The 72,089-nt window shown below is 39.7% G+C and overlaps 2 protein-coding genes across 3 annotated transcripts; both read right to left on the reverse strand.

Annotated features, from left to right (window-relative positions):
* Positions 1–2,175: 2,175 nt before the first annotated feature.
* On the reverse strand, positions 2,176–17,726 carry C1QTNF2 (C1q and TNF related 2). 2 transcript variants are annotated; one of them, XM_043986560.1, is made up of 4 exons: positions 17,437–17,726; positions 12,259–12,307; positions 4,332–4,584; positions 2,176–3,137 (listed from the first exon to the last, which is right to left on the reverse strand). In XM_043986560.1, exons 2-4 carry the CDS (start codon positions 12,259–12,261, stop codon positions 2,524–2,526), a joined length of 870 nt encoding a protein of 289 aa, XP_043842495.1. In that variant the 5' UTR covers positions 12,262–12,307; positions 17,437–17,726; the 3' UTR covers positions 2,176–2,523. The 2 variants fall into 2 exon arrangements, with proteins under 2 accessions (XP_043842495.1, XP_043842496.1); XM_043986561.1 differs by lacking the exon at positions 12,259–12,307.
* Positions 17,727–42,395: 24,669 nt separating this feature from the next.
* Positions 42,396–67,901, reverse strand: SLU7 (SLU7 homolog, splicing factor). The gene is made up of 16 exons (XM_043979996.1): positions 67,759–67,901; positions 63,247–63,428; positions 63,005–63,158; positions 62,337–62,417; positions 61,865–62,029; positions 61,335–61,403; positions 58,623–58,670; positions 53,604–53,735; positions 53,215–53,312; positions 52,967–53,034; positions 52,337–52,476; positions 51,253–51,414; positions 45,906–46,010; positions 43,604–43,675; positions 43,181–43,294; positions 42,396–42,711 (listed from the first exon to the last, which is right to left on the reverse strand). Exons 2-16 carry the CDS (start codon positions 63,414–63,416, stop codon positions 42,529–42,531), a joined length of 1,761 nt encoding a protein of 586 aa, XP_043835931.1. The 5' UTR covers positions 63,417–63,428; positions 67,759–67,901; the 3' UTR covers positions 42,396–42,528.
* Between the last annotated feature and the right edge of the window lie 4,188 nt (positions 67,902–72,089).

Raw genomic sequence — 72,089 nt, forward strand, 5'->3', positions numbered from 1 at the left:
AATCCAGCCCCTTCATTTTATAGATGATGAACCTAAGACCCAGAGAAGGGAAATTACTTCTTCAAACCAGCTTACTCTAAATCCAGTTTTTCTTTACATTAAAAGACCCTGCTGCTCTTAAAAATGATTCTGCCTAGTTTAAAAACAAAGCTAGTTAATAGCAAAGGTGGCAGAGAGAGAGAGAGAGAGAGAGAGAGAGAGAGAGAGAGAGAGAGAGAGAGAGAGAGAAAGAGAACTAGGATATCTTCATGGCCTTAGAGCTTAATATAAAAAAAAAAATAGGGGCAGCTAGGTGGCACAGTGGATAGAGCACCAGCCCTGGAGTCAGGAGTACTTGAGTTCAAATCCGGCCTCAGACACTTAACACTTACTAGCTGTGTGACCCTGGGCAAGTCCTTTAACCCCAATTGCCTCACCAAAAAACAAAAAACAAAAAAACAAAAAAAATTATGTTAGAGATTGAAAAATGGTGGAAACTTCTTTTTTCATTTTATTTTTTCATGGTAGGGAACAAGATCACACCATACCTTTGGGTCAGAGATCTCATTTGCTTTCAGCTCTGCACCCAGAAAGAAATGGCAAGGGGAATGTGGGTTGATGAGAAAAGTAGCTCTAGGCGTGGGTCCAATGCTCCTTGCGGCATCTTTAGAATTTTGTGTGGTGGAAAGTCGCCCCCTGGAGGGAAAACGGAAGACAGCAGGCAGACTATAGCCCATCCTATAACTAAAAAGTATAGGGGGGTGATGTGTTAGAATTTTTCTAGTCTCTTTTTTCCCCAGCCCAAGTGATTTTTTTTCTGACTAGTAAAATAGCTAATTTTTCTATCGATGGGAAGTCTGCTTTCTGAAGTCTCAACATGGTTGAGGAAACTGAACAAAGAATGGAAACTGAAGAGGAGAAAAGCATTTGGAGTAGGAGAGGGAGTTGATTTTTTAAGCACAGGCATTTTAAGAAGTAAGGACAAGTTTTGTGGGTTGGAAAAACTTGCACCATCAGCCTGAGGGCTGGTGATGGGAAGCACTGATCTAATCCATTGCCTCCTGTATTATGGTGTAATCTTGGGCAAGTGACTTAGCCTCCCTGTGTTTCCTCTTCTGTCAAAGGATGTGGGATGTATGGGAAGACTTCTGTTGTCCCTTTCAACTTTACAATCTATGATCCTTTTGTAGAGGAGAAAACTGTGACTTAAAGAAATTAAGGAACTTTTTCTTTCTTTTTTAAAAGAGATATTAAGCAAGCTTGCCTAAGATTACATAGCAAATTGGTGACAGCCTGTCTAAAAGCCAGATTTCCTGGCCAGTACTTTCCCCACTACACCAATGAGTTGTAAACAACACTGGGCCTTTCCCTAAAATGATGGGGATCAATAACCAACCAATTTGGTCATAGATGTATCCTATCTGAGCAGAACCATGTAGTTCCATGATAGACTTCAGCACACACACACACACACACACACACACACACACACACACACACACACACATGAACACTGCTAGGTTAGCCAACAGTGGGATCATCTTCACCTGTGTCAACTGAAAACCAGTGTATCATGTATATTTTTCCATGTCCTAAAATACATGAGAGGTGAGGGAGGGTCAAGATAGGACAGTGGAAAGACTGCTGGGACTGGAGTCAGAGGACCTAGGTTCAAATCCCATCTCTGACATTTACTTACTATTTCTGTGACCTTGGGCAAGTCAATTAACTTCCCTGGGCCTCAATTTCCTCATGTGAAAGGTAAGGGGACTGGACTAGATGACCTCTATGATATTTTTCAGACCTAGATTTACAAACCTCTTCCTCCAGAGGCCATGAGCAGCACAGTGGTGTCTAGAATTCTTCTTAGGTCACCTACACCTTAGCATTGGCCTCACTGAACATCCCTGCCTTGGGACTGGCTTGATCTTTTTTTTGTGAGGCAATTGGGGTTAAGTGACTTGTCCAGGGTCACACAGCTAGTAAGTGTTAAGCGTCTGAGGCCGGATTTGAACTCAGGTCCTCCTGAATCCAAGGCCAGTGCTCTATCTACTGGTCCACCTAGCTGCCCCGGGACTGGCTTGATCTTGACCCAAGTAGCTTAGTCACCCAGTTCTCATCTTAATCTTGAGGTCCGTAAGAAGTCAGCTGGACTCAACAAGTTTAAATAAACCTATTTTCTTTATTTTTTGTTGAATAAGACAATTTGTTCCATGACTTCTCCAAGAAGCCTTTGATGCTCTGGGGAGTATTATAGAAGATACAGCTTCCTGCTAAAACTCATATGGACACAAGCAAACTTCTCAGTCCACTTTTGCACGATATCCTTACAGCCTAAAGAAGAATGGGACTAAGGACCCAGTGAACTATTCAAATGCTCAAGTTTAATGTTGTGAGAGAAAGGATGCAAAAAGGATTAGTTAACTCAGCAAAAACTTGGAATGTTGGTCACATTCCAAGGGGCCTTTGCAAAGCCCAGACTGAGATTGGCTCTCACTGGCTCCCTTCCTCTGGGTGGTGGTTTCCCTTTCCCATCAGCACCTTCTATAACTCATTGGGACCATCCTGGTCAGCATAGATGAGGAAGCCGGTGAATAGGCTGTCTGTCCAGTAAGGATCATAAAAGAGTCCATTCTGCTCCGAATAGAAGATCTGCAGCCACACTTCATCTCCCTGCTTCAGGGCTAGGATGGTGGAACCAGATGCCACATCGTGGTTCCCAGTGTTGGCATCAAACGTCCGGATCCGGTACTGTCCATTGTGCACCAGTCCAATGGCCAGGTGTTTGTTGGCCAGAGTGATGTCGTAGGTGAAGTAATAGATGCCTGGAAAGCCACAGACAAATTTCCCACTGGACACATTATAATGGCCACCCTCATTCATCAGGATCTTGTCAAACTTGATAGGAAGCCTCTCCCTGGGGTAGCTCTTGGTGACAGCTACTGAGAATGCAGACCTGGCCCTGTTAGCACCACAGATACAGGGCCCTGGCATTCCTGTCTCCCCCTTCTTCCCCTTGGGCCCCTTTTTTCCAGTGGCACCATGTTTCCCTGGGGTTCCACTGATTCCCTTGGGACCTCTGGGACCAGCTCGTCCGATTGCCCCTGCTTTGCCCTTCGGTCCCGGTTTCCCTGGGTTCCCAATTCGGCCCTGGGCACCTGGAACACAAAGCAGCATGACATCAGCTTGGAGATATTTATTCACTCAACAACCACTGTTTGAAGACCCAGCAACCATGCTGGTATGATATTGGATGGAATTATAATTATATCTAGCATAGATATGATAGCACTTTGTATTATCTCATTTGTTCCTCACAACAACCCTGAAAGGTAGGTGCTATTTTTTTATCACCACTATAGAGATGAGGAAACTGAGGCAGAGAAAGTTTAAGTGACTCACCCAGAGTCACACAGCCAGTAAATATCTGAGCTCATAATTGAATTTAGGTGCAGCACTTTGTGGTGGCAGAAGATGATTTCTTTCAACCTTCTCATTTCACAGATGAAGAATCTGAGGCTCAGGGAGGGGAAATAGCTTGCCCAATGATACTGAGGATGATGGGAACTACTTCCTCAAGGGTCATTGGGTCTTGTGTTGCCTTCATTTAGGGCACAGGACAAAGAAGGAGTAGCCGGAAACTGAATCTCTGCCTGAAACCCTTGAGTGTGCATAGCATGTAATAGTAATAGCTCCCGCTTAGATAATGTTTTATACATTACAGAACACTTTTCTCACAACAATCTAGCATTATTGTCATTCCCATTTTACATACGGAGGCAGCTGATTCAAATGTTACTGTTTTTGTCACATCTGAACAATGGTTTGAACTTTTTTTGGAGAACTCATCTCTAGTTCCTATTTGCCTCATTTGATCCCAACAATGTTCATTTGAAATAGGGCAGGTATGATTATCTCCAAATGACAGTATGGGGAAACCGAGATACCTAAAGGTTAAATGATTTGCTTAAGATCAATATCAAGTCAGCCTAGAATCCAATTTTACTTACAGCCAGTGTCTATCAGTCAACAAGTATTTATAAAGGGCCTGTTATGTGCAAGGCGCTGTGCTAAGCACTAAGTGTTCTTTTTCCTACATCATCCTGCCTCTGTATATAGATGTAAATATTTAAATTTTTCTTTTTAACTAAAAGGAGCTGATATGAATTTTATTTTGAGAGCTTCATGACATTCCTTGAGATAAAAGGAGACACTCTGAAGTATTGCAAAGCCAGGACTGGGGATCACTGGTGGGAATAGTATTTGTAAAGTGTTTTGCAAACCCCAAAGTAGCATGTAACTGCTAGCTATCATTATTATTATTACTATTATTATTTGACTTTCTCCCTTACCTTCTTCTCCAGTCTCACCCTTTTCTCCATCCTTCCCATCCTGACCATCTTTGCCTGGGAAACCCATCCTGCCCACCATTCCTGAAGGTCCTGGGGCTCCTGGGAGACCAGGGGGACCTTGGGGCCCTGGAATGCTGCAGATGAGTTTGGGGGGGTCATTCTGGAGTTCCCCTCGGGCGAAGGCACTGAGGAGTTGGTTGGCAGTACAGGGGATGGCGCAGGCTAAGAAGAACCAGGAAATCATGATGGCTACCTGCAGGGAGGCAAGGGAGCCAGTGAGTTTTGGGTGGTCAACCAGATTATTAGAAGAAAGAGCTGTCCTTAGGGTGTGGCAAATTGGGCATTTCCCCCTGTATTTGGTGTTAACAGTAAAGGACTAGTAGGGTGCAGAAGAAAAAGGGAGGCACTTAACACCTGTGGCTAAAGGAACTCTCTCCTTTTGTGACTCTTGTTTCCCACACTACAGCCTTGTGACTGCAGACCTGATGCTTATGAGGGCTTAGGGGCAGCTAGGTGGTACAGTGGATAGAGCACTGGCCCTAGATTCAGGAGGACCTGAGTTCAAATATGGCCTCAGACACTTGACACTTACTAGCTGTGTGACCCTGGGCAAGTCACTTAACCCTCATTGCCCTGAAAAAATAAAGGAAATGAGGGCTTAGAGACACTATTGGTAAAATAGGTAAATGATATCTGACTTCCTTTTCTCATGGGGTTATTATGAGGATGTGGAAAGCACTATGCAAATATGAAGCAAAAAGTGGAATGATCTTAGGCCCAAACACCAAAAGTCCTTCCTGCCACAGAGCTGACTATGAAAAGCTTGCCCAGGGCAGGAGGGTCAGGATCTGTGACAATTCCCATCTTCACATCAACATCATCACCATTATTATAATTTTTAACATTTATACATTGATTTAAGGTTGGTAAAGCATTTTTCACATATTATTTCATTTTATCCTCATTATAGCCTTGTGAAGTTGGTCCTATTGTTACCTTTATTTTACAGATGAAGAAACTGAAACTCATAAGGGGAAAGTGACTTGTCCAGGGTCATACAGATAGGGGAGATTTGAATCCTGGTCTTCTTGACTACAAATCCAGTATCCTATATTCTATGACACGCTGTCCCTCTCAGTGTTTGAAAGGAGGGTAGATGGTCTAAGCACTCAGTGACAAGACGATTTGACTTTTCTCCAGGCTTTCCAGTTTATGGTATCTGGCTCTCTGATTTCTTTCCAGTCCCTTAGTATCCCTTAGTATTCCTGTCCCTGTCTACCTCCATAGGCCCCCGGCTGGTTCCTTGGCTTCTTTTCCAGGCAGCAGAGAGGTGACTAAACCATGGTAAGACTTCAGGCAAGTCATTGCCCTTCCAGATCTGGTGTTCTGTGTTGTACGTCCCTTTCCCACTTGCCTCTGCTTCCCGCTTTCTGCTCAGTTAGAGTCTTGCAGTTTCCCACTGGGCCCCTGTGGCCTAAACACATTCTTCAGATACTCCCTTCCACGGTGGTTAGCACAGCATGAGACTATTGGAATGGGGGAGAGCTGGAGGCAGCCAATCAGCTCCATTCCTCAGTCCTCTGAGCTTGGGGCTCCTTGTTTCCCTTTTTCTAGTTCTCCCTGGCTCTGGTCCCTTTTTTTCATCCCCTTCACTATAGGACCTCATCTAGGCCCCCTAACTTTTGTCTGGCTGTTTTTTGGCTGCAGTCTGACTCAGTAATCGCATTTTGAACTGTTGAAAAGGGGAAGGTGAAAAACAATTCTTTCCACGTGGCCAACAGGTACAGGATGAGGGAGAGAAGATCTAAGAAACAGATATTGCCCCAATCCAAACTGTGACCATCATCTGGTCGGGAAAATGGATAGAGGAATGAATTTTGAGTCAAGGATTCAAAGACTAACTCTGATATTTGACATGGGTATGATTTTGGGCTAGAGGGAAGGTGTCATGAGTTGGCCTCAGAGTCAGGGGAAGCTGGGCTCAAATCTTTTGATATTTTTTGGCTTTGTGACACTGGGCAACTCATTTCTCAGCAGGGGTCTCCTGGAGTTTGTTCTAACTGCCTGGTGAAAGCTTTGTTAAATTTTCAGTATGAACATTTACATCTTAAAATCAGGGCTTGATTTACTGTTTTGTTGATTGTCTAGATTTAAGAAAAGGATGGAGAAAATGTTGATACTGCATGTCCCTACCCCCCTAAAAAAAAAAGCTGGTTGTTAAATATTTATCAACAGACCACTCCTCAGTGCCCCAGGTTCTAAGACTTTATATTGCAAAGGAGATGCTGACCTACATTGGTAGATATGATTTCCTCCCTGAGAATTCTTTATACTAATGAAATCAAGTCCATAAAAAAAAAGAGTTCAGTCAAGGGAATTCACCTTTTTGGGCCTTAGTTTTCACATCTATAAAAGTGAGGGGGTTGGTTTCAATGACTTCTTTCCTGGTCTAAATCATACCTTCTCCATCCAGAAAGCAGCCTTGGGCAGGGGCAGCTAGGTGGTGCAGTGGATAAAGCACTGGCTCTGGATTCAGGAGGACCTGAGTTCAAAGCCAGCTGCAGACACTTGACATTTACTAGCTGTGTGACCCTGGGCAAGTCACTTAACCCTCATTGCCCTACCCCCCCCCCCAAAAGAAAGAAAGCAGCCTTCCCCTTCTTGACTCATCCACCCTTCCTGGATCATCTATGATCTCAGACTACAGCAGGCAAAAGAACCAAGGTTTAAAGAGAGAAATACACACAGAAAGACAGAGACAGAGAGAAACAGAGAGACAGAGAGAAGAGACAGAGACAGAAAGATGGAGCAGGGAACACAGAAAAGGAGAAAGCATCTGCTTCAGCTTATTTCTTTTCTTCTCCTTTGATATTCTCAAAGAAAGGGCATGCTACCTTGTTTAACTAATTACAAATCTGCTGAGACCAGCACCTCATTAACCTCTCTCTCTCCGTTTCTCATATTTAAGATGCAAGAAAAAGAATGGGTGTCTTTCCTTCCTTTACCCATCCCACTAAGCTTGCTGAGCTGTGGTACTTTACTTTCTGGGGAGCAAAGTGACTGAACACTATTTTCTTAAAGGAAGAGACCAGCAGGTTAAAAAAAAGGACTGATTTTGGAAATTTAAGGTCTTGGTGGTACTAGAGGACCCAGGAAACTATGGTGGTCCAGGGATTGTTTTGGAAAAAGACAAAGTTAGAGTTTTTTCTTAATCTGGAAGAGGGGGGATAGGAAGAGATACACTTATTCCATCTACATCTCTGGGGTTAGGTGCTTAGTGCCCCCATGATCAGGAAAATCCTCATGTTTTTGGCCCGCCCTCTGTACCAGAGAAGAAGTCTGATTTTTTTCTTTTTCTTTTAAGAGGTATTTACAGCACCTTATTTTTTTTTTACAGCACCTTATTGTAAAATCTGGATTAAGTATTTGACCATAGGCTATATTATATGCAAAACTCCCCCCAAATTCTTATTTAATTTCTTATGCCAACTTGCAATATGTCAAAACCCCAATGGGGGGGGCAGCTAGGTGGCGCACTGGCTCTGGATTCAGGAGGACCTGAGTTCAAATCCAGCCTCAGACACTTGACACTTACTAGCTGTGTGACCCTGGGCAAGTCACTTAATCCCAATTGCCTCACAAAAAAAAAAACAACGGGGAAAATCTGGATGTGAAAGGGACAACTGGCATCTTCAATGCCAGAGTGCCTTTCTCTTCTCAACCCTCCTCTTCTTCTCTCAGATCCTGCTGTTGGCATTCTCTTCTCTGATGAACCACACCACGGCTTCTTAGGATTTTAGGGAGTTCCAAGTTCCTGGCACTTAATGGTGGCAAACCAACTTGTGAACGCCATTTTGTTTGAACTCTGGGATGCTTTTCAATAGGTTTAGAACCATAGAATCTAAAAAGATCTAGGAGGTCATTGACTTTGCCCTTCTCATTTTACAGAAAAGGAGGCAAAGACTCAGAGACAAGAAAACAACTAGGTCAAGGTAACAGAGACTGTTGTCTATAATCCCCCTAGTGGTATTTAAGCTATTTAATCTCTTTGGAGGTAGGGACTATTTCTTTTAATTTTGTCTTCATATCCCTAGTGCCTAGGCCATTTTTTTTTTTTGCGGGGCAATGGGGGTTAAGTGACTTGCCCAGGGTCACAGCTAGTAAGTGTCAAGTGTCTGAGGCCAGATTTGAACTCAGGTACTCCTGAATCCAGGGCTGGTGCTTTATCCACTGTGCCACCTAGCTGCCTCCTCCTTTTTTTTTTTTTTTTTTTTTTTAGTGAGGCAATTGGGGTTAAGTGACTTGCCCAGGGTCACACAGCTAGTAAGTGTTAAGTGTCTGAGGCCGGATTTGAACTCAGGTACTCCTGACTCCAGGGCCGGTGCTCTAGCCACTGCGCCACCTAGCCGCCCCCTTTTTTTTTTTTTTTTAACTGGACCTTCAATGATGAAGGAAACTTCTTATAAGCTTCTCATTGCTCAGTACCTTTTCAGAAGCTTAGTCACCTATGGGCATTGAGTTACCCCAGGGGCACTTAGAGATGGTGTGACATGCTCAGGGTTATTCAGTCAGTATGTATCAATGATAGGATTAGAATCCATGGTTTTCTGCTTTCAAGGCCAGCTCTCAATCCTGGAACCATGTAGGTGCTTAATAAACTGATTGTTGAATTATTGTTCTGAGAACCCAGGTCTTCTGATATCTAGTCTGCTGCTATTACCAGACACTCACTACCTAGTGGTGTAGTGGAAAGAATACAGGATTTGGGAGTCAGAGCACCTGGTTTCAAATCCTAAGCTTCTTACTTGATACCATTTGCCACCTTGCTGGGCTGGTCACTTATTCCCTGTGTCTCTGTTTCTGTTAAACAAAGGGAACTGGATTAGATGATCTCCAAGGTCCCCCTTTAGCCCTAAATCCTGTGTCCTGTGAACTGTTGCTTTCCCAGGGGTCAAACCTGGGCTATTAGACTGGTTGTGGCATCCAAATCAGGATAAAACCCAGTTCTTGTACCCCAGAAGTTTTCTTTCTAAAGATGACAAGATCGAGGGTTGCTGACAGTTTGACACCTTATCCCAAACAACTAGTGGTTTATTTTGTTCTGTTTCTCCTTTTAGTTTTAGTTTTCTTTCTGTCTGTTTGTCTGCTTCTTTCTCTCACTCTCTTTCTGCTTCTCCACCTCTCTCTTTCTTTCTCTCTTCCCCCATTCTGTCTCTGTCTCTGTCTCTGTCTCTGTCTCTGCCTCTGTCTCTGTCTCTGTCTTTCTCCCCCCTTTCTCTGGTTCTCCCTTTGTGCTTCTCTGCCTCTCTCTGTCTCTCTCCCCCCTCCCCCCACCGTCTCCCCCCACCCATGTTGGGACAAAAGGAGATATGTGGGTAGAGCATGGAGGGGTTCTTTGCATTCTTCCCACCATAGAGAGAGAAGGCCTTGTTTGGTCAAACCCCAGAAACAGAATCGTGGAATTTCAGCTTGGCTAAACTCCCAAGACTTTGGCTTTAAGTTCTACTCTTCTTAAGCTTCAAAGGTCAAGTACTTAATGATCCATAAATAAAATTGGAAGTTCAGAACTTAAAGGAATCAAGCTGTGAATTACATTTTTTTGGGTGGGGAGGGGGAGTCAGGAAGTCTGGGCATGGGATTTCATCCACACGGGGAACTCCCTCATGTGGAAACTCCTTCCACTGATGCAGAGCAATAACTCATCTGCCACATTCTCTTGCCTGGGGGTTAACCTGAAAGATTAAGGTGATTTGCCCATGGTCACAAAGCAGATGGCAGAGTGGGGACTGGAATCCAGATCTGCCTGCTTAAGAGGCTTCCCCTCTATCCTTTCTCCAAAGCTGCCTCTCTGAACCACAGGGGAAAGATGAGAAGGGCAGGTGCTAATGTGCACTAGGAAATGGCATTTCCTCTCTCTGAGTTCCCATGAGATCTCGGGTCCAGGCCAAAAGTTTATTAATCCAATGAAGGCAATGCCCTAAATCTCTAAGGTCCTTTCCAGCTCTATGAGGCTCTGTCTATATGATTTGTCTTTCTCTGGAGAGGAGCCCAGCCCAGAAGATTTATTTGGATTTATTCCTCAAATCCTGCAGCACTAAAATTAGGGTGCTCCACTCCCCCTTCATGCAAGATCGAAAGAGAAAAGTTTAAGTCAAATAAAGATACACTTAAGTTACTAAGCTTGTGGAGTCTCAAGAGAAAGTCCAGGCTAGGATGGTATATGGTTTTAGAACAGTTTTAGACAAATTCCTGGACAGCAGCTTGATAACAGATTACTACAGCTGAGATAATTATAATGACTCACATTTCTATAGGGCTTTATGGTTTGCAAAGTGCCTTCCTCACCTAATGGGATAGGCACAGTGGATGGAATACTAGGCCTGGAGTCAGGAAGACTCCTCTTCCTGAGTTCAAATCAAGCCTCAGACACTTACTAACTGTGTGACCCTGAGCAAGTCACTTAACCCTGTTTGCCACAGTTTTCTTACCTATAAAATGAGATAGAGAAGGAAATGGCAAACCATTCCAGTTTCTTTGCCAAGAAAACCCCAAACAGGGCCATAAAGAGTTAGACATCTGACTGAAATGACTCAACAACAGGAAGTCTTCACCCCTTTTAGTGAGGCAATTGGGGTCAAGTGACTTGCCCAGGGTCACGCAGCTAGTAAGTATTAAGTGTCTGAGGTCAGATTTGAACTCAGGTATTCCTCACTCCAGGGCCAGTGCTCTATCCACTGCGCCACCTAGCTGCCCCTTTCACCCCTTTTATAGATGAGGAAACTCAAGCTCAGAGGGCTCTGAGTCAAGTGATTTGCCTATGGCATCTCTGACTTTGGAGACTGAAACCAAGGATGGCAACTTTGTTCTCCCACAACATGGGTCCTAGATGACTGTCACAAAATCCTTGTTAAAGGGACCAAGGGCCTGACCCAGGATGATACTTATTCTATTCTTACCCTTAGTCAGAGTTTAGATGCATGAATAGACAGAGGAATAGGTTGGGGCATGCTTCTATTACAGATGGTGGGACTGATTTGGAAAACCACTTTGATAGGGGTAGGAATTCCCTAATGCAGAACACTCCCATATCCTCACAGAATTCCAAGAAGCAAATTAAAAACAGAGTTGTCTGTTTGGGACTCTTTTAGGAAATTTTTTTTTCTGAAATGCCAGGAGAAAACAGAGGAGAGATGGAATAATCCTGGGCCCTGACAGCTTGGTCATTGAGTACTGCTTTTTTTCCACTTCACAAATCCTACTATCCCTTTCTTCAGGAACAGATTTTAGTTAGTCTTTGGCATCCAGAGGCTGCAGGTTTTGCCAGCACTAAAATCCACAAGGTCCATTTGCCAAGAAACCAGGGAAAACATGTTGACCTAAGCTGACATTTTACTGGCTAAATATGGGGAAAAATAGGTCACTATGAGAAACCCAATAGCCAGAGCTGTAGGCAGAAATTTTGCACTAGTGGGTTCCAGAAGTAATTACAGGACACATCAAAATGTTAGCGATAAGGGAAGCTACTTTGAGCTGGGCCCAGCTGTCCCCAACTACCCCAGTGTGACCATGGTTCACAGATTCATAGATCTAGAGCTAAAAGGGACCTCAGAGACCATCTAGTCAAATTTTGTGGGGCTTTTTGTTTTGTTTTATACATGAGGAAAGTAAAGCCTCAAGAGGGCTTCCTTCCCACCCTCATTCCCCCAATCCCTTCCTCCACCCATATAGATTGTTAAGTTCCTGGTGGGCAGGGACTGTCTTTTGCCTATTTTTGTATTGAAGAGCTTAGTACAATGCCTGAAACACTGCAGGTACTTAATGTTTATTGATGTACTGACTATTCTGCAGAAGAGCTTTTTAATTACTTGAAAATAGCTCTTATGATTTTCCTAAGTCTTTTCCAGTAACTGGGGTTGAATTGCCTTACCATCTTGTTTGCCTTCCTTTGAACACGGTCCAGCTTGTCAATGTCCTTCCTAAAATGTTAGAGGTCACAAATAAGGTCAGAGAAATTCAGAGTTGGAAAGGACTTTATACATCATATGGGTCAACCATGAATGGGAACCCCCTCCCAAAATCCTAGATGAGTGCTTGTCCAACAGCCTCTGTCTGAAAAGGTTAAATGATTTGCCCAAAGTCACAGTTAGTAAATGGCAGACACAGGATTTGAACCCAGGTCCAGTGATTCCAAGTTCACCATGAGCAGGGGTGGCAGGGAGTGTGGGGGATGGGGCAACCAAGTTTCGAAACCTCTCTTTGTACAGAAGAGGCATTTCAGCATAGTAGAGAGATAACTAGCCTTGATGGTCAAGTTCAGCCTCTGACACATTACTGGGTGTATGACCTTGGGCAAGTCATTTAACTTTTCAGGGTCCTTGGAAACTTTCTTTCTTTTTTAAAATTCAATTTTATTTTCAGTTCAAAATTCTCTCCCTTCCCCTCCCTTCTCCACCTATTGAAAAAGCAAGGAAAATAAATTCCATTACAAATATGTATAGATATGCAAAACACATTTATCTATTAGCCATCTTCCAAGGAAAAAATGGCAAGAAAAATAAAAAAGAAACTATGCTTCAATCTGCACTCTGAATCCTTTAGTTTTCTTTCTGGAGATGGCTAGCATGTTTCATCATGAATCTTTTGGAATTATCGTTGCACATTGTGTTGATCAGAGTTCTGAAGTCTTTCAGAGTTAATTATCTTAATAATATTGCTGTTACTGTATAGATTTTTTTCCACCTTCTGCTTACTTCTTTTGCATCATTTCATACAAGCCTTCTCCCTGGGAACTTTTTAAGATTATAAGTTGCAGGATACTTGTTGACTAATGAGAGTCCCCTACACTGATAGAATCACAGCAAAAAAAAAAAAAAAAAGATCTCTACTTTAGCTGGATTTAGAGGTGGAAGGGACCTTAAGGGTTGTCTACTCCAATTTCATTGTGGGGAGAGAGGAGTCTTGGGTATGTCACTACTTGTTGACAAGAGAAACTGGTCTTTGAAGGATAGGGTGGGGATGAGATGGGGTGGCAAATTTGAATTTCTCTGGTATATTTGATGTGGTCATGGGGCATCCAGGTAGAGGTTCTTGGAGAAGGGTACAAAGTCAGGGAGTACAAGAAAGAGTGGTGTAACTGCAAGGTGTTATAGCTAAGTAAGCATGCTTACTTAACAGTAGGACAGCAAATGCAGACATGGATAGGCAAGAAAAGATTTAGAGCATTATACATTGGATGACAATAGATACTATTTTCAATTTCTACTGCTAATTTTCCCCATTAAATTGAATATACCTGCATGATGCTATAATGTTAATATCTTCAATATGATTTTTACTCTTGGCACATTGCCATTAATAGCTTTTAAAAAGTCATTAAATGGATTATAGTGAAAGTTAGACATGGTCGAAAATAAAAACTCTGTGTGTATGTGTATAAGAAATTTAATAATTTTCCCCTTAAGGATTTGTATCATTACAAAATAACTCAAAACTTGGTTCTTTTAATTAATCATCAATCAACAAGCATTTATTGTGTTTGCAATGGGCCAGGAACTGTGCTGGATAGATGCTGGGGATACAAACAGCAGAGTGAAATAATCCCTGCCTTCAAGGAATTTGCTTTCTTTTGGGGAAGACAATACATACCAAAATAACTTGGTTAGGGAAGGCATTAGAAGCTAGGGGCAGGAAGGAAGGGAATATCAGCTGGGAAGTACCAGACTTCCAAGTAATGATTTATTTAGGTCATTAACTATTGCTTTTGGCTTGAAAAACTGATAAATACATGTACAATTTTATTTTATTCATAACATATGCAAATGATGAGGAAATACAAGGGCTGTGTGTGTGTGGGGGGGGAGGACTTTGCATCTTTTAGCCTGAAGTTTTTAAACAGAGACCATGAGAGAGGTCAGTTCAACTTTCCCAGTACTTAAATCCAGTTCTTTTCTTTCAGGAGAATGGATTTTTAGAAGCCAGTGAATCTCGCCTGGAGTAAATCACTACCTTTTTCAATGCCTCAGTTTCCTTCTTTGCAAAATGAAAGGAATGGACTAGATAGATGATCTCCAATTTTCTTTTCTTTTCTTTTTTTTTTTTTGGTGATGCAATTGGGGTTAAGCGACTTGCCCAGGGTCACACAGCCTGTAAGTGTTAAGTGTCTGAGGCCAAATTTGAACTCAGGTCCTGCTGAATCCAGGGCCAGTGCTCTATCCACTGTGCCACCTAGCTGCCCCTTCCAATTTTCTTTTTAAAAAATTTTTAAAATTTAAAATTTTATTATTTTTTATGATTTCCAATTTTCTATGATTCTACTGGGAATTTTTAAAAGCCTCTGGGTTTGGGGGCAGCCAAATCCGGCCTCAGACATTTGACACTTACTAGCTGTGTGAACCCACACAAGTCACTTAACCCCAATTGCCTCACCAAAAAAAAAAGTCTCTGGGTTTCATAGTTTTGTATAATTTAGAGCTAGAAGGGACTTTAGGGATGATGTAGTTAAAGCCCTGCCGCCACCCCCTTTTTTAACAGAAGAAGAAGGAGCTGAGAGAGTTTAAATTAGTTTCTCAAGGTCATGTAATAATGAGTCTTAAAAGTTGGAAGACAATATTAAATAACATTTCCAAGTCTCATATAACCTCTCCACATTAACACTGAGTAAGTACTTTTATATGTTCGGTAATGCAAGTAGAACCAAGACAGCAGATGTACAGTATGTACATCCTAGAGTCACAAATAGGACATTTTCCACCTGGGGTAAAAACAATGTTTGTGTGTGTGTGCACGAGCGCGTGCGTGTGTGCGAGGGTGTGCGTGTGTGTGTGTGTGTGTGTGTGTGTGTGTGTGTGTGTGTGTGTGTGTGTGTGTGAAGGAACACCTTCATAGGGATTGTGGCTGGATGAAAAAGGCAGGCCTGGGAAAAGGGTGGCAAGGTGACAGGTATTTGGGGTGGCAACTGCTGGCATGAGCTGAAAAGTCAGCTGTAGGGCCATTGATCATAATGAAAAGAAAGGGTGCCCTTTCTGGGAAGGAAACATAATCCCCTGAATGTCAATGCCCTGTGGCAAAGCTCCATTTGCGTCATGGTAGTTATGTCACTGTCATCTCCAAAAAACTGATTTCAGGAATTATAAGAAAACAGGCATTGATATTGGCTTGATATAATAATAATTAATAATAATAATAATAATAATAATAATTGGCATTTAGTATTCTAAGGTTTGTAAAGCACTTTACAAATATTATTTCATTTGATCCTCATAACAACTCTGTGAAGCAAGTGCTATTATTATCACCTTCATTTCACAGATGAGGTAACTGAGGCATAGAGAATTTAAGTGACTTGCCTGGGGTCACACAGTTAGTAAGTGTCTGAGGCTGGACTTAAACTCAGGTCTTCCTGACTCCAGGTTCAGCACTCTACCTATTGTATTACCTTATTGCCTCTTTTTGACTTAGGTTGTCAAGTTTTACGTCAGCTGTGTCTGTACATCTTTTTTTTTTTAATAAAGTATTTTTTCCCCATTACATGTAAAGATAGTTCTCAACTTTTGTTTATACAAGCTTTACAATTTCAGACTTTTCTCCCTCCCTCCTCCCCTCCCTTCCCCCTCCCCTAGACAGCAGGTAATCTGATATAGGTTTTATATATATATATATACACACACATATATATACATATATACACACATATATATACATATATACACACATATATATTTACACATAATAACATTAAACATATTTCTGCATTAGTCATGTTATAAGAGAAAAATCAGAGCAATGACGATAAACCTCAAAATAGAAAAACAACAGCACCAAAAACAAAAGAAATAGTATGGTTCATTCAGCATCTATACTCCACAGTTTTTTGTTTTTTTCCTGGATTTGGAGATCCTCTTCCATCATGAGTTCCCTGGAACTCTTCTGTCTGTACATCTTTTAATGCATGTTACACGTCTATATCAATGCTGTCTGTGGGAGCTGTGAACTGGTAATGGAACTGAATGAGTCGTAGGGAATGTAGAGATAGGGTGGGATATATTCTCAGTCCCCAACCCACTGCCATGTGTAGAGGTGCGTGCAAGAGAACAAACTGGTGTTTAAGAACATAAACTGGGGTGGGTGGCTAGGAGGCTGAGATTCAAAGCTGAATGGTCAAATACCTCATTTCACCATATCACCAGTACACAAAAAGTAGAAGTCCCTTAGGGACTGAGTCTTGTGAATAGCATACCTGGCAGGGTGGAGTCTAAAAAGATGTAGATGAACTCAGCGGCCACTGCTCCAAGTCTTGGTTTGAGTATTTTTTTAGTAGTGCAGGAGGTCTCTAGGTTTTGGATAGATGCTTCAGGAGACCTGGATCATCCTACGGTGGTCCAGCAAGAAACCACCCACCCACAATAGCAGCCAAGGATCAGAGTCCAAGAATGGGGAATCTTATGCAGGGTTTAGGGCTCCCTGAAAGGGAAGGTGACTACAGAAGGCAGTTTGTGCAGGCATTTGCACCCAGATGGCAATTCTATTTCAGCAGCAAAGAGAGCAAGTTGAAAACTGACCAAAGAGACAGTGTCATTCAGTAGAAGGAGCATTAGCCCAGGAGTTGGGGATTGAATGTGGGTTCTAGTCTTGGATTTGGCAGTAATTAGCTATGAGTCCTTGACAAATTGCTTAGCCTCTCTGGACCTCAGTTTCCTCAGCTACAAAATGAAGGATTTGGATGAAAACTTTAATTTTCTGCATCTTGACAGGACACCCCTGATTTTGTTTTTCAGGGAGCAGAACTTTGAGCTGTTCCTCTGCCCATTCCTGTCCCTTGCATGTCTAACAAGCCACAGTCCACTTCTCTGTAAGCTTAAAATTCTCCTATCAACGAAAGTCAGGACAGAGGAGATGGTAGCAGTTTAAAACTGCCATCGGAATCTAGATACTCCAGTTCCTCTCTCCAGGTCCTTAACACACTTTCCTTATAACTTTCATTGTGACTGGGAAACCTTCCCCCTCTATTAAGAGGCTAAGATTGGAAGATGAGTGGTCAGGATGGGGCGGGGTCATGTTTGGTATTGGAATCAGTGAAGGGTCAAAGGTAAATGGAAGTGACACTCACCAGGACTAGTCTCTTTCAGAGGATCCCTGGGGGTCTCAGGCATCCATCAGGCCACAAGGCCTCAGTGCCGAGGCCATGGGGAAACTAGGCTGCTGCAGACAGCTCCTCTCCGCCTGGACTGTGCTGCAAACGAGGACCCACGAGCTTTTGCCACAGTTGCCACTGTTTCTCCAAGTCCTGATGTTCCCGGCTTCTCCCAACAGTCGCTCACAGCTCCAGCCTCTGGCTCCTTTTGCCCAAAGCATAGTTTTCCCATCCTGTAATGGGATTGAGCTGCTTCCTTCTGGTCACGTGCCCCAGCCAATCACACACATGTGCTGGGGCTTGGGGAACGCTTTCTCTTTGTTTTTGCAGTAAGTTGGAAAAAGCTTTAGTGCATGTGGCAGCCAGGCTTATTGCCCTGGGGAAACAGCCCATGTGCTTCTGCATGGGTGTGTATGTATCGCTTAGTATGGATGCATCTTTGTGTGTATGTGTGTGTATGTGTGTGGGGAGGCATGCCTGTCTGTGTTTGCATATGTTTACATGTGTCTGTGAGTGAATGAGGGTGTGCTTACGTGGCTGTGTGCGTTTGCATGTGAATATGCCAGAGTGAGTTTATATGGATAAGTTGGCATCTTACCATTCTCATCTCTCATCTCCTTCTGCTATCACACAGATTTAGTATAGAGTCAAGAAGCAGGAGCCACTAACATGGTTGCAGGAGATAGCAGTTGTTTGCAAAATGCCTGGCTATGTGTGGCATATGTGTCCAACTCTTTGTGACCCCATTTGGGGTTTTCTTGGCAAAGATACTGAAGTAGTTTGCTATTTCCTTCTCCAGCTCATTTTACAGAAGAAGAAACTGAGGCAAACAGGGTTAAGCTTGAACCACTTTCCCTTGAACTTTGAGAGGATTTTTTTTTACCCACTGTTCTTACTATGTTGTTCGATTGTTTCAGTCATATCTGACTCTTCATGACTCCTTTTTCTTTCTTTCTTTCTTTCTTTCTTTCTTTCTTTCTTTCTTTCTTTCTTTCTTTCTTTCTTTCTTTCTTTTCTTTTCTTTTCTTTTTCTTTTTTTGGTGAGGCAATTGGGGTTAAGTGACTTGCCCAGGGTCACATAGCTAGTAAGTGTCAAGTGTCTGAGGCTGAATTTGAACTCAGGTCCTCCTGAATCCAGGGCTGGTGCTCTATCCACTGCACCACCTAGCTGCCCCTTGACTCCATTTTCTTATAGTCTTCAGTTCATTAAACTCTAACCCTAGTGTCCTAGGGGCAAATTATTTAAAGCTCGGGTCTTGGTTCATGTCAAAAGTCTCTTCAAAAGTGGGGGTGCAAAAAGGGTATTCATTGTTCAGTATAGGTCCTACACACATAAGAAATGGTAATGGACTGAAAAGGCAACGTGCATTGACAAAGCAACTTCAAATAGGATTTAGGAACTTAACATAACTTTTATAGCACACGTTCTGGGGTCACTATCACACTGCCACACCCACTCTCGTTAGGTCTGCAGACGGTGGCTACTGCATCTTCTCTCAGAATTCTAGGGGTAGCTGTTAGGGACATGGGGCAGGTTTCTAATGCTCTAGTGTTTCTAATGTGTAAGTCCCCATTGGTGTGCTTCTTCCTTTCTTACCAGTTGATATCAATTATCCATTTAGAATTTATTAGCTTGCTAAGGTGATACAGGGGCAGTTAGATGGTACAATTAGTAGATTGCTGGGCCTGGAGTCAGGATGACTCATAATCCTGAGTTCGAATCTGTCCTTGGACACTTCCTATGTGACCCTTAATCCTGTTTGCCTCAGTTTCCTCATCTGTAAAGTGAGCTGGAGAAGGAAATGACAAACTACTCCAGTATCTTCGCTAGGAAAACCCCAAAATGTGGTTATGAAGAGTTAGATATGACTGAAACAATTGAACAACAAAGTCAGAACAATGGGTAAAAAAACAAATCCTCACAAAGTTCAAGGGAAAATAGCTCAAGCTTAGAGCACATATGGCAAAGGGGAGGGACTCAGAGCTACTGGAAGTCTTTTTTTTCTGGAAGTCCTTTTCTCCTTCTCATGGGACATCATGAAGTTCCCCTTAGCTATGGTGTATCTTTATGTTGGTCTCCTCATCAAATTCTGAAGCTGCCTTTCCTTGGGGTCTAGTTTGACCTTAGCTCCAGAGGCAAACACCATTGCCAATCTATGCTGTCCTGGAGATGCTATTAGGGACAATGATGAGTTCCTTCTGAAATTCACCAGGTTCTTCTCTGGTCAAGAAGGGATTAAGAGAAGGAGGTGTCTCTTCCCTCCATCCACTCCCAATAGCAAAGGGACATGACTGCAACCACTCATTCTTCTAAGATGACAAAATTATGCTGGATTCGGAACAAACTTTCTATTTTGTAGAAGACCCACAGGGAGTGACTATGTATATATTTATTAGCCAATGCTTTTGATTTATTGATTGATTGAATCAAGTGGTTCTCATTTGATGGAATTATCAGGGCTAGAGTATCTTATGCATTATTTTAATTAATTGAATCAAATTGACCCCCACTCTTATACTACCCTTATGCTTTTTGGAAGGTTGATACTTAAACCTCATCAGAACATAAAGTAGTTTACAAGACTGACTGCTTATTAGGAGTTAAATTTCACCTTGTTTTTTCATTGTAAAAACAACTCTAGGTTTATTTCTTCTGCTAAAATACGGGCAGATTTGAACGTGTCCTCTTGTTGGTGTTTGTCTTTTCCAAGAGCATTGGAGTGGTTGACAAAGACTCCTCCTCTTGCTACCTGCTCCATTCATTGGGTTCAAGACCTTTGTGTCTCTCAAACTCAGAAAATTGACTTCAAATCTGGATGTGTCAAGAATAATATTTGATTACCTATTAAAAATATTTATTTTATTATTTTTTGGTTACATGATGAGTTCTGAGGTATCATATATATATATGTGTGTGAGAAATCATACAACAAATACTTGTATATATCAGTTCTCCCTCATTGCCTATATATATGTCCTTTGTAGTTGATTCGGATATTCATATTACTCAAAATAGCTTAGTTATTCATTTATTCTTTTTTTGTGGGGCAATGAGGGTTAAGTGACTTGCCCAGAGTCACATAGCTAGTTAGTGTCAAGTGTCTGAGGCCAGATTTGAACTCAGGTCCTCCTGAATCCAGGGTCAGTGCTTTATCCACTGAGTCACCTACCTGCCCCACACAGTTATTCTTTAAACAATGTTGGTGTGCATCCTACATGGGAAGAAGATACTTGTAACTCTTGAGAACAAACAATATTGGTGGTTACTGAATGCAACGTTCTCTTGGTTCTGCTCATTTCCCTCTTCATTATTTCATGCAAGTCTTTCCATATTTTTCTAAAATCAACCTGTTCATCATTTCTTATAGCACAGTAGTATTCCATCACAATCATATGCCACCACTTATTCAGTCATTCCTCACTTGATGGGTATCCCCTCAGTTTCCAGTTCTTTGCCACCATAAAGAATGCTGCAATAAATATATTAGAATGTACAGGCTCTTTCCCTTTTTCCCTTAGTATTTTGGAAAATAGACCTCTTTCCCAAGGGTAAAGGGTATACACAGTTTGATAACTCTTTGGGCATAATTGCAGATTGCTCTCCAATTCACTAGCTTTTTAGGAGAAGAAATAGAAAGTGGAAAAGGAAGCCAGGGGAGTTTCAGTGGGTTTTGAAGATTTGTATTTCTTATTAGTGTCCTAGCATATCCTTGGTATAGCAGGGCTGACCCTGAGTCAGAACAGATTTGACATATTCAGGAAAGAGCTTCATTGCTGGGCAAGAAGAACAGTAGAAAGGTACACTATACCTAAAGGGAACTTTAGGAAGGCCCCATGAAGGGGAGAAAATGACTTCTAATATAGCTCTTTTAGGAAGACATGGTCTGAGAGTTGTTTGGACAGTGCAGAGTCATGGTGAAATGTAAAATATCTACTCAGCAATCCTGCAAAAGGCAATCAGGAGCTTTAGTGCAAGTTTGCCTAGTTGAGTCCATGCTCCATAACAGGTCAATGGCAAGGTAGGGGGAAGAAGAGTCTGGCCATTCCTCCACTGCTTTCACAAGACTTCTAGAAATAGAATACAATACTTGTCACACTGGAGAATAAAAGCAAAAAGGTTGAGATGGAAGCTGCTTCATTTTTAAGCTGATGCAGCACCCTACTCTCTTGCTCCTGCCATATGGCAGGGTGAAAACCAAGGGACCAACTCAGGGTTTGTTAGATTGTATCAAAACAAAAAGTCCTTTAAGCACTGTATCACCACGTGGCTGAAAGCAGCCAGGTTCATAATCTTCAACATACCCAAATACGGAGTCATGAATGTGGTTGACTGGAAGTTTCTGTCCATCTTCTTTTCTACCCTGGTATGCCTGGAATTCTCCTTTCTAACTTCTGCCTCTAAAAATTCGTAGACTCCTTCAAAGCTCAACTTAAGCTCATTCCTACTACATGAGGCCCTTCTTGACATTCCATAGCTGCCAGTGTCTTCCAAATGACCTGTTACAGTATTTACTTTGTGTGTATTTTGTATGTTTACTTATATAGGTACATATTGTTTCCCTCAGTAGAATGTAAGCTTGACCTGGGATCTCTGGAATTTGGCTATAATATTCCTGGAAGTTTTCCTTTTGGGATCTCTTTCAGGAAGTGGATTCTTTCAATTTTTTATTTTACCTTCTGCTTCTAGAATATCAGGGCAATTTCCCCTGACAATTTCTTGGAAGATGATGTCTAAACTCTTTTTTTGTTCATGGTTTTCATGTGGTCCAGTGATTTCCAAATTATCTCTCCTGGATCTATTTTCCAGGTCATCTGTTTTGCCAAGGAGATATTTCACATTACCCTCTATTTTTTTCATTCATTTGGATTTGCTTTATTGTGTCTTGGTTTCTCATAAAGTCACTAGCTTCCATTTGTTCAATCCTAATTCATAGGCAATTATTTTCTTCAGAGAGCTTTTGTATCTCCTTTTCCATTTGGCTTTTCAAGCTGTTGACTTTTTTCTCATGACTCTCCTTCATTGCTCTTATTTCTCTTTCCATTCTTTCCTCCATCTCTCTAAATCTTCCTTTTATCTCTCCTACTTTCTCTTCAAAGTCCTTTTGAGCACTTCCATGGCCCAAGACCAATTCATATTTTTCTTGGAAGTTTTGGATGTTGGAGCTTTAACTTTGTTATTATCTTCTTCTGAGGGTGTATTCTGGTCTACTTTCCCCCCAAAAAAGATTTCTATAGTCTTCTGAATTCTTTGTCTACTCATCTCAACCTTGAAGCAGATGTCTGATTGAAATCTCTCTATGGTTGGAAGCTTGGCTTGCCGGTGCCCCTCCCCCACAGGGCTGCCACCACTAGAGTCCACCCACTGGATCAGAACCTGGCCACTTCACCCCAACTCCAGCAGAGGTCGCAGCCACTTCACCTTGGCTAACCACTGAACCCCCTCACCAGTCCATGAGCCGAGCCTCAGAAGAAGCTGCTGGCACCAAAGACTCTGAGGCCCTGGAAGTGCTATCTGTTCCAGGCTGGGTCTGCACTGTGCACCGAGCTCCTCTCTCTGGTCATGGGCTAAGTTCCAGAAGCAGCTGCTGCCACAGTTGAGTCAGAGGTTCCCAAGGCCTGGTTCTCTGGAGCTGGGGCTGGATCCATTCAGCACATTCCACAGTCACCCTGGTACAACAGACCTTTCCTGCCAACCCTCTAAGCTGTCTTTGGCTGGAAAATTATTTTAGCCTGTTCTTTTTGGGGGTTCTGCTGCTCCAACAATTGTTCTATGGCATTATTTGAAGGTATTTGGAGGGGTTTGGGGGAGAGGTCAGGGAAGTTATTGCCTTTACTCTGCCATCTTGGCTCCCACCCCTGATCTTATTGGAAATGCCTCCAATTTATACCTATTACATATAATGTTTGCTGATGGTTTTAGGTAGATACTGTTTATTATTTTAAGGAAAGCTCCACTTATTCCTATGCTCGCTAGTGTTTGTTTGTTTTTTGAGGGGCAATGGGAGTTAAGTGACTTGCCCAGGGTCACACAGCTAGTAAGTGTCAAGTGTCTGAGGTCGGATTTGAACTCAGGTACTCCTGAATCCAGGGCCAGTGCTTTATCCACTGTGCCACCTAGCTGCCCCTCCCTCCAGTGTTTTTAATAGGAACAAGTCCTGTATTTTGTCAAAAGCTTTCTCTGCATCTATTGAGTTAATCATATGATTTTGGTTAGTTTTGTTATTGATGTGGTTGATTATGTTGAGTTTTCCTAATGTTAAACAAGTCCTGCATTCCTGGTATAGATCCCACCTGGTCATAGTGTATTATCTTGGTGATGAATTGCTGTAATATCCTTGCTAATATTTTATTTAAGATTTTTTGCATTGATATTCATTAGGGAAATTGGTTTATAATTTTTTTTTCTCTGTTTTGTCTCTGTCTGGTTTAGGTATCAACACCATATTTGTGTCATAAAAGTAATGTGGTAGAACTCCTTCTTCACCCATTTTCCCAAATTGTTTGTATAGTATTGGAATTAATTGTTCTTTAAATGTTTGGTAGAATTCACTTGTAAACCTATCTGGACCTGGAGATTTTTTTCTTAGGGAGCTTGTTCAATTTCTTTTTCTGTATGTTAAGATAATGAAATGTGATAGATGAGATTTAGCAGATACTCAGGAACCCACCTGGAGATGAATTTAAAATGATTGAATTGGGGGCAGCTAGGTGGTGCAATGGATAGAGCACTGGCCCTGAATTCAGGAGGACCTGAGTTCAAATCTGACCTCAGACACTTAACACTTACTAGCTGTGTGACCCTGGGCAAGTTACTTAACCCCAATTGCCTCACCCCCCCCAAAAAATAAATTAAAATAAAATAAAATAAAATAAAATGATTGAATTGGATAAGGTGACTGACTGCTGACTGGATTACTGGCTGACTTCTAGTTAACTAGATTCTAAGCACATCTGGCTGGTACTTAAGGGTACTTAAGAAAGCATGGTTCTCAGAAGCTAACAACTTTGAACTTTGACCACCCTCGGGCCCAGTCAACCAATCAGCTTGAAGAACCTCCCATTTCTGGGAGGAGAACAGGAAGGAGAAAGCGGAGGCTGTGCAGGGGAGCTAGGCCTCTTTGGCTGTGAGACATTGCCGTGGTAGAGACAAGACTTCAGAAGGAGGAGATTAGGAAAGCTAAGATTGCCAGGTTATAGGAATTCCATTTACAATCTTTCTCTTTCTTTTACTATCTTTAATAAACTCTTAAAAACCTAAACTCGTTTATCAGTGATTTTGGTCAGTTTCCCCCCAAAACTGGGGGGACAGATTAGAACCTACATTTAGAAATTTAAATTACATATCTGAAATGGGCTTATTTAAGGATTTTGTTTCCTCTTCTGTTTATATTTTTGAAAATATCAACTCATTTCATTTAGATTGTCAAATTTATTGCCATGTAGTTGGGCAAAATAGGTCCTAATTATTGTTTAATTTCCTATTCATTGGTGGTGAGTTCACCCTTTTCATTTTTTTTTTACCCTTTTCATTTTTAATGCCAGTAATTTGGTCTTCTTCTTCTTCTTTTTATAAATCAGATTAAGCAAAAGTTCATCTAATTTATTGTTTTTTCATAGACCCAACTCTTAGTTTTATTTATTAATTCTATAATTTTCTTACTTTCAATTTTATTAATGTCACTTTTAATTTTCAGAATTTCCAATTTGGTGTTTGATTGGAGATTTAAAATTTGGGGGTTTTTTCTAGCTTTTTAGTAGTATGCCCAATTCATTGATATCTTCTTTCTCTATTTTATTCATGTATGCATTTAGAGATATAAAATTTCCCCCTAAGAACTGCTTTGGCTGCATTCCATAAGTTTTGGTATGGTGTCTCATTATTGTCATTCTCTTGGATGAAGTTACTGATTGTGTCTATGATTTGTTGTTTTACCCACTCATTCTTTAGGATGAGATTATTTTGTTTCCAATTCATTTTTGGTCTATCTTTCCATGGTCCTTTATTACAAATAATTCTTATTGCATCATGATATGAAAAGGATCACTTTACTATTTCTGCCTTTCAGCATTTGACTGAGGTTTTTATGTCCTAATACATGGTCATTTTTTTCTGTATGTGCCATGTACCATTGAGAAAAAGTATATTCCTTTCTCCCCATTCAATTTTCTCCAGAGGTCTTTCATATTTAACTTTTCTAAAATTCTATTCGCCTCCTTAACTTCTTTCTTACTAATTTTGTGGTGAGATTTATCTAGTTCTGAGAGGGGGAGGTTGAGGTCCCCCATTAATATAGTTTAGCTATCTATTTCTTCCTGTAACTTCTCTAAGAATCTGGATGCTGTACCACTTGGTGCATACATGTTTAGTATCAATTTTTCTTCATTGTCTATGGTACCTTTTAGCAAGATGTAATTTCCTTCCTTATCTCTTTTAATTAGGTCAATTTTTGCTTTTGCTTAGTCTGAGATAAGGATTGCTACCCCGGCTTTTTTTTTTTTTTACTTCAGCTGAAGCATAATATATTCTGCTCCAGCCTTTTACCTTTACTCTTTGTATATCTCTCTGCTTCAGATGTGTTTCTTGTAAACAACATATTGTAGGATTCTGGTTTTTAATCCACTCTGCTATCTGCTTCCATTTTATAGGAGAGCTCATTCCATTCACATTCACATTTATGATTACTAACTGTGTATTTCCCTGCATCCTATTTTTCTCTTGTTTGTATTTTTCTCTTTGTTTTCTCTGTGTCCTTCTCACTAGTGTTTTGTTTCTGGTCTCTTCAGTCTATCCTCCCTTCTATCAGCTCCACTTCCTTTTTGTCCTTTCCCCTTTCAATTCCTAGTTTTTCCCTCCCTTCGGTCAACCCTACTTCTTTTTTTGTCTTTTTCCCTTTCCCCTCCTCTTTCCCCTTTTACTTCTCTGTAGGTTAAGATGGAATTTTATACCTAATTAAGTGTGCATGTTATTCCCTTTGAGCTAAATCAGATGAAAGTAAGATCAAAACAATGCTCACCTCTCCCTTCTTTCCCTCTATTGTAATATATCTTTTGTGCCTCTTCACTTGATGTGATTTACCCCATTCTGCCTTCCCTTTCCTCTTCTGCCATTATAATCCCCTTAAGTTTTTTTTTTAAATAACATCACATTGGAATCCACTTATACCCACCTTCTGTCTGTGTGCACTCCTCCTATCTGCCTTAATAAAGATACAGTTCAAGAGTTACAAGCATCTTCTCTCCATTTAGGGATGCAAACATTTTAAACTTATTGAATAACAGTTCCCTCTCCCCTTTTTTACCTTTTCATATGTCTCTTGAGACTTTATTTGTAGATTGAATTTTTTGTTCAGTTCTAGAGTTTTCACTAGAAAAGTTTTAAAGTCTCTTATTTTATCTTTCCTCCTGAAAGATTATGCTTAATTTTGCTGGGTAGTACATTCTTGGTTGTAATCCTAGTTCCTTTGCCTTCTGGAATATCATATTCCAATCCCTCCTATCCTTTAATGTTGAAGCTGCCAGGTCCTGTGTAATTCTGATAGTTGCTCCTTGATATTTAAATTGTTTCTTTCTGGCTGCTTGCAGTATTTTCTCCTTTACTTTATAATTTTGGGATTTAGCTACGATATTCCTTGGAGTTTTCCTTTTGAGGTCTCTTTTAGGAGGTGATTGGTGGATTCTTTCAATGACTATTTTGTCCTCTGATTCTACAATATCAGGGCAGTTCTCCTTGATAATTTCCTGGAATTCTAGACTTTTTTTTTCTTATCATGGCTTTAAGGTAGTCCAATAATTCTCATATTATCTCTCCTAGATCTATTTTCTAGGTCAGTTGTTTTTCCAAAGAGGTGTTTCACATTTTCTTCTATTTTTTTATTCTTTTGATTCTGTTTCACTGATTCCTGGTGTCTCAGAGTCATTTGCTTCCATCTGCCAAATTCTAATTTTTAAAGCATTATTTTCTTCAGTAAGCTTTTGCACCTCTTTTTCCATTTGACCAATTTTTTCCCCATTTGGTCAATTGTATTTTCTCTTTCCACTCTTTTTTTTTTTGTGGGGGGGGGCAATGGCGGTCAAGTGACTTGCCCAGGGTCACACAGCTAGTAAGTGTCAAGTGTCTGAGGCTGGATTTGAACTCAGGAGCTCCTGAATCTAGGGCCAGTGCTTTATCCACTGCGCCACCTAGCCGCCCCCAGGTCAATTGTATTTTTTAGAGGATTGTTCTCTTCAGTTAATTTTTGTGCTTCTTTCTACAAGCTGTTGATTCTTTTTTAAGTTTTCTTGCATAACTCTCATTTCTTTCATTTCTTTTCCTGTTTTTTCCTACCTCTCTCATTTGATTTTTAAAATCCCTTTTGAACTCTTCCAGGAAGGCTTTTTGGTCTTGAGACCAATTTATCTTCTCCCTTGAGGCTTCACATATAAACATTTTGAGAGTATTGTCCTCATCAAATTTGTGTTTTGGTCTTCTCTGTTGACACAGAAGCTCTCTCTCTCTCTCTCTTTTAATTTAAAATTTTAGTTTTTATTATATATTTTAGAAGCTTTCAATGGTAAGGGCCCTTTTCTGTTTCTTACTCATGTTGTGGCTTATTTTTTAAATTTTTAAAATTTTTTTTATTTTTTAGTGAGGCAATTGGGGTTAAGTGACTTGTCCAGGGTCACACAGCTAGTAAGTGTTAAGTGTCCGAGGTCAGATTTGAACTCAGGTACTCCTGACTCTAGGGCTGGTGCTCTATCCACTGTGCCACCTAGCTGCCCCGTGGCTTATTTTTTTACTTTTAAAGTAGAGGTCTGCTCCTGGGGCACAGGGGCCACTTTTGCATGGTTCTTTTGCTGGTAGATAGGTGCCTGGTCACTGGCTTTCTATTCTGAGGCCTTTGTGGCTTTCAGATTCCTCACCACCCTAGACCTGCTCCCTGTGCTGGGATGGCTTGGCGTAGTTGTGCCTGTCCTGTGGGTGGTTCTCTATCTGGCTATTTGCCCTCTCAACTGGGGCTGGCAGTCCTCCCAACTGGCCTACTGTGCCACCAGCCTGCTCAGGCAGGACCAAGGGGCCTCAGTTGCTGGTCTTTGCTGTGGCCAAAAGCCTCCAACTGACTTGCCGAGACCCAGTGCACTGTGCTGTGCTGCACTCCCCTTTTTGCCCAAGTGAGACGGACCTTTCCTGAAGTCTTGCAAATTATTTCAAGTTGGAAGGTTATGTTTCTCTGTGTTTTTGTTGGTTCTTTAGGTTCATAATCCATTTAGAGGCTTGATTTAATGTTGTTTTGAGGGAAGCTGGGGAGAGTTCAGGCAACTTCCTGGCTTCTTCCTTGGCTCTGCCTACTCTGAAGCTGTGTTTCATTAATTCTTTCTTTCTTTTTTTTTTTTTTTGCAGGGAAATGGGGGTTAAGTGACTTGCCCAGGGTCACACAGCTAGTAAGTATCAAGTGTCTGAGCCTGGATTTGAACTCAGGTCCTTCTGAATCCATATCCAGTGCTTTATCTACTGTGCCACATAGCTGCCCAACAATGTCAGTATTTGTTATGTTTCCCAGGGTTTATTGAAAGATTGTAAAAGTCAGGAGGACCTGAGTTCAAATCTGGCCTCAGACACTTAACACTTACTAGCTGTGTGACCCTGGGCAAGTCACTTAACCCCAATTGCCTCACCAAAAAAAAAAAAGATAGTAAAAGAAAGAGAAAGATTGAGAACAGATTTCCTTATAACCTGGCAATCCTAATCTTCCCCAGCTCCCACTTCTGAAGTCCTCTGCTACCACGCTGATCTCTCGCAGCCAAAGAGACAGGAGGCAGTCCCCAGCATCCACTTCCTGCTTCATCCTCCCCTCCCAGAAATGGGAGGTTCTTCAAGCTGATTGGCTAGTGTCATTCAAATTAATTAAGTACCTTTAAGTACCAGCCAGATGTGCTTAACTAGAAGTCAGCCAGTAATCCATTCAGCAGTCAGTCACCTTATCCAATTCAATCAGTTTAAATTAATCTCCAGGTGGGCTCCTGAGTATTTGCTAAGTCTCATCCATCATATTTCATTATCTTGACACACCAATCAGAGTTGATTGCCATCTATCAGGCATACCCACTCTTCGAAGGGAATATAGGCATCAAGAAGCAGACACAATAGGTTTTTGGTTTATGAGAGAGGGCCAAATGACCATACTTTTATTAATTAATTAATAGATTAATTATTTGTTAAATTTACTTTTATTATTTATTAATAATTAATAAAGTGATTAATTACCCAGAAACTATCTCTTTCAAGCTTTTTGTACGTTGCACTCAATTGATGTGGTAAGAGCAACATTGGCTTGAGAGAAAGGAGACCTCAATTCTAGACCTGTGCCGGTCTGACCATATCACTCCTCTACTCTAGAAGCTTCAGTGGCTCCCTATTATCCTTAGGATAAAGTATTAGCCTCTAGTCTGGTTCCAACCTATCTTTCCAGAGTGATCACACATAACCGGTCTATTTGCTATTCCAGATAGATAACATTCTGTGTTCTGTCTCCATGTCTTTGCTAATGGACTGACCACCATGGAGAGCTCCTTTCTCCTTACCTTTACCTGATAGAATTCCCAGCTTCCTTGACAGCATATGTCAAGTGCCATTCCCCCACAACAGACTTTCCCTGGTTTCCCTAGATCTTAATACTCCACATCCTCCAAATATTTTTGTATTTACCTTTTGTGGATTCTGTATTTACTTATCTATGTACCTTTTATTTTTCCCTAGTACAATGTAAACTCTTTGAGAATAGGGACTGTTTGTATATCCTGGACAGATACTGCAAATGGACAAGTTACATCCAGAATTAAATGGTGGGGAGGAAAGAAGGTGCAATTGCTTTTGAGAAATTGTAGAATTATTTTAATGACCCTAAACTTCTCTCTGAAACAAAGGCCTGTCTTTTTTGTTTTGCTTTTGTTTTTGTTTTTGGTGAGGCAATTGGGGTTAAGTGACTTGCCCAGGGTCACACAGCTAGTAAGAGTCAAGGGTCTGAGGCTGGATTTGAACTCAGGACCTCCTGACTCCAGGGCCAGTGCTCTATCCACTGTGTCACCTAGCTGCCCTGGGCCTGTCTTTTAAATACCAGTGTCCTATCAGTGTTATTATATGGCTGGAGGCCATGGAACCCTGTAGACTTTGAAGAATTAACAATGAGTATCACCCAAAGGGCACTGAAATGGTGGGTGTACAGTGAGGGTGAATAGGCTTATTTACACACTATAAATAAGCAACTCCTTAAGCAGAATCAGAATAAAGTATGTCATCAAAGAAGCATATGATTGAAGAAGAAGCTGGGTTGGTCACATGCAGAAAGTGAGAGACAGCTTATGGACGCCCCTAGTATACTTATGATGTCAAGAGAAGCCAAGGCAGGCTCTCAGCACACTGAGGGGCCCTTTGGAGAACTTACAGAGGGTATGGACACAAATCACCAAGGATGTGCAGGGTTAGATGGGCTGTGATGGACATCAGTGGATAGAATATCCACATCGAGAGATCTCAGATTCTCTTCAGTGACTCAGCATTTTTAGTGCCAAATATGTCAGGTACACACAGGAGGAACTCAGTAGATGGCTATTGAATTGAACTGGTGATTCTTGTATGACCTTGGACAAGTCTCTTAAACTCATCCCCAGTTTCCTTCTATGTAAAATGAACATAATAATAATAGAAAGGGAAACAAAATTGAAAAACTGCAAAACTGATCAATGCAGCAGACTGATGAGGCACATTTACAACATGCTGGCAAATATTTAACAACCAGCTGTCCAGCACTGGGGGGGATATACTCACAAAATACTTTTAAGTTTAATCTGCATCATTGCAGAATCAACAAAACAATAGCTCAAGCCCAGATTTACAGTATTTGCTGATTTTCAAAGTGTGAATGTTCACACTAAAAATTTAACAATTGACCTTCAAGAGTCAGTTCAGGCTGACTCTAACTTGCCTGGGTGTGATTCTCACCTCTTGATAGAGAAGTGGTGGACTTAAGGTAGAGAATGAGGCATCAGTTTTCAGACATGGCTAAATATATTAATTCATTTTGCTTGGCTATATTCTTTTTTTTTTTTTTTTTTGGTGAGGCAATTGGGGTTAAGTGACTTGCCCAGGGTCACACAGCTAGTAAGTGTCAAGTGTCTGAGGCTGGATTTGAACTCAGGTCCTCCTGAATCCAGGGCCAGTGCTCTATCCACTGCGCCACCTAGCTGCCCTGGCTGTACTCATTTTTAATAAAGAAGGGCTTCTGCTGGGAAAGAATGAGTTAATAGGAAGTATTAGAGATGTGAAAGAAAAGAGCATTAAGAAAACAAAAAAAATACACCTAAAACAAACAATAAAACGTTCAGAGAGGGGCACAAACAACACTTTTGTTACTATCTCATTAAATTTAAAACATGCTTTTAAAAAGCAAATCACACATAATACAAATTCAGTTTCACATACAATTCACTTTTGGGGGGTTCCTCTTTGTATTTGTTGATGACTATTAAGTTCATACATTTTTTAAATGAAAGGGGTTGAACCTATAAGGTCCCTTTCAGCTCTGAAATTGTACAGTAAGAAAGTGACATGAAGCTCTTGGTCTCTTTTCACCTTGGGCATTAGACCACTTTCCTTTCCAGGGACAGATGGTAGAGAATGTGGTATGCTAGTTGCTCTGAAAAAGGATGAAGCATTGGAAAGAGTGCAGGTATATCCAAATACAAACATACAATTCACTTCTATGTACAGCCAAACCTAATCATACATACCAATATCCCAACACACAATTGCTCCCATGATGCACACCAACATCCATCCATCCATCCACCCCACCCCCACCTCCTTTGTCCTTTTATTCAAATCTCTATCACTCTACTCCTTCCTGCTCTTGGCATGAAGTTGGCACAGAACAATAAAGAGGCCAAGGATTTCTTTGGATCCACTGAAAGCATTTTTGTATCATGATGTTATAGTATCTGGATGGCCTGGTTGGGAAGCTAGGGCCTAATGGGTGTCTGTGCTGGACAGCTCTTTTTCTTTTCAACAAGGCTCCCATGGTGTGAAATGGGCTGGTACTGAATTTCACAGGGTGGCTGCACAACAGATGTTAGCCAGATGGCTTTGTTTGGCAACCAGGGAGAATGGAATGCTGGTGGTAGGGAACAGAGGGTAGGGGCAAAGGCCAACTCCTGTTACAAGACTTTCTTATTCCACACCTCTCTGCCACTAAATTAACCATTACTCGTAGAACTGAAACTCCACGGATCATATCTGGTATTTTCACAAGAAGAGGTGCAATAATAGTGGATAAATGATTAGACTTGGAGTCAGAGCACTTGAGTTCAAATCCCAATTGCTATTTACTGGGTGTATTGGGCAAGACATTTATTTTGGGGTTCAGCTTCCTTATTTGTAAACTGAAGGGAGTGGACTCAGTGTAAGTCAACCAGTCAATAAACATTTATTAAAGTGCCTACTAAATGCCAAGCCTCTAATTAAGCTCAGGGATAATAAAGAAAGGTAAGAGAAAGTCCTCCTAAGGAATATCACAGAATCACAGAAACTCAACATTGTATTACATCAGAAATCACCTAGTACAAGCTTTATTTGATTAGGACTCTCTACAGCATAGAATTGTAGAGATCATAGAATTGTAGATATAGACTTGGAAGAGACCTCAGAGGCAATACAGTTTAATCTCTTCATTTCAAAGAGAAAGAAAGTGAGGCCTAAGGAGTTGAAGTGATTTTTCCATAGTCATACATCTGAAGTAAAACATCAGAGGCAGGATTCGAACTCAGGTTCTCTGACTCCTGAGTCATTACTCTAGTGTTCAGAATTTATCTAGTTCGATTTCCAAATGAGCTTGAATCTCTCTACTAGTGTCCTACAGTCTCTGCCAAAAGACCTTGAGAGATGGGAAACTCTTTACCTGTCAAAATAGTCACTTTCATTTTTGGACAGCCCTAATTATTGTGGGTGGGCAGCTGGGTGTTGTAGTGTTTAGAACACTGGGCCAGGAAGATCTGAGTTCAAACCTGACCTCAGACAATTACTCACTATGTTACCCTAGGCAAGTCACTAAACCCCCATTTGCCTCAGTTCCTCATCTGTAAAATGGGAGCACACTGGAGAAGGAAATGACAAACCACTGCAGTATCTTTGCAAGAACACCTCCATGGGGTCATGTAGAGTCAGACACGACTGAATTATTGTGACGTTCTTTATAATTAGCTGAAGTCTGTCTCCATAGAACTTCTACCCATTATTTTTAGTCCAGTCCTTTCAGGCCAAGGGGATCAAGTCTAATTTCCCTACAAGTGCAGTTGAAATACTTGAGGACTGCTCTCAGGTTTTCTGTTAAGGAAGTTATCTCTTCTCTCATCTAAAACATCCCTAGCAGCTCCTGCTGATCTTCATATGATGTGATCTCTGAGTCTACCTTCCTGGTTGTTCTCTGGATGTGTTTCAGATGCTCAATGTCTCTCTTCAAATAGGATAACTAACTGGTGTAACTGGCTTTTGAGCATGCTTAATTTGTTCAACATGGAGCTCTCTGTGTATCTTACCACGTGGGTGGGGGTAGCCTCCTTGATCGGCTCTCTGTGTCTTTAAAAATTGTGCCACCAGGATGTTTGTTCTCTCTCTTTCTACCATCGTTTTTGGCTGTGTTCCTGGCTGCTGTGCCCAGAGTGGATGTGAACACCATGAACTGAACCTTGGCTCCCAGAACAGGACTGGAAGGGCTTGTTTCTGCTTTGTGCTATTTGTCCTCAGTTTCAGATGCTGGAGGTGATCTCCACTGTATCAGGAGTTTGAGCCATGGAGCCAGGATTATAAATGACATGGTTCAGCAGCCAGCAATCTCAGCATTGAAGCCCTGAAAAGCTAAGGTGCTTGGGACTCAAGTCCCATTTCAGACTTGGAACTGGGACTGTGCCCTATGGGAACTGAACTATGAACCTAATCCCCATCCACTCCCTAGAGATTGAGGTAGAGTGTTGGGGGCAGGGGGGATTATGCATCTCAAATGTTGGGAGGGGCATATTCATATATTTGTGATTATCTTTTAAATTAAATATTCCTTTTCATAAAAGATCTATTGTGTTACAATAGTAGCCCAGATGTGGATGGGCCAGAATAAAGAACAAAGGCCCCATCCAGAACCTTCTAGACACTATGCCCCATTGAAACAGCCTAAGATTGTCTTCTGGGTGGGTTTGGTGGGTCCACCTTAGCACACAAGAAGCTCTTAATAAAGGCTGGTTGAGGGGCAGCTACGTGGCACAGTGGATAGAGCACCGGCCCTGGAGTCAGGAGTACCTGAGTTCAAATCCGGCCTCAGACACATAACACTTACTAGCGGTGTGACCCTAGGCAAGTCACTTAACTCCAATTGCCTCACTAAAAAAAAAAAAAAAAAAAGGCTGGTTGACTGACTGACACTGACCTCTGTGCAATGCCCCTTTGAGTACTTAGAGTTAAGAAATGTTGTACCTACTGATAAAATTATTTTAGTATGTCCATTTTGCACTTGACATTCATCACACAAAACTTTTATTTTTCTAGTTCAGAACAGGTAGGAGTGTTATCTAACTAGTCACAATGGCATAATGGATAATGATGATGAAACTTCACATTTGGAACTTTCTCATATCTTATTTCATTTGGCCTTCATGGCATTTTGAGATAGGTGAGAGTGGGTGGTATTAGTGGGTGGTGTTAGCTCCATTTTACTAATAAGGAAACCAAACTGAGCCAGGACTTGATGGAAGGGACCTTAGAGATCAATTAATCCTAGTAGTGTGGAGCCATAGATCTAAAGCAGGCAGGGACCTCAGAGGTCATTTAGTTCAACCAACTCTTTTTACAGATGAGGAAACTGAGGCCCAGGGAAGGTAAGTGACTGCCTTGTCCATATTCACATAGCTGGTTAAGTATCAGAGATGGGATTTGTACCACTTTAAATCACTTCTAAATAACTTGCCCAAGTTAAAAGGGTAGTAAATGATTTGAACCTAACTGTCCAAACTATTTTGCCTTAGATGGGTTTTCAAATGACAGGTGGAGTTTCTCTGTTTCAGGCCTTCCCTCCACCTCCAATTTCAATGTCAGTGTTTTCTCAAAAACTTCAGTTCTCTTCTTCCAAACAGCTGTGACCAAGACCCGTGTTTCCAAAGGCTTGCTTTTCAACATGGGTCTTTGATGCTGCAGTCTTTTCCAGAATGAGATCATTCCAGATGCAATCTCACGGATGTGGCAGAGCTGGGGAATGTCAGAGGAGCTATGCAGCTGCTCTGCCCTCTCTGCCCCATTCCTGACAAGCTTCCAAGCTGAGAATCAGTAGAGGAAGCTGGTGGTCTAGTACCATCAGGGAGATGGGCCTGCAAGACCACTTTTACTTATGCCACAGAGAAAGCAGAAAGAAAGCAGTGAATTTATAATCTATCCCCATTGGGGGCTTAAGTTCATGAAATAAAATACTCAGAAACTAGAAACTTTCTGAGTTGGGAGGGAGAGAGTGAACAGGTAGAATTCCCTAAAATCAGAAAACGAGGTGTCCGGCTTCCCCCAAGTGTTGTATTCAATCAAAGGAAAAAGGAGACAGGAGCTGATTGACCAGTATGGGGCCAATTTTCAGGTAAGACATATGGGTTGCTGGAGATGTATAATTGTGAGAAAACCCCTTTCATCAATTTTCAGATCTGACTGGATTTTGGGTCAGCATAACCTACATCCTCTAAGCAACAGGTAGAGGTGGCCCAGCTTCCCAGCCACATAGGGCTAGGTATAAACAATACAATAAAGTTTTCCCACAAGACAGAAACTGGACTAGGCCCCCATTTGAATATAAAGGGAACTGAATTAAATCCAGAATTGAGTCACAAGATGGAGTCAATGTAATTCACTCAGTTCCCACAATTTCCTCACAAAGTAGCCTACTCATAGTTAGGCAATTAACTTATGCTTCTTGAAGCTGTCAAATTAATTGTCTTAAAGCACAGATGTGTCACACACATTATTCCTCCCTCCCTGCCCCCTAAATGGAAGGAAACTGAGAAAGACCAGTATGGGTATTCTGGGAGCTATGACTGAAGCAGGGAAATAGTCCTAAGTCCTTTTATCGTCATATTTAAGTGATGTTTATTGTATTGTTCTAGGTGGTACATATGATCCAAAATAAAATGAATAAAATATGGTGCTTGTTTTCATTGAGATCTCTGTAGAATTATAGAGCTGGAAAAGATACCAAAAAAATTATTTTCAACCCTTATTTTTCAGATGAGGAACCTGGGTCCTAGTGAGGTAGTATGTCTAGGATTCACAGAGAGAATTAGTGAATTCAAACTTGTACAAAACTCAGCCTATTACCTGATTTCCCATTTAGCACCCATTCCACTAAACCTCACAGCTTCACCATATGCCAGTGACATCCAATACTGGCAAAAGGAATACAAGTCAGAGAATGAAGGTTTGTATACATTGAATTGAATTTTTGCTTATTATCCTTAGGTGAAGGGTGAGGAGGGTATCTTTGATGAAGGCTTGTGAGCCACAGTTAACATTCATTTCGTTGTGGGGTAGGGGTGGTCAGGGTTGAGGCTACAGGGAAACATTATTCCTATTGCAGAGAGACCTCTAGACCCACCCTGCAAAGGAGATAAGGGCTTGCAAATACCATTTAACTTCAGATTTGGACATGCCCAGGCTCAAAAGGATAGACACCCTCCTTAAGAAATCACAAAGACCACTTTTTGGTTAAAAAAAAAAGTCCTTTGTAGGTAAATCAGTCCTTATAAAAGGAAAATACTGCTTTTAATCCCTCTTTGGTATTGCAGTTTTATTCTTTGGGGTGCCATTCCATTTGTCTACCACTAAATCAAAGGAACCTTTTCTTTTTTTTCAAAATGACCTTTTTATCATAAATTTAACCAACTTCAGAAACAATCAAGTAAACAGAACAAGAAAGAGAATCATGCATGAAACCACCAATTCCAAACTATTTACAGTTGATAAAAGGAATATATAAATGGAAAGTTTAAAGAAATAACAATAACATCTTACTCCTAGTCCTTTTATCTATTTTGTTTGTATATTTATCAGATTTTGATGCTGTTATTTTTTTATGTGGTCATAGCATGTACACATGTTCTGTTTTGCTGTCTTGGTTTTGCATCAGTTTAGGCGGCTTTCCATAACCCTTTATTTTCTTCATATGTACCATTTATAGAGTAATAATTTCCCATTACATTAATATATCATAATTTATTAACTATTCCCAAACAGGCAAGTTCCAGGACTCTGTGTGTGTGTTTGTGTGTGTATGTATGTGTGCATGCACATGTGTCTCTGTGTGTGTATGATTACAAATAAGGCCACTTTTAATATTTTTACAAAAATGAGAGGGACAGAGATTAGAGACTTATCCTCTTCCTCTCATTTTTACAGATAAGGAAACTGATACACAGAGGTTTTGTGACTTGCCCAGGGTCACACAGCCAGTAATAGCCTGAAGCAGTATTGGAACCCAGTTTTTCCAGACTCCAGGTCTGGGCTGTATCTGCTATGCCATGCTGCTTTTTTTTTGTTTGTTTTGGTGGGGCATTTGGGGTTAAGTGACTTGTCCAGGATCACACAGCTAGTAAGCATCAAGTTTCTGAGGCTGAATTTGAACTCACGTCCTCCTGAATCAAGGGCTGGTGCTCTATCCACTGTGCCACTTAGCGGCCCCCATGCTACTTCTCTAAAGGTGTTTATTCTCCCATTTCTCTGGATCCCCCTTACCCCCTTTAAATAACATCCTTAGGATGTTGTCCCACAGTAGGATCACTGGATGCAAGGGCATACTCAGTTTTGTAACTTATTGTATAAGTTGTTCTTCAGATGTCTTAGGCGTCTTCTACTCTTCATGATCCCATTTGGAGTTCTTTTGGCAAAGATTCTGGCTTGCCATTTCCTTCTCCAGTTCATTTTACAGATGAGGACACTGAGGCAAACCAGGTTAAGTGACTTATCCAGGGTCACACAGCTAGTAAGTGTCTGAGACCAGATTTGATTTCAAGAAGATATCTTCCTGACTCCAGACATGGCACTCCATCTACTGTACCATCTCACTGCCTTAAACTTATTGTATATTGCCTTCCAATAAAGTGCTCTTATAGTTTTTGTCATGTTATAGGTGTAACCAAAGGTTCTCAAAACCTATGCCAGTGGAACAGAGACTCTGGTAGGTCTTACCGAGTTGGGAAGTCTTTGAATACTGGCTTGTTGACTGACTGTTTATCTGTTTTTCAAGGACCACTTCCCTGGCTAAATCTGGAGAGTGTCTCTGGTCTTGCTTTGCCATAGCACTCTTGAACATCCAGTAAAGTCGGACGACTGCTGATGAATTCTTGAAGCACTGAAATGTGTTGCCTGATTATTTTCCATTAAAAAAAAATCTACCTATCTATTCCTTTTAGAAAATTGCATATAGACTAAGTGTTGGCCACATAAGTTATATGTCCACATAGGTTTGTCTAAATGTGGCTTGCAGGGAGGCATGATTATCTTAGAATTTCACCCATTCCTCTTCAAGTGAGACTAATTCCTCTCTGAAAAGGAACAGATGGGTCTATTAGGCCTCTCTGCCCTCTGTAGGGAGTACTTGACTCCAATTATATCTATCTGTACCCCTAAATATCATTGGTCTAGGGGAAATAATTTTGTTCTCAGGTTCAAGCTGCTTTCCTGGTTGTTATCCCTTAAAACAGATGCAGCCTCTATCCCAAGGCTTGGTCCCTTCCCACCAAATACTAGTTACACACAAGATCATTACAAATAGTGATTAGTGAATATAAAAACAGAAATCAGAGTTTTGCAGATTAGGATAAACCAGAAAATTGATAGATTGAATTAACTCTCCTATTGATAGTGAGAAAGTCCCTGATCTCACCCAAGGGGAAATTCTTTAAGTCTCTAGGGAGACAAATCTGGTAGTGGTTTGAGTGATGAAGTGTAGTGGAGAGAAAGCAAAAAGTCTTGTTTGGCAGGAATTGCAAAAGTTCAGGTATCTGATAATGTCTAGGTTAGTGATGAGATAGCAAGAATAGAAAAGGGATGGATTTAAGTGATATTTCACAGGTTGAATCAGCCCCACTTCATAATTGATTGGGTGTAAGAGGTGAGGGAAAAGGCAAAGGATACATCAGGGGCTTCACAAAGGGAAGAGCACTGACATAAATTGTTAAGTCTGTTGGAGGAACAGAAAGGTTTAGGGGGAAAGAAAATGAACATGGTGTTGAACATGTTGAGTTTGAGCTGCTGATGGTACATCCAAGTGCACATATCCTGGAGACATAGTTGTACACAGCCCATTCCATTATACCCAGGGAACTTTATGTTTTAGGGCAAACATTTATTGAATAATCATAAAAGACATTCATATTCACTGAGCTAAAGAAACTGAAACTTACCTAAATCTATTTTTTTTATTTAATTTTTTTTTAAGTGAGGCAATTGGGGTTAAGTGACTTGCCCAGGGACACACAGTTAAGTGTTAAGTGTCTGAGGCCAGATTTGAACTCAGGTCCTCCTGACTCCAGGGCCAGTGCTCTATTCACTGCGCCACCTAGCTGCCCCTAAATCTCTTTTTAAAGAAGTTAACTAACTTCACTTTTTAAATGGAATGTGTGTATGTATGTATGTATAATATATATATATATATATATATATATATAATGTATATATGTATGTATATACTCTATAGCCATGATCACATCTGAGCTGTTGCCATCATCTTCCCTTTAACTCAGAATTCAGTTGTTTAGAAAAGTAGCTGTTTTTAAAAATCCATGCTGATATTAACTTTTCTGAACATTTTTGGCCCATTTCTGTTCAAATTTTTGCTCACTTGAACTATTGTTGTTATTGTTTCTATTAGGTTGCTAGCTGAGGCTTAAGGGCTCTCATGATGTCAGCTTCTAATATCTCTAAAGGGGATGTTTAAATTTACACGTTGGCTATCCTCAGGGTTTGAGGGAACCGATTTCAAAATAGGCCTTGCGTTTTAGCAAATTTACCAAAAGAACGACACCTGCTGGCCAACAAGGTTAGGTGCAACTGATATTTGAGTCTTGTAATGAAATTTGATTCATGGGATCATAGATTTAAAACTGCAAGGGACCTTAAAGGTCATTTAGTCCAATTCCCTCATTTTACAGATGAGGCAACTAAGGCCCAGAGAAGTTCAATGAATTCACGATCAACATATAATGTAGTTCACTGCCATTTAAAATTAGTGGACTAATACCATAGTAAGAGAATAAAGTATTTTTAAAGCTGAAAGTCTAATGCCCAAGATGGCATATGGGAAAGAGAATCAGATTTGGAGTAAGAAGAGCTGTGCTCAAATCTCAGCACATCTGGCTGGTACTTAAGGGTACTTAAGAAAGTAATTGTTCTCAGAAGCTAACAACTTTGAACTTTGACCACCTTCGGGCCCAGTGAACCAATGAATTTGAATGACACTAGCCAATCAGCTTGAAGAACCTCCCATAGAACTTCCCATTTGGGGGAGGGGAAGAGGAAGGAGGAAGCAGACACTGGGGAGAAAGCTCAGCCTCTTTGGCTGTGAGACATCAGTGGCCGTGGTGGCAGGGAACTTCACAAGGGAGTTTAGGAAGTCGAGTTTTTCAGGCAATAAGAAATCTGTTCTCAATCTTTCTCTTTCTTTTACTATCTTTCAATAAACCCTTACAAAACCTAAACTCGTTTAGTAGTGATTTTAGTCAGTTTCCTCCCAAAACTGGGGGGACAGATTAGAACCCACATTTAGAATTTTAAATTACACAATATACTTCTTTTCTCTCAGCAGAGAGACTATGAGGACAGAAAATTTCATTCACATATATGTGATCAATGTGCTGTTGCATTGGCTTCACTTTTTTTTCCTATAACAGGGAGGGTTCAATGCTGGGATAAAAGGAAATTCTACCTACCTAGAAATGCTATATGGTAAAAAACAAAAAGGCAGAAATAAAATTTATTTTTTAAAGGTCTAAGCTTAGGGCCTGGGAAAGGACACTTGGGCCCAGCAAAGGCAGTGGTATAGTGGAAAAAACACTGGATTTGGAACTTAAAAGACCAAAGTTTGAGCCTTAGCTCTGGAACTTACTAGTTGTATGACCTTTGGCAAGTCATTGAACCTCTGAGTTTCAATTTCCTCTGTAAAAGGGGTAAGGATTTGAACCAGAAGATCTCTAGAATCACTTTTAGTTCTAAATCTTAAGCTATTCTTTTTTTTTTTTTTTTTGCGAGGCAATTGGGGTTAAGTGACTTTCCCAGGGTCACACAGCTAGTAAGTGTCAAGTGTCTGAGGCCGGATTTGAACTCAGGTCCTTCTGAATCCAGGGCCGATGCTCTATCCACTGCGCCACCTAGCTGCCCCAATCTTAAACTATTCTACACAATGACCAACCACAATTCCAAAGGTCTCATGATGAAACATGCCATCCACCTTGAGATAGAGCTGATGGACTCAAGACTGTAGAGAAGCATATTTTCTTTCTTTTTCTTCTTCCTTACATTCTGAACATGGCTAATGCAAGAATTTATTTTGCTTGACATACTTAGTTGCAACAAGGTTTTTCTTGCCTTCCTAATGGGTGAAGCAGGGGGGAATTAGGAGGGAAAGAATTCACAAATGAAACTAAAATAACAATGAATATTACAAATATTAAGTCTTTAAAATAAACAGTACAAAATAAAAAAAAAAAAAAAAAAAAAAAAAAGAAAAAAAATAAAATAAAAAATAAACAGTAAACCTAAAAAAAAAATCACATGATACTGATATCTCTAAATCAATTTGAAAGCAGCCTGCTGTGAATGAATTAAAAGTCCTAGGAAATATCTCCATAACATATGCTTACTGGTTTTTCACCCTAGAGCAGAAGGCAATTAATTGATGAAAGAATTCCAGAAATTTATTTAAAAGACAGTAAGAAAAACAAATGAGGATTTTTCCATCCTTGTTGACCAAGAGACTAAACAGAATATATACAAGTTGGGTGTCCTGAATCTCCTTCCAAGTCATGTCATTGCTGTCCAAGGAAAGAAGCCATGGGGTCATCTGGCCTCTGGCGTTTCATCCTGTATGCCTCCATTTCCTCTTCTGTAGGCTCTCGGGCTTCATACATGCTATTGTAGGGCCTCTTCCTTTCATCTAACTGCATGATCTCCTTGACATGGAGGAGGCGTGCCTCCTCTGCATTTAATGCCTAGATGGAAAAAGAGAGAAGAAATGAGTACTGGCACTTTCAGCATAAGTCTACCTGCCTAATAGTGGCAGGGCAGAATGGATAAGCACTGTGACATCAGAAACCACTCAGGCAGTTCTGAAGGAGTCCTTCAAATTCTAATTGGAGCCAATTCTTATTCAGCTTGCCACACAGTTTTAGCTTGTAAAAGTCAATTCTCATGAATTTCTCCACTTGTTTCAGCTTTTTTAGTCAATTTTAATGCATTTTTACTAAATGACAAAGATTGAATTAAATCCTACATTTCAGAGGTACCTACTTCAAGGTCAATGAGTCAGATTTTTTTAGACAGCTTAGAGACAATGGGCAAATTTCATTTTCAAACATTCTAAAATTTCTGAGGCAACAAGGTCTTTACAAAAAAGCACACTCCATAGGAATAAAGTTTAGGAGATGCTTCAAGGGCAGTTATGTCAAGGTCATTAAGTACCTTTTTCAGTTTTTCATGTTTCTTCTTTTCTTCACCCTCACTGTCAGAGCTACTCTTCCTGTGTTTCTTCTTCTTTTTCTTCTTCTTCTCCTCTTTCTGTTTCTCTTGGTGAAGCTGCAAGGAAGGATTAAGATGTAGAAAAGAGTACATGATGAAGTCAAATGACCTTGGTTTGAATTTAGCTGGGCAGGTTCCTTAACTTTTTGAGTCCCAATTTCTTTATTGATAAAAGAGTAATAATACTTGTATGAATTACTGCACATGTCTGCTGTGAGGAAAATGCTTTGTAAATTATAAAGTGCTATATTAATGTGAACTGTTATTAATATACTCATGAGTGTCAAATGTTCAGCACTTCTACCATTTATTTATAAACTGTAAGCAACACTGATAATCTGTAAAACAAACAGGGCCATAGCCTACCTCCATCAGAGTTTTTGGTCTGCTTGTCTGCTCTTCTCCCACAGCATCATCAGGAATATATTCATCTGCATTCTGTTTAATTAAAAAGGGAAATAAATTGAATTCAACATCATGAGAAAAGGTACTACCCACATCACCATCTCCCTAAGGAGAAAGTTTTTGATATATGTTTGACTTAAAACTATGCTATAGTGGAATGAGCATGGGACTACAGTCTTGGAGGACATGTGTCAGAGCAGAGGTTTACATCTGTATAAATACAAGGTTACTATATTTATTTGCTGATGTAAATGATAGGCCAAAGATTTATGAATAAACAAGAGATAGAGAGCAGTGAGTTGTAAAATGGGTAATTTTGATTACATTAAAAAGTTTTTGTACAAATGTAGCCAAGATAAGAAAGAAAGCATAAAAGTGAAAAAAAAATTTATAGACAGTTTCTCAGATAAAGGTCTCATATCTCAAATATATAAAGAACCTTGTCAAACCTATAAGAATATGAGTGATTCCCAATTGATAAATGGTCAAAGGACATAAACAGGCAATTTTCCATTGAAGATATCAAAACAATTTATAATCACATGAAAAATGCTTTAAATCATTTTGATTAGAGAAATGCAAATTAAAACAACTGTGAGATATCATTTTATATCTATCAGAGTGGCTAAAATAATTGAAGGGGAAAGTGACAAATATTGGAGGGGATGTGGAAAAATTGGGATACAAATTCATTGTTGGTAGAGTTGTGAACTGAAACAACCATTCTGGAGAGCAATCTGGAAGCAAAAGAACCCCTATGTTCTAAAATATTTATGGCAGCTCTCTTTGTGGTTGCAAAGAACTGGAAATTGCAGGGATGCCCATCAACTGGGGAATGGCTGAACAAATTGTGGTATATGGTTGTGATGGAATACTACTAAGCCATAAGAAAGGAGCTCAATGATCTTAGAGAAACCTTGTTTTTCTAAAACATGGTTTAGAATTGCATGAAATAACAAAGAGCAAAATGAACAGAACCAAGATAACATTGTATACAGTAACAGCAATATTGTTTTAATAACATCTTTGAGCAAATAAGTAATTTTGATTACTATAAATATCCAAATAACTATAAAGGACATATGAAAGAAGACACTATTTGTATCCAGAGAATGAAACTGATAAATAGAAATATGTATAGAATGATTTTACATATATACGTATTTGTTGGGATGAAAAGGGGATAAAAGGAGAAATTTACATGATAGCTTTATTATATATTTAAAAGGAATATCAAGTTGTATATAACATTTGTAGATTCATATGCAATCATCTTTTTTATTATACTATATTATGGAAATGCTTGTTTTATTCCATAAATTAAAAGTAAAATAAATTAGAAAATTTAAAAATAGAGCAGAGGTGTCAAACTCATGTCTGCAAAACTCAAGTATGGCTGGAACCAAATTAAAATGTAATTGGGAAATTTTTAACAAAATAAATAAAAATATGATACAAAACAGATAATGTTAGTTTGTGTTTTTCTAAGTCTATATGCAGTCCATAGGGATACAGATTTTTCTATCTGAACTTGCCACCTGTGTCAGGACTGACCCTACCTCTTGAACATGTGACCTTGGCAAAGTCACAAATACCCTGAGCTTTACACCTGTAAAGTATGGATACTAACACTCATGTGAACATATTTTCTAACTACAAAATATTAACCATACCATTACAATCTTAATTACATAACTTCCTCAGATCAGGACAGAGATGGGGACTGGACCTGTGATTTCAGTGGTATAGAGCAAAGCTTAAACTGTTAGTCTCAACCCCATATGGCGTCATATAACGGAATGTGGGGGTTGTGAAAAATCTGGCAACAGTAAAAGGTTATGTATACCTATTTTATATACCTATATACCTAGGGTCATGTAAAAATTCCTCAGGCAAAAAGTTTAAGAAGAACCTGGTACAGAGGACTACTAAGTGAGGAAATGCCTTCTAGCAATCCAGGTCAGCATTATCTAGGCAATTTAATAGTCTCAGAGAGTTGCCTGGGGGCACTGAGAGGTTAAATGACTAGCTCAGGGTCACACAGCCAGGATATTTCAGAGGAAAGACTTGAACCCAAGTCTTCCATGCTTCAGAGTTGGCCCTCTCTCCACGAATACCAAGCTGCCTCTTTTTTTAAGATCAGAAAGTAGTTTTCTGAAAAGAATTCCAGAAAATGTAAAGACGGGCAGTAGGGAGTGACCCTAATGCTCAACAATAATCAATCTGTATTATTTATTGTGCTTCTAGAAAAAGGGATACTCACAGCAATTTCCTTCCCAGCTTCTCCAGTGCAGTAGGAAAACTTGACAAAGGAGTGACAGCACTTGTATCCCCATCGACCTTCTTTCCAATAGGAACCCCAGATATGCTGTAGATGAGAAAGACACCATTGAAGAACAGAATATTTGCTACTTTAAACTATCCTGGTTAAATTCAAGAGTGTATATAAAGCCTCCAGAACAGCTCAGCAAGAGGGCAGGTGAGGGTTCGAGTTCTTTTGTACAGATTTTACCGTTAATTTGAGAAAGTGTGATGTTTCTGATACACATTCAAAGACAAGCTAATAAAACTTCATGAACTTGGGCTACACTAAAGTTAACTTCTGCTTAGCAAACTGTTTCTATACCAACAGGGAAGATTAACAATATAATCAAGTTTTTCTTGACTACTTGAAGTATCACCAATTTTGAAAATATTCTCAAATAACTTAGGAAACATTCATTCTAACTTCTGTGAACCTTACTTTCTTCATCTGTCAAATTGGGGTATTAATACCTGGTCTACATACTTCACAGGGTTGGGAAGATAAAAGGTAACAAGGGATGTGAAAGTGCTATAAAAAAAAGTGTTCTACAAATGTAACTTGCGATTTGGCAACCCCATTCCTTTATGGCAACGGGTCTTTCCAAAGTCACTAACAACATGGTCATCAATAAATCCGGTGGTCTTTCTTTTGGTTCTCATCCTCCTTGACTGTTCTTTAGCATTTATATATATATGTATATATACATACATATATTTTAAATTAAAGTTTTCCATTTTTTAATTCCTATTCTTTTATTTTCTTTTTTGGTGAGGCAATTGGGCTTAAGTGACTTGCCCAAGGTCACATAGCTAGTAAGTGTCATGGGTCTGAGGCCGGATTTGAACTCAGGTCCCCCTGAATCCAGGGCCGGTGCTCTATCCACTGCGCCACCTAGCTGCTCCCTAGCATTTTGTATTACTGGACTACCTCCTCCTTCTCTAATCCCCCTCTTCCCTAACCTGCTGTGACAGTACCTTCTCAAGTTGTTTTTCTCCCTCTTGCTCTGACCTACTATACCCACTATAGGCTCCCCATCTTTCTATTTCCTCTTAAATGTGTGTGTCCCTCAGGGTTGTTGTTAGCCCTCTTTTCTTCTCTCTGGATGACTTCATCCATTCCCATGGTTTCCATGATCAGCTCTATGCAGATGACTCCCACAGAATCACAGACTCTCAGAGTTGAACAGGACCTCAGAGGTCATATCTACTAGGCCAACCCATATCTGAAAAGGAAAACTCTCTTCTGCCAAGTGGTAGCCCAGCCTCTGCTTAAATATGTTTAGTGACGAGGAACCTCACCTAGGTAGCTCATTTCACTTTTGGACAGTGCTCAATGGTAGGAAGTTTTCCCTTGTATCAAGGCAAAAATCTGCTTCTTTGCAACTTCCATGCATTGCTTGTAATTCTACTCTCTGGAACCAAACAAAATAAATCTAATTTCTTATCTATGTTTTAGCCCTTCTAATACTTGAACACATCTATTAGGTCCCCAAAATTTCCTGTCAGTTCCAACACCAACCACCCTTTTTCAAGGACCTACCTCTCTCTAGAATACTATAATAGACTTCTAACTGGTCCTCCTGCTTCTTGTACATGTCCTTTCTAATGCATCATTCACACTGCTAGCAAATAACCTTCCTAATGCATTACTTTGATCACATCACTGCTCTACTCAAAAACCTCCCCCGGAGTCCCATTTTTTAGAAAGGGAATTGACAAAAGGAGCATATAATCAAGCTCATAAGATAACTACAGAGCAGGCTGTATAAGAATTAGATAAAGGAGAGTGGAGATGTTTAGTTTGGAGAAAAGAAGATGTAAAGGGGCTGCGATGTCTATGTCCAAAGCTCATCATATTAAAAGAGGAATAGGATTTGCTTTGCTCTTCTCCTGAAGAGAAAACCAGGAGCAATGGGTAGAAGTTGCAGAGAAACAGACTGTGGCTTGATATAAGTAAAAATCTTCCTAATGATTAGAGAAGTCTAAAAGTGGAATGAATTGCATGGGGAGATCCACCAGAAATACAATTAGCTAACATTTATATAGCATTAGATGACCTCATCAGCTCCCCTTGGGTTTAATTATCATCTCTTTGCAGATGACTCCCAGATCAGCCTCTCTCCTGGGTGCAGTTGTATAATTCTAACTACCTACTAGATATCCTGTGAACATCTGAAACACAACAGGTCCCACCCCTAAACCCACACCTTTTCTGGACTCTCTGGCCAAGAGTACCACCATCCTGCAAATCTCCCAGGCTCTAAACTCCAAAATTATCCTTGCCTCCTTATTCTTCCATACCTTACATATTCAGTCAGTAGCCAAATCTTTTAATTGCTACCTCCACAGTATCTCTTGTTGTAAAGACGCCTCATATTTCCCTAATTGGTATCACCTTTTGTTGTCTAATTAATTCACTAACAATAAATCTCAACTGATTATTTGATCAAACTCTTTAAAGCATTTCCCTGGCAAATTGGTTGCCATGGCAAGTGTAAATTGATTCTAGAAGTATTATTTTTAAATTTTTTTGCAGGGCAATGGGGATTAAGTGACTTGCCCAGGGTCACACAGCCGGTATGTGTCAAGTGTCTGAGGCCAGATTTGAACTCAGGTACTCCTGAATCCAGGGCCGGTGCTTTATCCACTGTGCCACCTAGCCGTCCCTAGAAGTATTATTTTTGATAAGCATATTCCAAAAAAAAAAAAAAAAAAGAGGGGAACATTTGTAAAAGTTTTCTTTTTTCAAAAAAGAAAGTTTTCTTTGAGATTGTGTTGTGCTTTAACTTGTATTTAAATATGTTCTGATTTTTCACAAAAGTAATTGTATACTAAGTAAAAAAAAAGGGTATTATTTGAAATTGTTGCATAATTATATATTATATTCTGAGTCAAGATGTATTCACATTTTTTGTTATCATTTATTATCCTCAATTTTTAAATCCATATGAGATCTGGATTATGGGAACTTATCATTTAAGACATTAATTGCCTTTATTCTGAGTTATCAGATGCCAGTTGGCTAAGATGCCATCCAATCACAAGAGGAATGCATGCAAGAGCAGACATTGAACTGTCACATGAGGGGAGACATGCATGAAGTCAAGGTATGGCCGAGGGAACGGCTTTTGACAAATGTTGAGGCTGGATTCTCTTGGTTTAATTCTTGTTTATTTTCTTTTTCCCCACAATATTGCACAGATGGCTGGAAGTTTTGATCACACCCATCTCATTCTTCACCTGGCTTCTATGTCCCTTCCTATATGCCTGATGCCATGGACATCTCAATCCCATGCATCTGATTAAGTCTGACTTAGTTTCCTCCAATATGTTTGGTGGCATGGACACATATTCCATCCACCTATTTTAAGCCTGGCATACTGCATGGGCAGTATATATTGCTCAAGTGTGGGAATGCTCATATCCCATCATTTCTCTGTTCTTTTATGGTAACCCCCATAATTATCTCAGGTGTCATGATAAATACAGTGTTGAATTTGGCCTTGACATCTGTTACCAATTACATTAGATTTTTTGATTTCTCATTAATGGCATGAAGATAATTAGGCAGGTGATGCAAAAAGTGATGAAACAAAGATACAAATTATTTTTAAAAATTAATATCGCAGCAATTGTCTTCTCAATTAACCCTCCACAAGGGGGGACTATAGTAATATTAAGTTTTAGAGAATGTTTTGATTTTTGTTTTATTATATGTTTCATGTGTAACAACTAAGATTCTGAATTCCCTTAGACATGTTTTTTGAGAACTTTCATTGTTTGATGTGATTATTGACGAAGCTATTTTAAAGTTGTGTTAAGCTCAATTTTGTAGGAAATTTTCCTGGCTGATTACCAGCATCTACACATCAACCCCTGAAAAGACTTCCATTCCACAACTACACCTAGAGGACATCTGAGAAAAGACTTTCAGAGACTTTAAATGAACAGTTTTGTTTTGTTTTTCTTTTTCTCTTTCTGTTATAATATACACCATATGTTATATGTACTCTCTGCAGAGGCCCTCCCTTTGCAAGATCAATGTCAAAGCACCGGTTCATGAGGAGAAAAAATTGCCCCTCTGGACAAAACTTTCCTCTCTCCCTTTTCTATATTGTTATTAACATATTGTTAGTTAGCATAGGTTATTATATTCTGTTATTTTTGACTGTTTCATCAAGGAAACACCCTGTTTCCTAAAGAAACAAAGCGGGGACTGTAACGATTGGAATGACGTCACCTGCTGGAGACTTACTGTAGAAAAGCTCTGCCATGAGGTGAAGGTCTTTGAGGGCAAGACCATGCATCTTTTCTTTGGTGTCAGGAAGTGACGTTTGCTTGTGGGAGGAAAAAGGGGGAGCCTGGGGGCTCTGACTCGGCCTCTCTCTTTTCATGTGGACTCTGGCGGAGAGCAGAGCTAGGAATGCTCTCTCCCTTTAATAGATAGATGAATGTAGGCCTTTCTCTCTCTCTTTACCAAATTCTTATTCTCCTTAATAAATGCTTAAAAGTCTAACTCTTGCTAAAGTTTATAATTTATTGGTGACCACTCATTAGATATTTTAGACAGTATAGCTAGAATTTTAGCCTTAACACTATACCTGTCCCCTTTTCTCTATGTATTAGTTTAGTCCCCCAAACCCTTTTTGCTAAGACTATTACAAGAATCTCTTAATTAGTGTCCATGCCTCAAATCTCACCCCTCTACAATCAAATATCTTCCCAGCTGCCAAAGTAAGTTTTTACTAAAGTACAGGTCTGACTACATTACCACCATAACTCACTCAATAATGATGGCTTCCTTTTGCCTCTAGAACCAAATATAAGCTCCTCTGTTTAGTTTTTAAAGCCTTTCACAACCTGGCCCCAACCTTATATTATACATTATTCTACTTCCCACACTCTATAGTCCAGACAAACTGGCCAACTGGCTGTTCCTTACATACAACATTCAATCTCCTATCTTTGCACATTTGCACTGGAATATAGTTCCACCTTATTTTCTACCTTCTATATCACGCCTTCCCTTATGTCCCTAGCCAGCAAAGGTGTTAGAAAAGTGATGGTGTGATTGGGATCTTAGGGTTGGCAAACTAGAAAGAGAAGCAAGGTTCCAAATGTGGTATGACCATTAATATGCTGGGTAGGACAGTCTCAATATGCCAGTCTCTAATAATTCTCATAATTAATGAGTTTCTAAAAGAGACAACTGCTACTTTAGCACTATAGACACATTAGCTAAAATAGAAAAACATGAAAACTACATAAAGTAACAGCACAAAACAGTTCTGATTTTCTGAACTTACTGTATGATTATTGATCTTGACATCCTCTTCATATTTAGAGCAGGCAATAGCTCGCTCTTGTCCTTTGATGATTGTTCCATGCCTTGAATATTCCACATAGTCTTCTGTTTGAGCTAACAGTAACTCAGAAGGAGGAGCATCCAGGTGTTCTTGGCCTCCATACTAAAAAAGAAATTATACCTGATGAAGTACGTTGAAAGCTTTTACTCAAACATAGACTTAAGTCATCTGTATAAATCAGTGAAATCTAAAAAAAGTTACTGAATTATCAGGAGAAAAAGAACAATGGATAGAAGTGCAAAAGAAAGAGAAAGGTAACAGCATTGAATTTTTAACTACCAAATTAAAAGTATTCTAAAGTGGCACAAAAGATTTTAATTGGTAAAATATATATATATAGACAAAATGATAAACATGAAAGCTGTAAAGAATTAATTGTTATTTGAGGTTTTTATGCCTTGGTGCGCACTGGCCTGGGGCTCCGCAAACCTCATGGTGCTCCACCCACTGGTTGTAGCCGTTGCCAGGGCTCTGGCACCTCACATCATCACCACTCGCCAACGTCTACATGGACCTGGCAAAATTATAATGATTGGAAGCCTAGTGAGGGCAGTCATGTGACTGTCAGAGTGGCCATCCCATTGGCTGGAGCTGTGTGGGGTGTTTCTAGGTTTGGGGGAGAAGAATTGGGCATTCGAGGTGGAAGCTGGAAAGCGACAGGCATTCTGCTGTGTATTTTCAGCTGATTCCTGGGCGGTGGTATTTTTTCAGGTATTATAATTTCCCTTTCCCCATTTTATTTCCTTTCCCTTGATCCTACTGATCCTGTTTGTGTTTTGTTTTTTTTTTAAGTTTGTTCTTGTTAAAATAAATCCTGTTCTGTTTTGAGGGAGGCTGCTGGTCTCCTTCCTTGCCCCAATATTGCGGCGAGCTGCTTAGCTAGCACTCCCCAATTAAAAATTGGTCCCCACAAAGCTAAGTTTATGTAGGTAAAAGTTTTTAGAATTTAGTTAACATGAAGGAATACATATGAAAAAATTTTTTGACAGTACTGTTATTCAACTTCAGTTTTGGTCAAAATTACCTTCTCTAGGATGCTTTCTTTCTGTTGTTCTTTGAAATCTTCTTTCTTGACTTTAAATGATTTATACAACAACTCCAGTTTTGTTGGATCTGCTTGGAGATGCACTTCAGACCCTTTGTCATAAGCCTCCCAGGCAAACACTAAAGTAAATGAAGATATTGAAAAAAATAAGTTATTAGTTAAATAGAGCATTAAAGATTCAGGAGGACCTGAGTTCAAATCTGGCCTCAGACACTTAACACTTACTAGCTGTGTGACCCTGGGCAAGTCACTTAACCCCAATTGCCTCACCAAAAAACAAACAAACAAAAAAAAAAACCATGAATTGAGCCCCTACCACATACAGGCATAGCCTGGTGTCAAAGAAATTATAAAGATGAATAGAACCTTGGTCCTGTCTTAAATATAATACAGTTGGGAAAGGGGGATAATACTTTATTTTGAATATTTACATGCATTATAGTTGTATTAGCATACTTTTGGCCAGGGATCATTTGACTTGGGTTTCAAAAGCAAAGCTTAAAAATTTTTTTTTGCCAATATTTTCACTAGTTGGTCTATCAGAAGGCAAGTTTTTTCTTATAGGAAAGACCTTATACTAACAATGTCTAATTTGATGCAAATACTTACATTGTGTTTGTGCCATTGAAATGGTATCTCCAGTGTATCGAACGAAATTGTCTCCTGCATAACTAACTCTAAAAGAACAAAAAACAGATTATTTAATAAGGTTGACTTCTTAGAGAGGTAGGTTGTTTCTTTCCTGACCTTGTCACAACATTATATTCATTTTAATTGAGTTAACTCATTTCATCTTCCATTTGAAATACCCTCTCACCCTGTAACATACACACAAAACAAACTTTAGACATACTTACTCATCAGGATTCTTTCCTGCATTAGCATAGGGATTCTCTCGCATTGCTCTTGTTTTTGGATCATAGTAGGCAGAATTGGGATCTAAATTTCGCAAATACTAAAAAAAAGAGAAAGAAAACACATGACTATGAACATTTACTTGTACTGTAAGAACTTTTCAACCAAGTGGTGTATAGCTGAGAAAATCAGAGCACAGGATGTATAGCACTTGGAGGAAGGGACAAGAATTAGACAGGGACCTTGGTGTGGGCACTGTTCTAGGATCTCAAAGGCTTTGCCTTGGAATTGTTCTTAGTCCCGATAAAAAAGTATTATCACAAGTATATCAAAATTAATTTTACCATCTGAATTTTTAATGGGTTACAAATTAAGACAACTCAGAGCTTACCTTAGCAATGTCTTCTCGAATCCTGAGATTCCGGACTGTAATTCGTCTTTTAGAGTCAAAATTCTGTCCAGGCATATCAATGTCATCTGCATACTTATCTTCATCCTCATCTTCACTGTTATGGTCTCTTTCCTAAAACAGAGCAAAGTTAGAAAATGATTAAGAAAAAGAATTGGTGTTCTATTTTTAGGTTCAAGTAGGTCCATTTGAACAATAACAAATCAGTATCAATTAATTAAAAAAAATAGTAATATAGTATCTACTTTGTACCAGGCATGGTAAATATAAAGATAAAAAAAGTGAGATAATCCTTGCCATCAAAGAGTTTACATTCTAATGGGGGAAAGAAGATGTATAAATATAAATGAATACAAAATATAGGGCTAGGAACTCTACAAGTTATTTCATTGGCAGAGGAAAATCCCTCTACCAATGCAGATCAGCATCTTTTCTCTAATTTATAGCCTTAAAAGTTTGTCCAGCGGGTACTGACAAACTGAAGCTCATGGGCTAGCCATCTGTTCTTGTCTAAGAATAGTTTTTACATTTTCAGATACAATAAAACTTTATTTTAAAATGCAAAAGCCTTTCTTAGCTTATTGCATTCCCTCTCCATCTCTGCCTTTTGGAATGCTTAGCATCCTTTGAAGTTCCAGTCAAGTACCACTTTCAACATGAGGCCTTTGTTGAATCTTAGTCCAGAGGCACTAAGCGGGGTAAGTGACTTCCCTAACAGCACAGATAAAGCTGGTATGTGCAAGAAGACCCAGGTCTTCCTGGTTCCAAGATAACTTCTCTATCCACTGCACTACATTGCTGCTTTTAAATTCAAAGTATATACAAAGTAAATATAATATAATTTTATTTGTGAGAGTAACCCAGTAAACTGGGGAATCAGTCTCATGTAAAAGGTGGTATTTGACTTAAGTTCTGAAGGATGCTAGGGGTTCTAAAAGGCAGACATGAGGAAGGAACCCATTTCAGACATGGGAGACAGAATTATAAAGGCACATGGAACACTGTAAATAAGGATCAGCAAGACGGTCAGTTTGGCTGCAATACAGAATGTCTGAAGAGGAACAGTATATGAAAGGAAATAATGGGTAATAGTTCTGAAAACTTGGGCTGGACTCAGATCAGGAAGGGCTCCAAGTGCCAAAGAAAGGAGTTTCTATTTGATCCTAGAGGCAATAGGGGGCCCCTGGACCTTTCTGAGAAGGAGAATAATCTTATCACTATGCTATAGGAACATCACTTTGGCAGTTGTATGAGTGATATCTGGAGCGGGAAGAAATTTGAGGCAGAGAGAACAATTAGGAGACTATCTCAATAGTAGAGCTGAAGTGGGCCTGGACTGGTGGAGATGAGTGCAGAGCAAAGGGAGAGATGAGAGAGATGTTGTGGAGTTAAGATTGCCAGAACCTGGTAACTGATTGGATGAGAGAGTGAAGAGTAAAGGATGAATTTCAGTTTCAGATCATGAGTGGTGAGATTTGGGGTAAACATAACAAGTTCTGTTTTGGCCATGTTAGTAGGGAATTCTACTGGAAATCCAATGGGTTTGAGATATGTATAGAACATCCAGGAGGAGATAATCAGTAGGCAGCCAGAAATGCAAAACAGACTCAGGAGAGAGTTGGACATCCTAAATGTAGCTTTGGGAGTCATTTGCATAGAGAGAATACTTTAATCTGTGGGAACCAATGAGGTTACCAAGATAAACAGGAGAGGACCCAGGAGCCCTGGCTGGGGTGGGGTAGAACATCCTTCCTAGCCCTCACAGAGAGTGAGACATGGATGATGATCTTTTAAAGGAGGCTGAGTAGTCAGATGAGAAGAAAGATAAAAGTATGACAGGGCAGTGTCATGAAAACCAAAGGAGAAAAGAGTAGGTATAAGGATGGTGTGGTCATGAGTGTCAAATGATGCAGAGAGGTCATGAAAGTTGAGAACTGGGGGGAAAAGGCCATTAAATTTAACATTAAAGAGAGCAAGAGACCTTGGAGAGAGCAGTTGAGTAACAAAAACTGAAGCAAGATTGCAAGGGGTTGAGAAGTAGAAGATAAGAAAGAAGAGTACAGTTTAGATCAAAGATTAAGAGCTGGAAGGGACGTGACAGGCCATAGAGTGCAGTCTACATGACGCACAGACGAGGACACTGAGGCCCAAAAGGGTTAAGTGATTTGCTTAAGGTCATCCAGGTAGTAAAATCTTCCTATAAAAGGGAAGTGAAAGATACAGGACAATACAGATAGTAGAATCAAGTGAATTTTAAGGATGGGAAGATTTGGGCATATTTGTAAAGGAATAAAGAAGGAATCAGTGTGGATCAGGAGAAGTGAGAAATTAGGGAGTTAGGATGACTGAAAGGGCAACCTGCTAAAAGAGAAATGAGGGATTGGGATTAAGGGCACAAGTAGAGGGGTTAACATTGGCAAGGAGAAGGATCATCCCATCCTCTAAGACAAAGCTTCTTAAACTTTGGGTCTGTAATGATTGGAATGACGCCACCTACTGGAGACTTGCTGTGGAGAGCTCCACCATGAGGAAAATGCCTCAGAGGCATTGTGGCTTTTCCTTGGCGTCAGGAAATGACGCTTGCTCATGGGTGCTGTCTATCAAGTCTACCAGCCAATCAACTGGAGGAGCCTCCTATGGTCTGGGAGGAGACAGGAAGGAGGAAAGGGAGCCTGCGCAGAGAGCGCTGGCCTTTTTGGCTTCCGGACTTGATGGTGGTGGCGGCAGAGGACTTCACAGGAAATTTGAGGAAAGATAGGAATGCCAGGCTGTTAGAATTCTGTTCTCAATCTTTTTCTTTCTATTTTCCAATAAACCCTTAAAAACCTAAACTCGTTTTATCAGTGATTTTTAGTCAGTTTCCCCCAAACTGGGGGAACACATTAGAATCCACATTTAGAATCTTAAATTACACAGGTCTTGACCCCATATGGGGTTGCATAACTGAATGTGGGGGTCACAAAAAATCTGGCAACAGTAAAAGGTCATGTATACCTGTTTTATATACCTACATACCCAGGGTCCCATAAAAATTTCTTGGGCAAAATGGTGTCACGAGTGGAAAAAGTTTAAGAAGCCCTGTTATAAGACTGAAGCTATAATCTGAAGTGTGGAAATGGGCACCAGAGTAAGTGTGTTGTCAGATGACCTCAACATTTTCAGTCAAGTATTTGGCAAAATCAGGGCTAGAGTGACTAGTAGAGAGAATAGGCTTGAAACAGCCAATGGTAGGGATAGAGTTAAACAAGAAAGAGTAAAAGGACTTGTATGCTTAAGGACCTAGCTGATTGGATAACATAAATTTGTACTCAGCACAGTAATGGGACTTCCTTTAGAAGTATTCAGTAGGGGCAGCTAGGTGGCGCAGTGGATAAAGCACTGGCCCTGGATTCAGGAGAACCTGAGTTCAAATTCGGCCTAAGACACTTGACACTTACCAGCTATGTGACCCTGGGCAAGTCACTTAACCCTCATTGACCTGCTCCCCCAAACACCCCCCCCACCAAAAAGTAGTATTCAGTAGCAGGCTTATAAGGTAGATGGTAGGGAGTAGATGAGATTAAAGCTGGGAAGGAAATGAGTGGTAATATGACAATGGGGAAAAGGACTCAAGAGGAAATGACACTGTAAAGTTGAACTGATTAACCCTAAAGAGATAAAATTTTGAAAGGAGGCATAGTTATGATCTGGGAAAGGAGGTAGAGGCTTTGGTGAGCACAAAGTCAAGGGTTAGAAAGGGTGAGGCACAGAGATAGATGGAAGGACAAGAGGTGAAACTAGAAGAATTTCCTAATTACAGAAGTGGAACACTTGTGGATGATGACAATGAGTTTAAAGGTATGATGGTCTCTGTGTGTGTAGCTAAGGTAAAGTTGAATAGGTTGATGAACAGGGAAGCAAGGGTATTTGGGGAAATATCAACATGTAAATCAAAGTCCTTCAGTAAAAGGACAGGTGTTGGAATATAGAGGAATATAGTACAACAGGCGATTAACTTCTTGACAAAAGACAGAAAATGACCTCGAGAGCAGTAGAGAACAGCCACCAGGGATTGGACAGACTCATACCATGGGAAGGACTGAACCTCTAAGGCACAAAAAGAAGCAAGATGCATATCTACACCTCCTGGACAGCATGGCTCCCCACCACTCCCAACCCCACCCCACCTCCCCATGCCTGCTCCCAGGGTTAAGTATGTTGGTGGGACTTCAGAGACGGTACATCTAATACTAGACAGAGTGGCATGGGCTGCAGTGTCTTCTGGGAAGAGCCAGGTTTCTGTGATTATAAGACGAAAGAAATGTAAGAAGTCATCATCTATTATGAAGGAATTCTAAGTGGAGCCATAGGAGAGAAGATAGATTTTATGGATAGCAAGGGGGTAAAATGGGTGTAATGTTGTTTAAGGAGAACAGTAGAGCAAATAGCAAGAAGTCCATGATCTGGCTGGGCCTTGTGTCCTAGCAGGATGGTTGGAAGGGATGTAACTCAGTTTAGGACTTGACCATTTATAGGGTGTTGAGGTGTTGTATGATTTCTTACATTCCAGTCAATAGCCAGGGAAGCTGATATCTGTGGTCTTGTTAGTTAATGAAAGAAATCTAAATTATTTATTATTTTTTAAATTAATTAATTGATTGATTGATTGTGGGGCAATGAGGGTTAAGTGACTTGCCCAGGGTCACACAGCTAGTAAGTGTCAAGTGTCTGAGACTGGATTTGAACTCAGATACTCCTGAATCCAAGGCCAGTGCTTTATCCACTCCTCCACCTAGCTGCCCCAGAAAGCTAAATTCTAAACATAGTGGCTTCCAGGAAATGAAAAGTTAGAATTTTTCTTAGGAAAATATAACTCAATTACTACTCCACTTAGGAATTCTCAAACTGTAAGTACAAATGTAGTACAGTCAACATAGGCTATTCACCCCTTCTCCCTTGAGTCAACAGTAACTATGAAAATTCAATATAGATCCAGTTATTTCTGAAGCAAAAATTTCCTACCGTCTGAGAATTTGGTTCTTCTTCTCCCCACTGATGTTTTGGAGAATTCTGGGATAAGAAAGAAAAAGGGACTTTGTAGCTTTTGAATATGGACATATAATAACACACACTATAAGTCTTCTATAACATCATTAATATTATCTAATCATATTAATATCTACTTTGTTAAATATGGGGCCAATAAGAATTCTAAATGCAACTATTACCACACATATTTTAACTGCAATACATTGTCAATACAATCAATACTATTTAAAATTGTTTCCCCTTACCCTAATCATTTAAGTCTATTATTGTTTACAATCAAGTAAATTCCCCATGAAGTATTTATAGAAAGACAAGTATAAGAAATTCACAGGAGGAGAAAAAAAAGTGTTGGTTGTAATATGCATCAGTATGAGAAGTACCCAATGGATGAGATTGTAGATATACCAAAGTATAATCATGTAAATAAACACACTACTTTGTGAATGTTGCTGTTGTTCAGTCATTTTAGTCATGTCCAACTCTTTGTGACCCCAATTGGGGTTTCCTTGGCAAGGATATTGGAACGGTTTGCCATTTCCTTTTCCAGCTCATTTTACACATGAGAAATTGAGGCAAAGAGGGTTAAGTGACTTGCCCAGGGTCATACAGCTAGTAAGCGTCTGAGACTGTATTTGAACTCATGAAAATGAGTCTTCCAGACTTCAGACCCATTCATTACTCTCTTCACTGTGCCACCTAGTTGCCCTTTGTGCATACATCTGACCATATTTGTTCTCCAGTCTGAAGAGTTGATGGGATGAGTAGGTATAGTTATTACTCAAGCGGGCCTTATAAACACTGGAGGTTCAAGTAACCAACTTAGATATAACAATTTCTAGGTTTAGTTGCAAGCAATTTCCAGCATGTGTGGCACAGACAACACATAGGCTAGTTATTGCTGCCATACCCCTTTTTGTGTTTGGAGCTACTGCCAGGCTTAGGAGTTCCTGGCAAGGCAAATACACTGAAAAGATTTTCATAGTATTTTATGTAACTGCAAAACAAAAAAACCTCTCACCTCATAACCTAAACATACAACAAAATACGTTAAACAGACTCTGATACAATGATGTAATAATTCTGTAATGTTTTAGTTAAGACCTAGGAACATAAAGAAAACTGGAAAGATCTCTATGAAACAGTGGAGGGGAAAAGGTGAACCACAAGAATTATATACATACTACAATTGGGAAAAGCAAACGGAAATGGAAAAAAAAATTCTTACTGAAATGATTCTTTATGCACCAAAATCAATTAAATATAACTAGTTACCAAGCATGTTTAGTTGTATTGATGTTCAATATTAAGTTTTTAATTAAAAAAAAAAAGTACTGGCCCTTATGTACTCCCCTTCCTGCTTTGTGAATTGAGATTAGGAGTTCAATCTCCCCTAACTCCACAGTTTTCTTCTTCTTCTTTTTTGCTGGGCAATGAGGGTTAAGTGACTTGCTAAGGGTCACACAGCTAGTAAGCGTCAAGTGTCTGAGGCTGGATTTGAACTCAGGTCCTCCTGAATTTAGGGCCAGTGCTTTATCCACTGCTCCACCTAGCTGCCCCACTCCACAGTTTTCAAATAGCATTTATTCAATATGCTATCCCACCCACCAAATGCTTAATGCAAAGGAGTTGGCACCCTGGGATATTTTTAAAAGGCTGCACACTTTTATAACTTTTTAAACTTTACCTTAGTTGGGTAACAAACAGCATATCTACAAGTTGTTATTTCAACAAAGACTATGTTGTTGGAATTATCTAAAGTCTTTTAAAAAGGCATTTAGGGGGCAGCTAGATGGCGCAGTGGATAGAGCACCGGCCCTGGATTCAGGAGGACCCGAGTTCAAATCCGGCCTCAGACACTTAACACTTACTAGCTGTGTGACTCTAGGCAAGTCACTTAACCCCAATTGCCTCACCAAAAAAAAAAAAAGGGCATTTAGACCTAATACTGGGTAACTAGAAATTTTTCTTAATTTGTCTGCGTGTGTGTATTCTGGGTTAAATGGGGAGAATGAAAAGTGTATGAGAGGGTAAACCAATGTCCAACCATGAAAGACAGGTCATCTAGTTTCCTTTTCCTCTTTTTAATAAAAACGAAAATGTTACCTCAGTGGCTGATGAATTACAAAGGGGTTGGAGATTCTGTTTATTTTATAATTAACAAAGAGTATAATTTCCTTTTTAACATTTTGCTTAACGGTTCGAATGTCTATGTTGCTAATTGTCAGTTTTCTTAGAGTCACTGCTTTTAAAAAAATTTATTTATTTATTTATTTATTTTTTTGCAGGGCAATGGGGGTTAAGTGACTTGCCCAGGGTCACACAGCTAGTAAGTGTCAAGTGTCTGAGGCCGGATTTGAACTCAGGTACTCCTGAATCCAGGGCCGGTGTTCTATCTACTGTGCCACCTAGCCGCCCCTTAGAGTCACTGTTAACACACATACTACTAAAAAAAGCTTTGATGTATTTTTCTTGTTTTCCCAAGGTATAAATGGGCTCTCCAGATGTTATGAACACTTTGCAAAATGAAATACTTGCAAACAAAACGCTATGATTTTATGTACTAAAAACAAATCCTGTGCAAGGAATATATTGTGGACAGTTTACCTTGTGGCAGGCTTAACTAAACTTTGGCCAAATACACTTTCATTGAAAAATAAACAGAAGTTATTATATTCAATAACTTACCACTTGTTCCATTAACTTTCCTGAAGCTAATTCTTCCTGTAGTTTCTGAGCTTTCAGTGTACGTTTAGCCTACAGAACAGAAATATTTTTTGACAATATTAAAAAAACAAACATAAAAAAACCAAATAACTAGCACTTTTATGATTTTCAATAATGGCAGGGAATAGGATCACATGATCTTCTCCCACCCTAAAAAAAATTATGATTATAAACATAAAATGAACTACAATTTTAGGTAATAAACAATCTTATCCTATCTTTATCTATCAGTTCCTCCACTTAGGTGCTAAAAAAAACACCTTAAAAAACCAAAAGATAAAACATTCTTGCTGGTTGAATTTAATGTCATTTACTAATTGGTTAAATCTACTATTACTGCCACTAGCTTAAAAATGAAATACAAAACACTGAAATGCCGTTCTAGATATATTCTCTGAGTTCATTCTGTTTATTAATACAGAATGTGGAAAATAAAATAAAATGTATATCCACTCCCTTGGGGTTATAGAAAATCAGAGAATTGAACTCACCAGGTCAACTTTAGCATATTCTTCCACAATCTTCATATGTTCCTCTGAGTTGTAGCCATTCCACCGATCTCTTTTACCATCATAGTCAAACATAAGCTGAGGTTGTATGTGTTCATCTGGTGCAATGTTAGTTCCTGTGAATTTGGCACCAACACGCCTAGGTCTCTGAAAAATAGCATATTATTTTATCTTTTGTTAAATAATTGTATTCTGGAAGAAACTTTCATCTCATCATTCTATCACACAGATTGACAAAAACACATTAGAGAGAATAACTGTTACTGACTTTGCCTGACTAATGATTGGTTTTACTTCATTTGGAATTTTCTGATGATTTTGATCAAATTTTCTCAAAACATACTTCTGTTCACTAAAAAGAATGTTAGAAAAACCCATTTTCATCACTTCTCAGAAAAATAAAACAAACAGAATCTCTGGCAAGAGTCTCTAAGACCTTCAATACAAAGCTTACCTCAAAGCAGTCTTTTTTTTTGTGCGTCATAGCCCCACAATTTTCACAAGCTCCCTTGCGGTATTTTGTAGTCACAATATTCTAAAAATGCAAACAAAATACACAGAATTGGTTCTATCCAGATTTATATGTAGAAATAATTTGTTTTTGAAATATACTCTTCAATGTCTCTCATGACAATGGTACCCATAGACACGGAAAGATCTGATATAATAAAATAAAATATTGTTGGAATAATTATTAATTTGGACTAAATTAGAAAAAAATCCTCAAAAGGAAAATAATCCAGTTGAAATTTGGGGCATTTAGGATGAGGGAAAGTCTGGAGAATTTGGCAATACAACTTTTGTTTTTGTTTTTTTGGCAGGGCAATTGGGGTTAAGTGACTTGCCCAGGGTAACACAGCTAGTAAGTGTCAAGTGTCTGAGGCCAGGTTTGAACTCAGGTCCTCTTGACTCCAGGGCCGGTGCTCTATCCACTGTGCCACCTAATTCCCCCGGCAATACAACTTTTAGTAATAAAAGCCTATAGGCTAATATTACATATTATATGGATTTTAAATTTCAAAACATGTTTTTATTTTTTATTATTCCTTAAAATATTTTTGGAGGGACAGTTTATTCATGATTTAAAACTTTTCTGCCAACTAATACCCATAGTTCACATACCTCTTTTACGCCCCTCTTATACCATTCTCCAGATGAACTGTACTCTTTTTGTTTCTCAGGTTGGGGTCTCTGATGCTTTAGTGTGGGTCTTTTTGATGGATCTATATACCACGGCACAGAAGAGATGTACTGAGGAATATGAGGATTGATATCTCTGCAATGAAATAAAAGAAAGTTCAATAAGCTAGAAATTAATGTGAATTTGATATAAATATACTTTTCAGTAAAACCTAAACACTTACTTTCCTTCTTCATCTACTTCAGCTGGGGCATTACCCAGCTTTCTCTGTTCTTCTAGCTCCTTTTTCTTTCTCCAGTCTTCCCTTGTCATTTTCTTTGGCTCTTCCAAACCCATGTCATTTGATCCCCCTGGGGGACCAGAGTTTATTGCTTCTGCAACAGCGGCCGACATGGTCCTGGTTACCTATCAGGAGGAAAAATAACTTTAGATTTGATAGACGTAGTCTTTCATTTTATCATTTTTTTAGCCACTCTTGAGTACATGTCAATAACAAACAATGATGGGGTTTTATATAACCTTCTGAATGTTTATATTTCACAGCTCCTGATTCCTTCATAATAGTAGAACAGGTATACTGATGGAAATCTTCACTGATTTCACATACCCCTAGCATTGACTGTATGTATGGGTGTGTGTATACATATACATGCATGTATACACATACATATGTATGTATGTGTGTGTATGTATACGTACCTAAAACTATAAACTTGTATAAAAAGTCTATAGGAACATAGATTTAGAGCTGGAAGTAATTTTAGAAATCATTCAGTTCAATGCCCTCATTTTACAGATGACAAAACTGAGGTCCAGTGAGGCTGAGACTTGCTCAAGAAAACAGGTAGTAAAGTTGCAGTTAGGACTCAAGTCCTGGTGCTCTGACTCTAACTCATTCTTTTTCTTTTTTTAAACTTAACAAACATCAAATGAGCAAGTCTAGATAGATACAAAGTAAAACAGAAAGAGAGCTGTACATAAAACAGCAAATCTCTATTATATCGTTTGCTTTTCCCTTTAAGTACCTATATAATAAACTCAACAAATCAATTCTGAAAGCTGTTCTGCTTGCCATAGTTTGTGGCTTTCCATGTAGTCTTTTCTGTGTATTTAAACAATGTTTCAATGACTCTCTTTACTCTGTTCTTTGCTATGTTCCTTCCCTCATTTTATCCTCCTTATACCATGTTGCCTCCCATCTGTAAACTGAGGTTCTTATCATGTCCCCCCTGCCCACTCTACCAAGGCTTGGCAGGGATTATCTTTTTTTCTTTTTAACCAAAGCACCAAATGCACACTTAGTCCTGACTGGGGTCTCTTTGAATGGTGCTGAGTAGAAGGGCCAGGTTAGTGAGAATACTTGCAATAATTTTAATAAACATTTCATTAGTTCCCAAGCTGTGCAAAACTATGTACAAGGAGCCAGGGGAGGTAGTGTTAAGAGACAGAAAGAAGCATCATGCTTTCTGCATTAAAGAAATGCAAATAATAATGAAGGCAGAGGAGCAAGGAGTACTTTACTGACATGAGAGATGGCTTAAAGGAAAAGAATGAGAGTTAGAAGTGATTTCGGAGGCCATTTGATCTAACTTGTACCTGACCATGAATCCCTTACCTTGCAGAAGTGTCAAACACCATGCACAACAGTCCTGAGCCCAAACAAATTAAAATTTAATTGGAAATTATTTGACAAAATAAAATATAATAGAACATAATGTTAATATGTTTTCTAAGTGCATATGAAACCCTATGGATCCTTATATAAAATTCAGTGGCCCTATTTCTATATCTTCAACAAGTTGTAGGCCAGACTCCTATGAATCCAGGGCCAGTGCTTTATCCACTACACCACCTAGCTGGCCCAGACTTTCTATACTTTAATACCATACTCACCCTTCAGTGATAAGATACCTTTTCCCCAGACCCCTTCAGTTCCTACACCATTAGAATATAAGCTTCTTGAGCATACCAAGTCTTCTTTTTTGCTGATATTTGTATCCCCACTGCTAGGTATATATAACCTAAGGAGGTCACTGAAAAAAGAAAAGTTCCCTATGTGCAAAATATTTTATAGCAGCACTTTTTGTGGTAGCAAAAAACTGTAAACAAAATAGATGCTCATTGATTGGGCAATGAACAAATTGTGGTATATGACCTTAATAGAACATTATTATGCTGTACAAAACGATGAGTATGATCAGTATAGAGAAGCATGAAAGATTCATATTTATTGATTAAGAAAGTAAGCAGAGCCAAGAAAATGGCTATTACAGTGGAAATGGAAATAACTACCACAAAACAACTGAAAACAAATGTTAAAAAATTATAAAAGATAAGTTTGGCTTGAAAAAAAGATATGAAGATATGACCCTCGATTCCTTCATAGAGGAAGGGGTTCATAGGTGTGAAATACTGCACAACACTGTCATATTTTATTCCATGTATTGATTGGCTTTGCTGATTTTTGTCCCTCTCTTCTCTTTTTCTTTATTACATTTTTGAGGGGGCAAGTTATAAGAGATATCTCTCTGGAAGGGGACAAGGGAAAGATATAAAGAGAAGTTTAGTTAATGTAAAACCAAAAGATATCAATACAAAATTTTTTTTAAAGCAAGTAAACTACCCATTCTCTTTGACCTAAAAGATCCTGCTGCTAGGCAAGGACATCAAAGACAGAAATAAAAATTCCTCTTATACATAACAAAATAGTCACAGCAAATGATGGTTTTCTTCTGGGGGCAGCAGGGCAATGAGGGTTAAGTGACTTGCCCAGGGTTACACAACTAGTAAGTGTCAAGTGTTTGAGGCCAAATTTGAACTCGGGTCCTCCTGAATCCAGGGCTGGTGCTTTATCCACTGCACCACCTAGCTGCCCCCAGCACATGATGTTTATAACAATGCAAATGGAACAATAACAACAAAAAACCCCAAAACAAACCCAAAAACCCTGAACAGTGTGTAATTATAATGTTGTTTCCCTCCCCTATTTGGCAGAGGTAGGCAAAGGCAAATATGTATGTGGAATATTGTATAAATTGTTAAACATGGTTACCTGTCAATTAGCATTTATTTAATTAAACATCTACTGTGTGCCAAGCATTGTGCTAGGAACTGGGGATACAAAGACAAAAAAGGAAATAATCAAGGGTTGGCTGGTCAATAGCTTATATGACCTGGTAGTCAAAATTTGTGATTTTGGAGGGCTAAGTTTAAGAGAAGTGCAGCCAGTGTCTAAGAAGAGGGAAGTGACAGTCTCTTTGGATTCTCCCTTTTCAGGTCATATTTAGAATACTGTGTACAATTCTGAAGGCTACATTTTGGGAAGTATATTGACAAACTATTCCCTAAAAAAGTTCTAATCCAATGACTTATTAAGTGACTCTGGGTTATCAAAGGTTAGACCAGAGAGCTCATCGTCTGACAGATTTACCAAGCTAGAAAGGCTTCTCTAATACAGTTCTGGCAATAAGCTGTCTGCGGTTCTCAGGACTAGCCTAGCATTTAGCTATTTAATTTAACAGAAACACTTTTCATCAGTAGATTGGCTACTAGCTGGTTAATTCTTTTGCCACTGTGATCCACGAAACGATGCTCCTTAGTCCTACAAGTCCTGCTTCTGTAGTGATGGTGGAAGAATTGCAGAAAAAGGGGCAGTAGCTACTAAGTATCATATGGGTTTTAGAGAACCTAAAAATATTAATTTAGCTGCTAGCAGTCTTCCAGTATGAAATCCTGTACAAGGGTTTGAGGTCGAATTTGAACTCAGGTGTTCTTGATTCTGGCTGTCCTCCATCCCTGGGGTGCTGTACCGCCTACCCTTCGCCTTCCTTGATTTCCTTTAAATCACAATTAAAATCCTGCCTTCAATAAGAAACCTTCCCCAACCCTGCTTAATTTCAGCGCCTTCCCTCTGTTAATTATTTCCTATTTATCCCGTACGGAATATAGCTTGCTTTTATGTATTTAGTTGCATATTGTCGCCCCCATTTTAAGTTCCTTGAGGGCAGGAATCGTCTTTTGCCTCTTGTTGTTTTCTCCATTTAGCACAGTGCCTGGCACATAGTAGGCACTTAATACTTATTTACTTAATTGGCTCCTCTGTGCATTGTCCCATGAGATGATGACCCCGCCCCAATCTGGGGCCCCGTGAGTCTAGAACCTGCAGCATGTTCTAGTGGAAAGACTCTGGAGTCAGAAGCTGTTCAGTCGTGTGCCTATTTCGGGTTTTCTTGACATAGATACTGGAGAGGTTAGCCATTTCCTTCTCCAGCTCATTTGACAGATGAGGAAACCGAGGAAAAGAGGGTGAAGTGACCTGTCCAGGGTCACACAGCTAGTGTCTGAAGCCCGATATAAATCAAGAAGATGAGACCTGAGTTCAAATCCCTCCTCGAACATTTGCCGGCTGTATGGCCACTGATCTTCCCTGGTTAGTGTCATCAAGTTTCCTCATTAGCAAAAGAGGGTGGGGGAAGAGTTTGATTTCTGAGGATCCGAGGCCCCAGATCTACACCCCCGACCCTGGGATTCTTGTCCCCTCACTCCGGGGCTTCCTCCCCACTCCAGGACATTTCTCTCCTCTGTCTCGAGACCAGTTCTATCTCCTTATCCCGGAGAAAAGAGACAGAAGCCCCTGCCCCGAGGCCCTCCAGGCCCGGAAGCCGGAGGCCTCGGGCCGAGCTTTGGTAATCCCCGATCCCAGACACCCTCCTCTCGACAACCCATTAGCACTCACCCGGCGGCGCCCCTCAGTCTACCTTGGGAAAAACCCCAGGGGGAAAGATTCATCAACTACCACCCGGACCCTGACTCCGACCCGGACACACTTCTACGGCGACCGAGCCGTGTTTACATCCTGGAACTTCCGCTGGCGTCCCACAAGCCACCGGGGCTGACGTATCTTAAAGAGACAGGGACGTATTTGCACGCGCTTCAATGGCAGACGTGGGCGAGCGTAGTGGTTTTGTGCTGTGTCTTCTCAAACCCTGCTCTCCCCGCCCGTCCTTGCCAACAGCCCTCAGGTAGAAGGTTCAAGTTTATTTACTTAGTACCCAAAATCTCCGTCGCCCTGGAAACTCATGTATAATTTCATCATGGCTCATGTGTCAATTACACCAGGCAACATGGGAGAGAGAACTTGGCTCTATTTAGCAATTATATATTAAGTACCAATTCTAGACTTGCACATGATCTGGGACGCGCCTCCGACTGCCGCGCCGGCAGTCTCAATACACAGCTCGCTCAGAAACCTCAAGTGCTCTGCAAAACTAACATCAAAGGGGCAGCTAGGTGGCGCAGTGGATAGAGGAGTACCTGAATTCAAATGTGACCTCAGACCCTTGACACTTACTAGCTGTGTGACCCTGGGCAAGTCACTTAACCCCAATTGCCTCGCCAACAACCCCCCCCCCCCAGCCCGCCAAAACTAACATCAAAAAAGTCTTGCGTTATCTGCAGTCTTCCAGACCCAAAGACCCCCTCACTTCTGTAAAGGAACACAGGAAAGTGTCATCTTGTATCTTTTCTTTAGGGCCATATTGAGTCAAATTTTCACGCACGCAGTTTTGATATATTTGTTGTTCCTCCTATTTACATTATTGTAGTCATCATATGGGCAGCTAGGTGGCCCAGGGGATATAGAACTCTTGGCCTGGAGTCAGGAAGACTCATCTTTCCGAGTTCGAATTCAACCTTAAATACTAGTAAGTTGTCTGACCCTGGGCAAGTCACCTAACCCTCTGCCTCAGTTTCCTCATTTGTAAAATGATCTAGAGAAGGAAATAGGAAACAACTCCAATATCTTTGCCAAGAAACTCCCAAATGGGAGGTGTTTCAGTAACAAAAAGTATATATTGCTTTGCTGGTTCTTCACTTTGTATAGGTTCAGTTTATGAATTATAAGTTATGCTTCTCTGTATTAGTCATGTTTATTCTTCCTTTCAGCACAGCAGTATTCTATTATATTCAGAGCACTGGTCCTGAATTTGGGAGGATCTGAGTTCAAATATCACCTCAGACACTTACTAGCTGTGTGACCCTGGGCAAGTCACAACTCCAATTCCTCTAGAGAGTGCTGTTTTCATTTTTTTTTTTTGAGGGGGGTAGAGAAGATAAAACACCTCATATTTATTATTTGGGTTCAAGTGTTCAGTGGTCCATTCTTTCCTTTTTCCCTTGTGTCAAATTCTTCCACTTTCTAATTCAATGAACAGGTCAGGATTCCACCCTACTTCTTCAGGTGCATCTTCTTTGCTTTTACGTTGAAGCCCTTCTTCCATTAAAACAACAACAATACTTATTTCTCCCTGATAACTTGAACAGGGGAAGAATAATTCTCAAGATTCTTTACTTTCCTGGAGGGAAATCAGTTTGTACTTTGAAAGTAGAGAACAATTAAAAAAATTTTTTACATGAAAATACAAATGTCTGTTACATATAGTTGCTTTTCTTTCTTCCTTTCTTTCATTTTTTTTTTTTGCAGGGCAATGGGGGTTAAGTGACTTGCCCAGGGTCACACAGCTAGTAAGTGTCAAGTGTCTAAGGCCAGATTTGAACTCAGGTCCTCCTGACTCCAGGGCCAGTGCTCTATCCACTGTGCCACCTAGCAGCACAGTCACTTAACCCCAATTGCCTCACCAAAAATAAATAAATAAATAAATAGATGATAGATAGATAGATAGATAGATAGATAGATAGATAGATAGATAGATAGATAGATAGATAGATAGATAGATAAATAAATAAAAGTATATAATAAATTCAACAGGTAACTTTCTAAGCTGTCTTGTTTGTATTTCCTTTTGACCTTTCTAATTTGTTCTGTACATTTATAAAAAAAAGTTTCAATGATGCTTCTTTCTTTTGTTTTGCTCCTTTTTTTTTAATCCCCATCCCTATTCCTAAACCCTCTCTTCCAGGTGGATAACACCATTAGTACTCTGGAACTGAGGTTGGTCATAGAGAACAGTTATTTGCCCATTGTAGAAAAACAAATATCCCACAGTTTATTCAGATCACTGCAAAATTATTCCTGCTCTTTAAACTTGCTGAAAGTAGGATCCTCTGTCATTTTTTTTTTGGCTAATAGTTCTTGGGTGCTTAATTCTCCTTAAGGAAGTTAGTGCTAAAACTACAATGAATTTCTTCACTTCTCACCTCATTGGCACCTTCTCACCTCATTAGCACCTTGTAAGAAAAACCTAACTTCTCTCTAACTTCTGTTTCTTTTCCTTCCCTTTCTCTTTGAGTTTGAATCCTTCTTCAGCTGTAGTAATCTTTCTTCCTGAATATTTATCTTTGGCCTTCTTTACAATTTCTAAATCCTTTATGTCTTCATAATTAATTCTCCATATTTTCCAGTCCTAACAAAGCTTACCTCAAGGGGTAGGACCTTCTTTCCCTCCAGCTTTAAGCACTGAACATCACCATTAGGTTCAGAAATGCTGACTAGAATCCTTGTTATTTCTGCCTCTGATACCTGGGAAGAGTGTTCCCTCAACTTGAGGGAAAATTCTCCACTTATCCAGAGCTGATAAAGTAACCCAATTTCTTTCTAATTATATCTCTTAAGCACTGGATTCTTAAATTCCAGAATGCATCCTAGCAGTAAACACTTTTTGCTTTTGGGAAGAAAAGGGGAAAAGGTCCTAGCAAGACTACATATATTAACCGGGTTTTCTATTTTGTTCCATTAATCCAGCTTTTTTCCTATTTTTTTTTAATCCAAGGGCAGACATATTTTATCAGTTTATAAATTTATATATTCATTTGTGTGATTCATTTATATAATTTGAAATTTGGTAGGGTAAGTTTCTCTTTGAACTGATTTCCTACACATTCTGTTTCATAGTTCCTCATATATTGCCAATCCATTTTATCATATTATTTTATGCCTTTATCAATTTAATTGATTAATATTGTATGGCTTTTCTCTCTGTTGTGGCTATGAAATAGATAATTGGCATTTTGATTGGTAATTCATTAAATCTATAAATTAATTTGGGAAGTTTGGGCAGTTTTACTCTAATTTGCTCAGTTTAGCATAATCTTGAATCTATTTGTTCAGTTCATTTCTGCCAAACTATTTTTAACTTTTCTTTATATAGAGACATGTCTTGACAAGTTAATGCCCAAACATTTGCTAAATCTTGTCACTATTATAAATTATATTTCTCTATTAATTTTTCCTAATTTTTTGGTAGTAAATAGAAATGCACATGACTTTTTTGGAGTTATCTTATGCCTTGCTATTTGCTAAAGTCATTTATTAATTTCTTTAACTTTTTTGTTGAGTGTCTTGGGTTTTATAGCTATAAAATCATCCATGCAAACATATATATTTTAATTTCTTCATTTTCACTGCTTATGACTATTCATGTGTGTGTGTGTGTGTTCTAGTACAGTCTTTGGTCTTCTGTTATCTTTTGTTCTTCCTATGTGTCCGCCTCATATCATTTTCCAATTTTCTGGGTGATATATATATTTTAACACTTTCTGCATATTCACACTCACCATACATCTCTCCATTATCCTCTTACAATTTTAATTCTTTAGGGATCACAGTTTCTAAAAAAATAGGTCTTTGTATAAGGAAATAGTTTAGGTTTGTCAAAAACACTGCAGAGTTTTCCAGATTTAACCTCATCCCACCTGCTTGCCTCCTCCCATTCAACGTTTTCCCCATCCTCAGGGCCTGTCCAAGACATATACATATGAACTAAATGGACTATTGGTTGACCTGCAAATTATAATGTAGTGCCTTTGTTGCACACACTGCTATGGTATGAGAAACTCAAGTAGATGCTATCCCAGAGTATACCAGTTGGTGACCTGTTCTAAACTTAAACTTCTGGTATGGTGCTTTTGGAGAATTTTGGGAGAGAGGAGCTCAAAGAGAAGAATCTATCCTATATCTTGCAACTATGCAGGTAAGTCCAGTGCTTGAGGTCTTGGGGTGACCACTGCACTGCGCTTTCATTCTGAGATTTTGATGGACTGTTGCTGTTGGATGTTAATGAGGTACCAAAAAGACTTCCAAGATCTAAGAGCAGCCAAGAGTCCTATAGT

This window comes from Dromiciops gliroides, chromosome 2, assembly GCF_019393635.1.
Source record: "Dromiciops gliroides isolate mDroGli1 chromosome 2, mDroGli1.pri, whole genome shotgun sequence".
Classification (NCBI taxonomy): Eukaryota; Metazoa; Chordata; class Mammalia; order Microbiotheria; family Microbiotheriidae; genus Dromiciops; species Dromiciops gliroides.

Bases quoted from the DNA above. Each gene is read 5' to 3' on its own strand.
- C1QTNF2 (XM_043986560.1), bottom strand. The intron at 3,138-4,331 runs GTAAGGGAGAAA...TTTGTGTTCCAG, and splicing joins GGGTGAGACTGGAGAAGAAG to GTGCCCAGGGCCGAATTGGG.
- SLU7 (XM_043979996.1), bottom strand. From the start codon at position 63,416: ATGTCGGCCGCTGTTGCAGAAGCAATAAACTCTGGTCCCCCAGGGGGA. The intron at 62,030-62,336 runs GTAAGCTTTGTA...GCTATTTTTCAG, and splicing joins AAAAAAAAGACTGCTTTGAG to AGACCTAGGCGTGTTGGTGC. The intron at 43,676-45,905 runs GTGAGTATCCCT...TTAATTAAACAG, and splicing joins AAGCTGGGAAGGAAATTGCT to AATGCAGATGAATATATTCC.